Source organism: Brachyistius frenatus, unplaced genomic scaffold (assembly GCF_029030835.1).
Source record: "Brachyistius frenatus isolate BFR_SWC_R1_liver_20210118 unplaced genomic scaffold, ASM2903083v1 Contig_69, whole genome shotgun sequence".
NCBI lineage: Eukaryota > Metazoa > Chordata > Actinopteri > Embiotocidae > Brachyistius > Brachyistius frenatus.
In genome coordinates, this window is record NW_027210668.1 from 700,724 (window position 1) to 771,643 (window position 70,920).

General features: G+C 42.3%; 5 protein-coding genes across 5 annotated transcripts; 2 read left to right on the forward strand and 3 right to left on the reverse strand.

Moving 5' to 3' along the window:
- Positions 1 to 1,356: 1,356 nt before the first annotated feature.
- On the reverse strand, positions 1,357 to 9,792 carry narf (nuclear prelamin A recognition factor). The gene is made up of 12 exons (XM_069707485.1): positions 9,445 to 9,792; positions 8,699 to 8,771; positions 8,520 to 8,585; positions 7,241 to 7,369; positions 7,005 to 7,137; positions 6,602 to 6,736; positions 5,732 to 5,850; positions 4,714 to 4,843; positions 4,048 to 4,120; positions 3,585 to 3,722; positions 2,570 to 2,727; positions 1,357 to 2,473 (listed from the first exon to the last, which is right to left on the reverse strand). Exons 2-12 carry the CDS (start codon positions 8,753 to 8,755, stop codon positions 2,226 to 2,228), a joined length of 1,386 nt encoding a protein of 461 aa, XP_069563586.1. The 5' UTR covers positions 8,756 to 8,771; positions 9,445 to 9,792; the 3' UTR covers positions 1,357 to 2,225.
- A 1,108-nt stretch (positions 9,793 to 10,900) lies between these two features.
- Positions 10,901 to 16,034, forward strand: cybc1 (cytochrome b-245 chaperone 1). Its single transcript, XM_069707488.1, has 6 exons — positions 10,901 to 11,031; positions 12,674 to 12,761; positions 12,928 to 12,969; positions 13,070 to 13,240; positions 13,331 to 13,475; positions 15,071 to 16,034. Exons 2-6 carry the CDS (start codon positions 12,674 to 12,676, stop codon positions 15,231 to 15,233), a joined length of 609 nt encoding a protein of 202 aa, XP_069563589.1. The 5' UTR covers positions 10,901 to 11,031; the 3' UTR covers positions 15,234 to 16,034.
- Positions 15,881 to 21,668, reverse strand: hexd (hexosaminidase d). The gene is made up of 12 exons (XM_069707486.1): positions 21,415 to 21,668; positions 21,243 to 21,334; positions 21,032 to 21,147; positions 20,746 to 20,833; positions 20,453 to 20,617; positions 20,199 to 20,382; positions 19,353 to 19,424; positions 18,332 to 18,530; positions 18,055 to 18,216; positions 17,859 to 17,966; positions 17,041 to 17,130; positions 15,881 to 16,376 (listed from the first exon to the last, which is right to left on the reverse strand). The coding sequence occupies exons 2-12, from the start codon at positions 21,327 to 21,329 to the stop codon at positions 16,205 to 16,207; spliced, it is 1,443 nt and encodes a 480-aa protein (XP_069563587.1). The 5' UTR covers positions 21,330 to 21,334; positions 21,415 to 21,668; the 3' UTR covers positions 15,881 to 16,204.
- A 25-nt stretch (positions 21,669 to 21,693) lies between these two features.
- ogfod3 (2-oxoglutarate and iron dependent oxygenase domain containing 3) lies at positions 21,694 to 48,176 on the forward strand. Its single transcript, XM_069707487.1, has 9 exons — positions 21,694 to 22,002; positions 23,307 to 23,533; positions 25,053 to 25,128; positions 25,257 to 25,299; positions 27,675 to 27,739; positions 28,859 to 28,915; positions 30,088 to 30,241; positions 34,961 to 35,084; positions 47,256 to 48,176. Exons 1-9 carry the CDS (start codon positions 21,935 to 21,937, stop codon positions 47,390 to 47,392), a joined length of 951 nt encoding a protein of 316 aa, XP_069563588.1. The 5' UTR covers positions 21,694 to 21,934; the 3' UTR covers positions 47,393 to 48,176.
- An 8,210-nt stretch (positions 48,177 to 56,386) lies between these two features.
- Positions 56,387 to 58,016, reverse strand: LOC138626036 (urotensin-2 receptor). Its single transcript, XM_069707426.1, has one exon. It carries the CDS (start codon positions 57,874 to 57,876, stop codon positions 56,797 to 56,799), a length of 1,080 nt encoding a protein of 359 aa, XP_069563527.1. The 5' UTR covers positions 57,877 to 58,016; the 3' UTR covers positions 56,387 to 56,796.
- Positions 58,017 to 70,920: the final 12,904 nt, after the last annotated feature.

The following is a 70,920-nucleotide window of genomic DNA, read 5'->3' on the forward strand; positions in this document are numbered from 1 at the left end:
GTCTGAAAATGAAACAAACCACAACCAAATACTTTGAAAACAGCCCAAACCATTTGTGAGTCAAATTCTGTTTTGTTTTCTCGTACTGATAAAGAGTGTTTCTCAGAAATCTTGATGATTGAAGGAAACTGCTTCAGACTGTTTTATGTTACATTTAATTCTTTAAACAAACGTGTTTTACCAGTCAGTGAGCTTTTGAGGTATTTGGTGCACCTCAGATCTTTGTCTATCCACTTCTGATTTCACAATTCTTTTTGAGCTAAGCAAAAGGACATATTACCCTCTACAATAAGGCAAATGAGCATATTTTATTTCCAGTCGATCCTTTACATTGACATTTTTAATTTTATGAGGCCCTAAGTAGCACGAGCAACCACTTCTTTCTAGACAAATCGGTTGATGTATCAGTCTGTAAAATTACAGAAAAAAGCACACAAAATAAAACCAAGAGGACATCTTCATAGCTTCAGTCCTAAATCCATGTTTGGGAATTCTGCATTATAAATTATTTTGGGCCTCAGCTGCCTCACACTGGTTTACTGTTGATTGTATTTGTCAAACCAAACATACTCATTAATCATGGGTGATGTTGCCTCTTCAGTGACCTCTGACCTGTGGTGTTCCCCAAGGTACCATCCTTGTCCCCTTGTTGTTTACATACTTCCCTTTGGACATAGTATCTACAAACATAATACTCGTTATGCAGACGACCTACTGATCTATATCCAATTAATAAAAACAGAATGTGACAAAGGAAACCTGAGTCAGCTGATGTCTTTGCCTTTCAGCGACGTCCCACAATTTCCTCCAGTCTCACCTCTGTGTCAACAAATCTCAAACCAGCAGCCAGAAATGTAAATGTTGTTTTGGGATAGCGAGTTCTCTTTTTTTCACCATTATTTAAGACATTTGATTTGAATTCTCAAACAACATACTGTTTTAGAACTTCAGTTCGTATACTGTACACATGAAGCCCCTTTAAAGTGACAACAAGGCCTCACCGAGTTCGAGTTGGATCCACTCATGTAGGTGGTTTTGGTTAAATTTGCTACTTAGATATCCAAATATAAAAAAAATAGAGTGCATTTAAATAACTGGAGCTTTAAGTAGTCTGGATCTGGATAATCCACTGGCATCTATCAGAGAAACTTTCATTCTTCTATGGTCTTTTTTGTGGATTAGCAGCAGCACACATTTCGAATGTAAAAAAAGACAAAAGAACAACCCAGATCCAATAACTTATTAACAAATGCTCCACAAATATATACTGCTTTTTCACCAAACCTATCACACATGATAGGTTTAATATTTAACGTCTTCATTTGAGCAGGAAGCACAATCAACGTTTCAGCATCGACAGACTAAAAATGAGGCAACACTTGATTTGTTTGTCAGAATATTTTAGTGCTGTACATATATATGACTTGTTTGATCTTGTAAAACAAACAACAAAACAAACATATAACTTAATACAAATACTAGTTTGTGGAATTGGAGCAGTGATAACACAAAGGAGATCCTCCTGTACCATAAAAACAACGACTCTCCCTCCACTGGTACAGACGATCGCATCACTGGACTCGAGTCATGCGGAGGCGTCGCGGTCCGCTCAAACCGTTGCATAGTTGTCATTGTGTTTGAGAAACACATCGTCGGGTCTTTTAGCAAGAAACAGTGGAGATGAGAGAAATCAAAAACGTCATGGTTTATGTTGGACACGCATTAAACTCTTCAGATATACATTCGGTATCTACACGCTCAGTTCATGGTTTCCAGGTGTGATTATAGCTTCTTATACATCATCTCAGTGGCTTATTGCTCTGGAAGGCAACATAGCAGTAAATAGTTTATACTCGCTACAGAGGTCGTTGATTCTCACATCTGACACATCAGGGGGCATTTTTACCCAACTTTTTTTTTTTTTGTTAGGTTAGATATTATGTGCACAGCTTATTGACATTACTGATTCAGGAAGCAAAAATATGAAGTGTGTGTTTTTCTGGACACTCCTGTTTGTCACAGAAGAGTCAGCGTTAATTCAATTCCAGACAGCGCCCCCCTGTGGCCAAATGTAAAATTGACCTATTGAGACTTCACTAGCTGCTCCATAGGGCTGTATGGTCCACAGCTTGTCCTTCATTGGGCTGGCATTAAAGACGAGATGGTCCAATCAGAACCAAGCAGCTGTTCCATCATGTCTGAAAGGAAGATGCCTCCTTCTCCTTTCACCACTGCATGTGTGGCGGCTGTGTGTGGCTCTGACTCTGATCTCTGTACTCGGTGTGGAGCAGCTTGCCGGCCTGCAGCGAGTCCTGGCCCTGCAGCCAGTCCTGATAGAGGGTGTGCAGGACGGGGTTGACCTCTGGGAGTCGGACCGGCAGGCTGCTGTAGGCCTCCTCCATCTGCTGGACCAGGACTTTGTCCACCCGACCTCCCGCCTCGCTCTCTGCCTGACCGCGGCCGCTCAAGCACCCTGAAGTGACGCGTGGGGAGGAACGGAAAGGCTCAAAACTGCATCTACTCAGCTGACACAGCAAATCTAAACTGAAAGGTAGTCTTAGGTTCTTACCTCCTGGGCAGGACAGCACCTCCACCAGCTGGTAAGGCACACGGCCCTTTCTCATCCGGTGCACCAGCGTCTGGATGTTCCTGAAACCGTAGACGGCAGCGAACTGCAGCAGAGTTTCGCCGTCGCGCTCCAGTGTCACTTCCTGGAAATCCCGATTCCTATAAAACCGCCAACATGGTGCACGGAGAGAGAGTTTTCATACACAAGGTCATAGTTGATATCCAAATTACAATTTGTATGACACTGTTGACATTAATGTAAAGAATTCACATGAAGGCACAAGGACTCGAGACCAGAGGTCTCCAGCCGGTAGAACACGCTGACTGACCCACAGAGATCAGAGGACTTCAACATGTCCGCTAAACACAGCAGAGAATCTCACTGGGCTGGAAAGAAACAGGTGCTCATAAATTAGATAAATAACATAAGTACAATATTTCCGTCTGGACCGCTACAGCAGGGTGGAGCTTCACTGACTGAGCGACAGATCAAAGTTACACCGCAGTGCGGCTGAATGCGACTTTTCAAATTAAAATCCCTCCAATTTAACACGGGGTCGAACCGCCTACTAGGTTTTGACCGAGAATTGTGTTTCTTTCAGAAGAGGCGGGGGGTCTCAATCGAAGTGGAAACACTGGATTTTCCTGTTACATCTTATATTAAAAAAAGCTTTATTTCACACTTTTCAAACCAGTTTGTCCACAGACGAGCATTTAAAGCATGCAACGTAGATACAGAAAGAAACATGCAGATGCTGTTCAATTTAAACTGTTGTGATACAAAATGTGTGTTGAGTATCAATTTGCTATTGTTCACATAAAAGAAGCTTATTCGGCTGGTTTGTGTGGAGCTCAGCTATGTGAATATATGTTACTAAATACGAGTCGCTATCGGACACTTTCATTTGAACACAGTCGCTCTCAGGGGATAAAAGTCTGGAGACCTCTGATCCAGACTAACAGAACTGAATGTACAGGATGGATGGACGACTGGTTTCTGTGTCTCAGCGTCTCACCTGAGCGTCTTGTATGTGATCTCATGGACGTCCAGACCGAAGAGCTCCTTAGCAGCGTGTTTGAACACGTGTTCCAGGAAGCCTTCGGATCCTCGGCCGTCATGCCTCACCAGCGACACGTCACCAGCTTCTCCAAACCTGCAGTCACAGTCACAGCTCCCATCATTCAATATGCACTTATTATATTACATGCAGTCACAGCTCCCATCATTCAAAATGCACTTATTATATTACATGCAGTTAGCCAGTCCACTTATTCAACCTTCAAAATTAAAACTTCATTAGTCACTGATGAAATCACATCAGTCTGAGTAGGTTTCTCTCATCTTGGAGGAGACTCGAGATCCTTTTTCTTTTGTCCATGTGTGCGTTGATAAACTAGTAATTGTCAATGTCTCCCAACAGGAGAGAAACACGCACATCCTAACGAGCACTCCAACACACAACTGTCACAACAACTCACACTTGGTCCAGTGGAACCGAGTCCAGCTCCTCCACCGACACCTTCCTCTGCTCCATCAGGTAATAGATCTCCCCTGAAACATGAAACATCTCAACATCAGTATCAACGACTGTCTCAGAGTCTCGCACACTGGCTGAGGCACTGAAGAAAAGAGAGGACAGAAGAGATGTGATCTCTCGTGTTTGTTTTAGTGCTGAACAAGCAGAATCTTCTGTCTGTATGGTTGATCAGGTGCACACATATCCTTCTTCTGCAGCTTCCTCAAATTTCAAATTGAACTACAGAGGAAGTAAAACCGGATCACGATGCTCACATCTACAGTCCTTCTCAGATGCACCGACACTCAAGCTGCTGGATCTCAACCGGACAGAAGAAGTATGTCGTGCATCCTGTTGTGATCATTATAATGTGTACATTGGTACTTAAGTGCAGCATATGTGCACACTTTAGGTCCCATATGACGCCTGAGAAGCACTACGATGTGCAGAAAGAGGATGATGGAAGCTCTCGGAGGCCGTTTAAGACTGCAACTTGATTAAAAAGAGAATCTTCTCATCTCTGTCTCAGTTACCTCCAGCCAGTGAAAGTTGTCATTTTTATCCCCGAGGAGTCACAACAAACTCTAATATGTATTATTAAAGATGAGCCGGTCCGTGGCGGCGGTACCGGAGGTGAGGACACAGTCCACGTCCCGGGTCTCCAGCAGGCTGCTGTAGAACTCCTCTCGGACAGCCTCGAGCTTCTTGTCGAAGCAGGGCGCCACCACCACGTGGAAGACTTTCTCCGGACTCAGCTTCTGTGTGGACAGGAAGCAGAAGTGAGAACAGCAGAACGAGGCGGTTTCTTCCCTCTGCAGAGGATGAATATTCTGCTGAGAGCGTTCAGATTTGAGTCGCGTCACACCACCTGTGACAGTCGGCTGCCAAACAAATGTCTTCCCCTGTCACTCGGCATCTGGACTTAGCTGTGGTTTGAGAGCAGCGCCGGAGAGACTGTCAGTAAATGAGCCTCACAGACAGACACGCTAAACAGTAGAACTACAGGGAGGAGATATAAAACTAGATTGAGAAATATCTTCTTGTGGATATAATAATAAAACACCAGCAATAGATAAACAATGTGACCTTCAGTTGTGACACTTCTATGTGCATACTAAGGCTGACTGTTCTGGAAACGCACTTCAGCTAGTAATCATATGATGGTTTAGTGTGAGTATTTCTATCATCTTTATTGAAGCAGGTCAACTCTTTAAACACGTTATTATTCATCGGGAGGAAATCTCTTTCTTTCCTTTTTGCTTGTGACAGTTAATATTTGACAGCTCTTAATAAATAACGACAATAACCGACAAAACTGCTCTGCTTTGATTATTTTCAGGTTAGAACCATTTTGGATGTTTAATATTTGACTTGTTGCTGCCATGCTTCCTTAGTGTCACAGAAAAACAGGTCATCCCTTAAATCTCTGTTAAACCACTGGTTTAAGTTTATTTCAGTTGACACAAATTTAATGTCATCCTAAACCTGAGGCGGCCGTTGAGCTCATGACCGAGAAACCTCCTTCATATCTTTATCTCTGATGATGGAATTCAGTCCATCTTCTGAAGTTGTAACCAGAAATAAATAAGTGTTTGATGTGCCACCATCCAACGACACACCTTTGACCGGGAAGGATTTCAGCTCACCTGCTGTTTAGAGAAGAAGTCTTTGACCAGACAGCCCATAATCTGCTGAGGAGACTTGGCGGTGCAGATATGAGGAGTAACCAGACTGCCCAGGACGCGCTCCGAGTACCGGATCCACCCTGTACACACACACACACACACACACACACACACACACACACACACACACACACACACACACACACACACACACACACACACACACACACACACACACACACACACACACACACACACACACACACACACACACACTTATAACCTATTATGCCTATTGTGTTGCTGCCTAGAATGTTTTCATTTATTGTAGAAATAAATACCAAAAGATTAGAAACAAAAAATACAGCCAGAGTCCAACACATTTCTTAAATAAAAGTAATTCAAGGCTACGGGGTGTATCTGGTCAAAAAATAAAAACCTTTTCACTCCACACTTGACAAAATGTGTAATAAATCATACATTAATTTGGGCAGATTCTTTTATAATTGCCCATTTGTAAACATCCCTGATAATCCCACTGACTTTTCCATGGTTGAGTGATGCACCCTGCAAACAGAAAGCCTGGATGTCTGTATGCACACTGTGTAAGAGTAAAGGCCACAGAAGGTCATGTGTCCTATCTGTGACAAAGGGAGTGGTGATAGAAACCTTTCTATCTTTCCCCAGCAGCTCTGCGTTGCTATCTGTGCTCCTAAAACAAGATCTGCCTCCGCTGAATCAGCACATGGCAAGAAAATGAAGTTTGTGTACAGGAAGGAGCTTGAGGAGCAGCGGGAGAAAGACGCAAAAACAGAGCAAATACTGCAATAAAAATGTGAAAAAAGAGGAGAATGTTATGGAGGAAAAGAAGTGAGGATGAAGCCGGCTTACCTGGACAGGAGGAGGTGAACATGGGCAAAGCGTGGGAGTCGTGGTGTCTCCTGCGATACCTCTGAATAAACTCCTTCTGACTCTCTAAGATGCTGAAGCCGGCCGCCAGAGTGGTGTCGAACACATACTGAACCCCTGCAGGGAAATCCAGACAGCCGAGAGCGGAGACAGTAAGACAGAGTGAGAAAGAAGCAAAGGGAGCTTCTGTGATACTGATGAGCAGGTGGCAGTTTCTACACATCTTTAAAAGAATCACTAAAAGTCACAGCTTTAAGACTTTAATAACTTTAAGGAAGGCAAAACCAATAGAAACAGGAGACAAAGCTGGTTCTGATTAAATCAAGCCAATAGAAGAGGGTGAGAAACTGATGGCGAAGGGATGTCACATCCTCAGACTGCTCACCCAGGCTCTTGAGGAAGCTGCAGAGTTTGTGGGCGGCTTCAGTGACGTCCAGACCAAACTTGACAGCGAAGAACGGCAGCGACTGCGGACACACCGACGCCACCAGCACCTTGTGCTTCGACGCGTCGCACTTCTGACGGGGGCAGAGATACACGATACAGAGATACACGTTGAGCTGTCGCTCAACGAGACGACACTTTCTCAGGCGTCGGCGGCCGGCTTCGGGAGCAGCGTACCTTATTGAGAGCCAGGACTCGCTCCACCTCCTCCAGGCTCTGCTGAGAGATCTTCAGGCTGTCCTCCTCGGACAGACAGCCGTCGCAGGACAGACATGCACTCAGCAGCAACTGGGATCCGTCATTCACCTGAAGGAGAAGAAGCGGTGTGTCAGACGGACGGCGTTAAGAGACACACATTATATATTTGAAAGGTTTTGGTGGCCGATCAGAGACAGAAATGAAAGTAAACAGAGGTGGAGATAATCAAGACTTTGTTGGCTGGACTGATGAGCGAACCATCTAAATATGTGTAAATATGTGTCACTCACTGAGACAATTATTGGTCAACCAAATACCGCATGACTCACTTTTCACATTAAAATCCCGCTAATGTTTCATACGCAGTCCAGACGCAGACGAGCTGCTGACTTAGGTTGTGTCTTAAGTTGCATATTTACGTAAATACACTTGTTGTTTTTTTTTTAAGTCCAAGCAGGTTCAGACTGATAGTATAGAAACATGCAGTGCACTGTGAGTACCTGGGTGGTGGAATCATAAAAAGAAATATATAGTATGAGACTCTGGAGACTTCTCACGCTCAACGGTTGCCATCTTGGCTAAATATTGGAAGGAAGCTGCTGCATAAAACACCAAACTTACACAAATTCGATTGTACAGGTCTCCTCAAAAGTGTTTGTTTCACGATGAGACACTTTACTGCTGTTGGATGGAAGCCATCAGTATGTTGACTGTACGTGAAACACGGCAGAAAAACATGGATTTTTAGGTAAAATAAACAAATAAAGCCGACAGATACGTTGTCAGGTGACGCATTCAAGTGCTGCGGTTATTTTCGGTAAGTGTGTCATTTGAGACAATATCAACACTGTATAAAACCTGGCACTACACAAGGAAGTACAGAAACATGTAAGTGTACTGAATGCAGCACGTGACTGAGACGCAGCGCAAATCTGCTTTGTCACCGGATACATTACATTTCCCATAATACAACCCACTCGCCTCTTTTCATAAACCTTTTTATGCCCGGTGAATGCCAACAACCCCACACCTCCAGTTTGTAACAACATATTTACGTCAGAAATGTTCGTCTTCAAGCGCAAACTGAGAGAAATGTTTGTTTTTTTATTACTTTAGAAATCTTCATTTTCTTTCACAATCTGAACTGAACTCCTCGTGATCAGCGACCTGATTTTGATGTACAAAATAGGTGGAGTGTCCCTTTAATAAACAACCTGATGGTCAACAGTGAAATTGCTTCGTAAGCACACACTACTACCTGCTCATTGACGTCCTCTCTCTCCTGGTTCGAGTTGGCACCGTCACTGCTCTGCTTCTTGTTGCACTGTGTGGAAGATCAATAGTTCAGTTCAGCACTGACAGCAGGGAAAAAAAAAAGCATTTCAAACTCTCGCGAGGGAATCGACAGATTCGTGACTCAGGAGTCCAGAAACATACCTGTTTGGTGCAGTTCTCACACTTCTCCCTGCGCTTTGACACGTTGACCTCTGACATTTTCTTTGGCGGTTATCTATAAATTGAGAAACAGCACTGTTAGCTTCCCCGTGTGGATCACGTCCTCACAGCAGGAGGACTGAGTCTGCTGCTCAGCTCAGTGTTGTTTTGTCAACTCCACCCTGCTGTGTGTGTGTGTGTGTGTGTGTGTGTGTGTGTGTGTGTGTGTGTGTGTGTGTGTGTGTGTGTGTGTGTTTCCACCATCCTATCACAGGCAACCCTGCTTATCACAAACACAGCAGCTCTATAATGATGGGAAGCCCATGTTAAACACAAACAAGTATCCTGTCATTAAATTTGAATGACTCGCGTTAATTACATAAACAATGCCAACAAAACAACAGCCAGCCGCAAAGCCCGTGACGTCACGTAACGTGCGTCTGAAGGCAGGAAGTGATCACGCTGTAAAACCCACATCTATACTTTGAGTCGTGGTCTGGGTACACCGTGTTACTCTCGAGACATAACAGACAACAACAAAAAAGCTCACCCGCATGATAGATATGTTATTACAGCTGAAGATAATGACATTGGAAAGCAGCACAAATGAGCGAGTTTTATTTATGATAAACGTCACTTTGCAATTTTTCTAACGACGGGTACTGATGAGTGTTTAGGCCTCCACGGTTGAACTGAGTGGGCTCAACGGTGTGCCAGGTCCGGTGGTAGATACACACGAGGTAACTCACCGCACGGTTGCTATTAAAACTGCTTTTTTTTTGGGGGGGGGGGGAGGCAGCGGGGGGGGGGACAAAGGCGCGGACCGACGCGGAGGACGGTCAGAGGAGCCGCCGCTGCTCCACCAGGCGGGACTGCAGCACCGATGCAGCACCGCGGCGCCACTCAGCCGGTGCCGGGTCACTTTCAGGTCACCGCGAATATCGAGGGCGTCACCGTCAGTGCAAGCTTCAACCTCCGTCTTTATTTCATCATACATTAACTTCTGCTTCTTTTTTTCCTTTTTTTTTAAGCTTCAGGGCTCCTAGTATCCGAACCGGTCGTGTCTGTGGACGTCTGACTCCATTGTGTACCCCGGCTTGTCTCGTCCGCATGCGCAAAAGGAGCACCGGAAGCTTTGACTCAAGGTTTTCAGGAGTTTCAAAACAAAAGCGATATTATCGATGACGTTGACGGGATTTAAAAAGTCCAAATCTATTCTGTTTCATTCAAGTAAGCTTGAAATACAAGACAATAAAAATAATGGTAAGGTTAAACCTGATTCAGTAAACAACAAAAACTAAAATAAAACATTTTTGTATTTAATTTGAATAATACCATATATGGTAGAAAGTTCATTCCCAAGAATCTCTTTGACACTTGGTTTTTCTAAAGACTTGGTGAGTGGAAATGATTCTTTCCTCTGCTTTAAAAGATGAAATGGCTTCCTGTCTGTACTTTGAAGTAATTTGGTGTGCTGTGTCCAGTGTAGCTACATCCTAAGTTCCTTCACTGATTCAATTAAGAAGAACTATTAACCTGGGAACCAATTATTTTAGACTCTATTGGTGGTCAGACCAGCCACATGGCCAATCAGCTTGACCAGCAGACACCAGCTTGGTCCAGCAGGATGACCAGCCATACCAAGCTGGCCAATTACATTGACAGATCAGTAAGAGCAGCTTGGTTAACCAACTAGACCAGTCTAGCACCAGCTACCATCTTAAGATGGTTTTAGCTGGGTTTTTTCAGCAGGGTTATACTGCTGCATTTTATCGCACTGTGCTTTTATGTGTCGGTTCCAGTTTTTAGGCCTTTTTGGACCTCACCTGGTCTTGGTATCGTGGACTCTTTTTTGTTTCTCATTCTACCTATGGACATTTCAGTCATCATATGGACAAGAATGTATATATGTATTTAACTTTTCTGTGAAATGGCAGTCTTTTTGTTGTTGTTTTGTTCCACTTTGTTATGGTTGTTTGGTCTATTTGCAGTTCAGAGTCCTGTATTGTTATGAATAAAATGTAACAAAAATAAAATATTTTGAAATAGTTACTGTTGTAGAAAATCAAAAGATGTGTGTTGTTAATAACTCACACAGTCGGATATCTTTATTTTTAAATGAATAGATTTTAAGCTTTTATTTTGAAGGCAGAGTTAAAGTGAGCCTGTCCAATCAGAGCTGACGAATCCAGGAAGGAAGTATCACCCATTCAGGGCAGTTATTGTTGCAATATGAACAGAACTTCCTTATAATTCACTGGATGCGTTTCCTTTTACAAATAGTCCTTTTCTAAGTCTTTAAAGCGAAACGTTACAGAAAAGAATACGAATTTAAGGTAAGCAATACAAAACCTTATATTATTGGTATCTCGCACTATTTTGGTGAGACTGTTGCGTGGTCTCACTTCTCATCCAATCAGCAGCAGCAACAGCAACAGCAGAAGCATCTTTCTTGTCTTGTTAGGTTTTCAGATCCAATAAAGGGTCAGTTCACCCACATTTAGGGAAAATGGATATAGAAGCAGACATGTATATAAATTATATCCTGTCTCACGTCAAGGGATATCCAGCCATGAGAACAGTTTTTATTCTGCCTATATCTAAATACATTGGTAGATCTGTTCTGTTCAAAGGACTGAACAATAAGAAACCAGCAGTGTGTCTCACAGAAACAGATCAACATCATTTAAATATCATTTATTTAATTTGAAAAGAGTCCCATTGTCACAAGCAGCTTACCCCATGGCTGCATTAACCTGCCAGGGAGACTCTTGAAAAAATGAAGTCCTGGGACCCTGAGTCGGACTCTGCATGGTACAGAGGTAGAACACTACAGTGTCCCAGATTCATGGTGTGGTAATTAGATTCAACTTATTAGTTTGAATATATATGAGAGTGTAGCCATGACCATCAACACCAGAAAGGACCACCAGCAGTCAAAGACCATCACGGCTCCTCAGAGCTGGTGTGAGGCAACACGTACAACCTTGGGCTAAATCTGTTCTCCTCACCACCGCCTCCGACCGGCAGCTGGTGTAACATCAACGCAGCTTTCACCTGGCAGGATCATTGTTTCAGAAGGAAGGACATCACATCCACTACTGAAGCTACAGAGAAAGCCACTTTGGAACAATAGGGCCGATTTTTAAGGCAGTTCTAAAGGGTGTAAGCTAAAGGTGTGATCAACCCTGGATGGGTCCCCTGGATGAGAGTGTCTGATGTTGAAAGACCCAAAACACCTGATGACCTCAGGTTACATCAGTGATGATGCCTCCCAGCGCATCAGCAGGATTTATCTTTTAACTGCCATGTACAAGCTCAAATCTGAAATAATGAAGGTCGTACAACTAGATGTCAATACAGTGAGGCAGTTTAGAGGTGTGTTCAAAAGACAAGACATCACTGGTAATAAAGTGCATATTACATTAAGGCACCCTTTAAATCGTTCACATTTATCAATAGAATGTGAACTATCTTTTTATATATGTCAAATAAGGACAACATTTCATAATACAATTAATGACGGCTAAATTGTAGCTTAACATTTCTACAAACATCCATTCTTTTACTCTTAATACCAAAAAAGTTCAGTAAAAAAAAAGGAAAGAATTTTCTTTTCTCCATATCACACTGTTGTAGAAAACCAAAAGATGTTTGACCTTCTAATATGAAGTCGGCCTGAAAAATCCAACTGAATGTCTTGGTGTCTCTAAAGCGAAGCAAAGTTAGGACTCTGAAGTTGCCAAGCTTTGCTTGGTTTGTAGTCCATCTTTGGGAAAGACGTGCTATTGCTGATTATTTTATGATGTACTGAGTTGCAGCTGAAATCTCAGATGCACATATGACCTCAAAATCCCATAATGGATAAATGCCAACATATATTACTCGTGATTTGGGTGAACTAGCCCTTTAATGCTCAGTCAAAATTGACTTCCAGTACATGTCAAGCACTGGATTCATATTCTCGCCTTTGTTCAGATGGGATACATGATGGTAGAAGAGTACAGCTCCAACCTGCTGCACCTCAAGAGATCCCCGGGTATCCGTTCATGGTCTCTTCTTGTTGGTAAGTCTCTGTTTCAGAACAAATGTTGTTTACACTCTCAAATATGAAATGAGCATCCCGACATAAGCCATCCATTATCCTGTATCCGCCGCTAAAGTCTTTAATTAAAACACTTCCTGAAAACTGAATTTCCTCCACAATAACAAACCTATTATTTTAATTGCAGGTGTAGCATCTGTTGGGCTGGCAGCTGCATACTACAGCTCAGGTAAACAAAACTGAATTTACAGGAGTCCCTCAACGTAACTTCCCACATTTGCTGACACCAACTCTGTGTGTTCTTCTCTTGCGTTGTGTGGATCCATCAGACAGCATCCCGTGGAAACTTTTCTACGTGACCGGCTGTCTGTTCGTGGCCATGCAGAACATGGAGGAGTGGGAGGAGGCCGTGTTTGACAAAACCAAGAACCTGATCGAGCTCAAGACCTTCAGCTTGTACGCTTACATCCTGACGTTATGGAGGAAGGGGCAGGAGAAAGGTCAGCCGTGGGTTCGTCAACACAGCAGTTTATTAGTGAGGTGAGAGCGAAGAATATGACATCTTAATGTTTCGTCTTCCTCTCTTTCAGTTGTGTTGGATCTGACGCAGCTGTGTGATGTTTGCGTCCAGGAGGAGAGGGTGCGTTATTTGGGAAAGGGATATCTGCTGATGCTGCGGCTGGCTGCAGGCTTCTCCTACCCGCTCACTCAGAGCGCCATGCTGGGGGGACGCAGGTACGTTATGAGCTTTAAGATTTTAATTGAATCAAATCCTTTTTGAGACTGCTGGCGGTAGGAAAAACTCGTGCAATACATATTGCGATATTTTGTGTGGCAATATTGTTTGTGGAAGCTAAACTCTTTTACCAGTCATTTATTAAAAGCCTTTTAACTTTCTCATTTATTGGCTGGTTAACAGGTTGTCTGTGAAGGACAAGAATAGTGTAATCAGTATTGTGAAAGTCTGGTCCAAGATAACTGGGGTGCAGCAGAGAGACGTGCACTCCCTCTGGGAGTCTTTTATTTCTTTGGCAATCAGGCTACTAAACGCTGACAGTGAATATTTTAAATGACGAAGACAGGCTTTGAATTTAGTTACTTGTATGGACTATAACTTATTGTTATCTGTAACTTATTATAACTTTAGATACTGCTACTTGTAAGTTTTAAAGTTGTGCGTATGGACTGGGTAAGATGCAATTGAATTGCCCTTCTTGGGATCAATAAAGTTGTCTGAATCTGAATCTGAAGATTTGAGTTGAATCGAATCCTTTTTGATACTTCTAGGGGAAATGGTACAGCACAGTGTGGCAATATTGTATCGGTAGATGTATTATTATATATATATATTATATCGGTTCAAAAATGTAACGTGTCTTTCCTTGGCCCATACTACACCCTTTCACCAAGGTCCATGACAATCACGCTGCTAGTTCTTCTGTAATCCTGCTGACAAACAGACAAACAGCAACTTTTTTGGGGGGAGGGAATGATACTATAAAACACATGCATGCACATCATGCAGTATATGCATGTGATAATAAATACCTGCACACACATACTCACACATATACCCAAACTCAGTTAAATGTAGTCAAACACAGACTAAACATGTGCAGTATGTGCACATGGCATATTATGCCACATGCAGCACATACAATACATATTTCCTCCACCAGATATATATAGATTCTTAGTTGTAAATCAGAGGTCTCCCAACTAGTCGCTCGCGAGGTTGAATATCAATTTGTTATAGTTCACATAAGGAAGCTCATTCAGCTGGTTGGGGTGGAGCTCAGCTATGTGAATAAATGTTAGAGTCAGAGAGCGACTCATGTAGCTCAGACGCTTTCATTTGGTTAAAGTAGCTCTTAAAGGAAAAAAGAATAGCTCTCAAAGGAGTCCCCTGATGTAAATTATTACACACATTCTGACAAGGCAAGGATACACAGTATGTTTACAGCCCTGGTAAGAACATTATCACTATAACAACATATTAGTTATCATTTTAAAAAGTTCCATCGTATATCGTTTTTGTCTTTGGTCATAAGTAATATCTGTTCCTTATACTACATATGTTTGTATCTATCAGTTGTCTTGAATATTTATTAGACAATTATTTATATTCTTTTAAACTAAATGTTGTCTCGTGTTACTCGACTGTAGGTCATCCCATCATTGTTAGTGTAACTGTCAATCATAACTTGGATTCACTGTCTCCTTACAATGTGATTATTAAAACCAAACAAGCAAAACAAATATTCTTGGTCGAAACTCCCACAAGTTAACACAGTATGTCCCTGTTCCCTCTCTGCACCTCCACCCATCAGCGATGTGGAGGCCGTGGCTGCACTGCTGAAGCGCTTCCTGGGTCTGGAGGAGCTGCAGCAACAAAGGCAGCAGGAGTACGAGGCTGAGTACGGAGAGGGAGAAGAGGAGAAGGAGGAAGATTCCCTGGACAACAGCACGGACTCAGATGACGAAGCAGACTAAATTCTGATCTCTGTGTGGATTAAGTGGGGGGCATTATGGGACCTCAAAGATATAAGACAGGGTGAGGTTTTAGTGTCGCCCTCAACACATGTTAAACTGTGAACATGTGCATGCCACAACAGGGATATTGGCTCTTTTAGTGACTCCTTATCATCATGTTTTTAAACATAACTTCCAGGTGAAAATGTAAGAAAAATCTGTTATGTTTTGTCAAAATACCCCCCACCCAAAAAATCTTGAGGAAATCTGATGAATTTTTTCTGTCATTATACTTTGGCCTTCTGTATATTTCTTTACATTTTTGAACTAATTACTATTCGAGAGTAAACTCGATTTACTGTGCCTTCCTACTGAACTCAAATGAGTGTTTATGTGTGCGAGTTGAAGGAAAGTGTTTCTCCCACTATTCTCTGGACCACCCACTTCATAATCACCTTTTGCATGTTTATTCATACCCAGTCTGCAGTCCGGATGAATGCATGTGCAAACTGTAATCGAGCACGGAGGACTTCCTGAACTCAGCCCAGAGTGAATCATGTGTGAAATGCTGGTGTCTGTTGCTGTACATGAACATTTATACACTTTCATTGTGAACCAAAGACTCAATCTCAGGCAAACACTTATTGGTCAAACTGTTTTTTAAATTTTTTTATTTCTGAAAAATGTATTGAATCAGGGCTGTGTCATGACTGATCGTGAATGCTGATGTGAGTCACCTGAAAAGGGAAATTCAGCGGATTTTTGTTGACTGTTGGTTTATTTTTAATACATTTGCAGAACGTACATAAAGCTGTTTTGTATTTAATGACATTGCTTCCTCTCTTTGCTACACTTACCTCCATCCACGTGCACCACATATAAAATCACTCCAGTTAATGTTAGTGCTGATGTGCGGCAGAAATTCAGAGGACAGAGTCCGAATTAATTAAAAAAAACAAAAAAACAGTTCAATGCTGAAGTGGAGAATCTTTCTATGGCACCATCTCCTTCACACAGGCTCCGATCTCCTCCGTTATCCTCTGTAAAGGAGCCATTACAGGGCTGACGTGTTCCTCTATCCACTCCTGGGCTGTTGAATCTGGGTAAACATGCACCATCTGTTCTCTCACCGCCTCCGCCTTCTGTTGCAACATAGCCAGGTACCTGCGAGGGTATAGCATGGGGTTTTAGTTGGAAGACAAACAGGATGAGAGTCTATAGGAATGCTCGCAGCAGCGTGAGGCTGTATTTTAGCAGAGAGGTGCTTTGAGCTAAATGTTGCGTGTTGCAAGCTAACACGCTCACTATGGCACTGCTAACCTGTTGCTGTTTAGCAGTATTATGTCTTAAACTGAACAAAAAAAATCAGAGATTTTGAGAATAAAAGTTTGAATATTTTAAGAAAAAATCTAAAGAAAAAAAGTAATATTTCAAGAGTTAAAGTCACATTTTGAGAAAATTGTAATCTCATAAAAATAAGTCTTAGCATTTTAAGAAAAATATATTTAAAATATAATATTATTTATGTGAAAAAGTCATGAGAATAAACTGAAGATTGATTTAAGAACAAAAGTCCTTTTATGATGATATTATGTACACAGATTGGATTACATGTGTTTGTTTTAGCTTATCCTTATGTACAGTACATATACAGTACATATAGTGTACAGTTAACAAAGACGTGTTTGTGTCTATTTGGAGACAGTCCTGACTGTTTCTCAGTGGGTGGCCTGAGGAAGCATTTGTATCACCATAACAGGTCATTTGTATCTAAAGCTGACAGACTGCTTTCACCTGTTTTGTTGAAACATAAGAATTGTATACTCACGTTGATGCTTGGCTGTGAATCTGCATGGTGATTAGCGGGGTTACCGTCTTCCTCTGACGTTGGTAGGGGCTGAACCATCCTCGGACAAACCTACAGTAGCAAAATTATACAGTCCATCAGCTGCATATCTGTCAAAAATATTAAAGGAATATTCTGCCAGTTTCTGGGAACAACAATTAGCTGATTGATATTTGTAGGATAAATATGAAGCTACTGCTCCGCTTTGCATAAAGACTGTCCCCGTCCGAAGTTAATTTTTTTTTTAGCACAACCTCTAAAACTCAATAATTCTTATATTATACCTGTTTATTGAAAGTGTATAAAAACCAAAGTGTAAAAATAAGAGCCCGACTGTTACTAAAGTTTTGGGCCAGATACCGACATAAGGGAGTAAACAAATTCTGATATCAATATATTTATCAATATATCACTGTGGTAGTGGGGCGTGGTTTGGCTCAGCTGCAGGTGGGACTGATTGGGGCAGTGGCTCAGGGAACGGTGCCTGGAATCACTAATCATCTCTCTCCACATAGCACCTGGTAGGACACTAGAGGAGGAGGACTCCTGGAGGACACTGGGCCCGCAGGTTGGCCGCAGAAAGGACGTTGGACGTGTGCTCGGAGGCTGAGCAGGAGAGCACACGGTCATCAGAGTTATTTTGTGTGTCAATAAACTCGTCAAAACTGGACTTTGACTGGTCGTTGTTCGTTTGTGCTGGGAGAACCCACGCTGATGGCAAGATGCATGTCACAATCACTATTTCTTTAAATCAATGAAACGGTGAAAAGGAAATCTTATGATCAAAGACCATAACTCACATGTTGTTTTCAAAAAATCGTATGTCCTCTGAGTCCAGGAGTGAATTGATCTCCACGATTAACTCAGCCAGCCTCCGTCCCGGAAACAGCAAGTCGCCCGAAGATGTCCTGAGAGCCACGCAGAACAAAATCCTGTTAACCTGCAGAAACTCATATATACTGACGATACTATTCATTAGACGGTGTCGAACCTCACCTCCCCATGGCCTCCACCTCCACTGAGGAAATCCCCAGCCTGTCAGTCACCTTGCTTTGAGCCTCAGTGCTGAACTGACCGTGGAGTAGAGTCTGGAGACAGGCTGCTAGTGAAGGGAGAGCCACGGGCAACAGCTCACACAGCACGGACAGATGGTCGTACCTGACAGTGGGGGGGAATAATGGACCAAGTAAACACCTGTGCTTAGCTGATTAAATATGTAGCAGCAGCAGCTTGGGTAATAACTCTAACCTGGAGAACTTGCTCTGATTCCTACCTTTGCCAGCCTGTGATGGCGATACCCTTCAGGTTCACACCAGCAGACAGCGAAGCAGCCACATTCAGCCACTGCAGATGATTCTCCACGTGTCTCTGCGTGCCGGTCACACAAGTATAAACGCTGGTGGAGCCTTTAAAAGAGCTGGCGGCCCACAGATCTGACATACCGGCACTGCAGTACTTCTCTAGCAGAGACACTGGAAAACATGGGATACACACTGTAACTCATTTCAAGTTCATTCAACTTCGAAATATACGTTCCCCTGTGGTTTTAAAAATGTGAGTTAACGGCACTCGGGTTGACTAATTAGCTCAAAGTCAATCGTAAATTTTAAACGAGTCAAACTTGTTGTGGTAGCTGAACTTGTAACAACTGTTTTGTCACATGAAGGAGTTACAGGAAGACTCGCTTTCCTTTTACATTGTCCCAGTTTAAAAATATTCCTCTTCAATTACTACTAAAAACATAAAGATGCAGCTTTAGAGCTCATTGTGTATCAGGATGAGAACAAAGACACATATTAAGGCGGCTTACAGTCACAGATTTATGTCTGCGGTGGTAGTGACTAAATTCAAAACAAACCTTCATAATGTTTTGAATTATTTTTATGAAAAGAAACAATCATAACTTAATTTCACATTAAAGACACACAGCAGGTTTCCATCAAGTCTGTTTTTCTTCAAACAACTAAAATGACGAGTCTTTGGAGAGTTTTAACTCTCAAACAATGCATGCTGGGAAGTATGCTAATATGCTACCTCTGTTTTGTAAACTTAATTTAATGAGTTGAGTGAACTCTCAGCGGTCAAAACAAGTTAGACAATATTGTGTTAAAAGTAAAACATTAAGCCATTTTCAGTGGAATTAACTAGTAATAAACAAAACTCAAATATTTACACTAAGTAAACCAGAAAAATGTGTTGAATTAAACATATTTTCATGTGAGGTTTTATAGTACACTATTGGATCATGCATACATAAGAAATGAGTGCGTTGATACCAATTATTCAGTTCCTACCAGTTTTGTCCACATCCAGGTCAGGAGTATAGTCCCACAACATGGGCTGGACGAGTCCTACAAGACCGCTAGCTTTCACATGATCAACAACAACAACAGACACAACAACAGAAACAACAAAAAAGATGATCAAATCAGGTGGCATTTTAGTGCAATGACACCAAAACCAGTAGCAGATCTAAAAAGGTGAAGACAACCGGGAATCCTTCGGCTGGTCTTCGAAAAATACTGTAATTTGAAGTTGAATTTTGATTATATTTCTGTTTATGCAAAGCAATTCAATAATGGGGGTACTTTTATTTATTATTACCATACTAGCTTTATTACCTTTATCATCCATCCATCTACGCTCACAGATGGATGGATCTTTAACTTATTTAAAATAATAACACAGTAAAAACCTCCGTTGCATGTAAAGTTCTGTTTCTGAAACTAAAAGTACAAAAGTGTTAACAGCAAAATGTACTTTAGATATTAAAAGTAGGGCTGATCGATGCAGAAAAATGGCCTTTTTGTGTACTAATGATACATTTCACAATTGTAGTTGGTCAAGGTAAAACTAGTTGTAATTTTATTTAAATTAGTGGCTGCTTCATATCTTATATTATTATGTTATGTATGAGAATTCTAATGTCTATATTGCATACACATGTAATTCTGAATCAAACCATAAACAATATCAAAACGCTGCTTCTTGGTAGCGTATGTCCTTAAATGAGGTCACAGAGTCAAAAAGCTTTACAGAACTGAAATTCTTTGTTTTCAAAAGGTGTAACTCTCGTCTCATAGGATTCAAATATCACCGATCTCAAGGTTTAGTGGAAAGCAGCTGTATTTCCTCCTCACCTTTCAGTGTGTCCTGGCTCATGCTTCTCATCATATCATCCCACATTATGATGGTCATGTGAGGCCACGCCTCCTTGATAGCCTTGGCCACTTTGGTCACGTGACTCAGGAAAAGCTGCTCCACCGTGCATCCTGGCGAATCGAGCCACAGCTTGGACTCCTCGCCCTCGCCGAGCATGTACACCTGGTGGCAGTGGAGACAAACGCAATGAGATCCAGTGACGAAAATGAGTTAACCAAAGAGCCGTCCTTACCTCATCTGCTCCGATGTGCAGCGTGTTTAGATCGGGGTGCAGCTCCACCACCTGCCTCAGCATCTCCATCACCAGCTTCACCCCGTCCTCTTTGTGGGGGTTCAGAGTGCCGACGCAGTGCGACAGCTCTCTCAGGGGCCACATGGGCCGATGCTTCAACACAAACTGTGACAGACGGGACAAAAGCAGAGCCTCAGACAGGAGGGACGAAACGTGATACAGAACTCAATTCAAAACTTGAGCAGTTCTTGCCATTATATTTGGTTATAAACAGCAGGAGAGTCTGCTCCCACCTCCATGTGACCAAATGTCTGTACGAGGGGGATCACCTCCATGCCCTTAGACCTGGCGAGCTCCTGCACAGACAGTACTTCCTCTCGGCTATAAACGCAGCATATAGCAAACATTCAACATAATGAACTTACTGAAACGAAGCATTGTTATGGCACACCAGCGTATTATCTCTTACTAACACGGGAAGGATTATAATTTCATTACAGTATCTCACAAAATAATAAGACAGATAAGAAAGAGCATGCACAACTGCACACGGTAAACAGAGGCGGGAATGTGTTGCACCTGTAAGCAGGCTGTGCTGTGGCCTGCAGCAGCTTCAGCTCCCCTTCGTAGGGGAACATGTCCTCGTACTCCACCAGCAGGCCGTCGACTCCCAGCTGAGAGAAGAGCTCCATCAGCTGAGGAGGTGAAACACGTCAGTGAACAGCACACGTGCTGTTTAAACAGTGACGGGGGCGTGGACATGATCGTGTTGATCACAGAGGAGGCTTACCCTGTTTAGGTATTCAACTCGTGGGGGGGCACCTTTCAAATCCAGGTGAACCAGCTTCTTCCCTTTAGGCCAAGGTGGACACTTCATCCTGCCTGTTACACAGAGCTGCGCTTCAACATCAGTAGCCACAGCTGGGTGTTTATACATGTGAATGATCATTAGTGTGACTCACCTGGACAGCAGGTACCAAACCGTATGCAGGTATGTGACCACGAGGAGTCCTGACGGTGGGCAGACTACCTGTCCTGCACGACAAACGTCTGACTGTCGCTTCCGGTCGTTTAAACGCACATACGCAGTCCAGTGAATCGATTATTTTTTTTTTTAGTCTACGCAGCCGCAGTAAGAGATGGCTGACTGTACCGCGCGTGCGAAGAGTTTCAGGTTTGCGCAGTTGATCAAATTGATCGATTTTTGACTTCCTGTTTTGTCGCCCAGCTCGTGTTTTGGCAATCGTGGGGGCTGTAGTGGAATTCAATTGGACGCCGACGTAGTCCAATGAAAACGACGCTTTCCCCCTCCCGGAGAACCAATCAGGTTTGACGATACGGGGCCACCCGGAAGTGCAAGGTATTTAGGTGGTGGTACAAGCTGTTGGCGGGTTGTGCGGTATGGCTAGTACCAGGCGGGGAGCGAGGAGCCGCGTGTGACCGCAGTTGTTGAACGCTACGTGGCGGACAAACGGAGGCGAGATGGCTCTACTGCGAATGAGAAACACGAAGGGGTCAAACGCCTCCGAGATAGAGAGGAAAATTAAAAGGTAAGCTAATAAACGGATGCTAATGTCGGACCTGTGCGGACGAGAGGAGGTGAAAGGTTCTTCTTCAGAGATCAGGTCCTCAGGAGCTCCACGGAAACATCCCGCAACTTCACGTTTACTCTGCTCCTGCCTTCTCTTACCGTTTTGTGAATGTTCCCTCGTGAACCAGTTTTCTCACAAATAAAGGAATAAAAACTCAAGATGTCCCACGTGACAGTTAATGACGTGAATAATTAATGAGAGTTTAATGGGCGCAAAGAAAAGTGGAGCTTCAGTCTGCTTCTTCTCCACGTTTACGTGTTCCTTCATTCATTATTTCTGTGTTTGTAGGGTTGTTATTATTGGACATGATTGGTTGTTAGGATACTTTTTGAAATGCAATAAGTTTCAGATTCCTAGTTGAGTGTTAAAAATGTAATAAGAAACGTCACTATTTTAATTATTTCATTAAACTGATGATAAACGGATTATTACACTTTTCTAACTCGTGTTTTAAACTGGGGAATACAGCAACAAAAAAAACACATAATAATAATAATAAACAGGGCATCTTAACTTTTAACAGAACTCAATACTGATTCTTGTCAACATGAACAGTTCTTCTGAAAGGTTTTGGTTTTGACTCCCAGCTGACTGCAGGGAAAGAAAAGTGAGAGGACCTCAAACCAAGTCTACAATCAGGTCGCCTCTGATCAACAGGCCTGGAGACTGCTCACTATTGTTTTTTGTCCTGAAGGACTGTTTCTTTTAAATATCTCTTCATCTCGTGTGACAACATGAACAACTGTCCTGGCATGGTTGTTGAGATGAATGATTTGATTGGCAGGTGAGAGAGATCAGTAAGGAGGCTCCAGATTTGTGTGCATGCTGCCAAATGAATGGAGCCTGTCTGAATGCACTCAGCAGGCTGTGGCAAACATTGAACTATAATTAGATGTGAATAGCTGCTCTCCAACACTGACATAAACAAGATGGTGAAATAGTACAAATGAGATGTTACTCTCCAGCAGGCATTATTAGCGCTAAAAAAACAACTTTCTTCTCCCCCCAAAAAAACCCTCTAAATCTTCAAATACTACGACAACAGAAGAGTTTGGGAAGAAAGGAATAATAACAGTGTACTTTTTGTTTCATACATATTTGAAGGGGAGTCACTCTAATCATCTGAATATCTTTACAGAGGGATCACAACAGTCCTGAATCCTCCCTGCGCCAATTCTTCATTTTAACGGACGTCCAATTAACAACGAGTCAGACTGAGTTGATTTGGAGACCTGAGCTTTCTTTGTTTGTGTGTGGCTCAGAGGGAACGCGCTGAGGCAGGGCTCCCCGTGGCGGGGCTCCCGCGGGCTCGCCGCCCTGCTGCTGGTTGCTTTGACTGCGTGCGTCGCGGCCGCCTGGCTGTACGTGACGTCTCTGGACAGCGACATCACGGAAACTCTGGCCAGGCAGCGGGAGCTGGTCTCTCCTCAGCCCAGAGTCTTCGGCGTCGAGTGCTCCGAGGACTACGAGAACTACAAACGCTACCCAGGTGAGGCTCTGGTCCTTGAAGTGCGCTGGGTCAGGTGGTCTCTCTGCTGTGTGAAGTTGAACATGGCTGGGAGGAAGCCCCCCCCCCAAAAAATACTGGTTTTTTTTTTTTTTTTTTTTACTAAAAAAAAAAAAACAAATTAAGTGAATGTGAAAGGTTAAAAAGAAAATACTATTAGTTTTAAAATCAAAACTCAAACCAGTTTCGTGTGCTCTGCAGTGGTTTGAATGTGAAACGGCACAGATTGAATCCACTAGATGGCAGTATAGTACAAGTCTACTTGATCATAAACACGTGTTGTTTAAGAGTTCATGTTAAACGTTAAAACAATGGTCCCACTTAATGCAACTAACAGCAGTGTGTGTGTGTGTGTGTGTGTGTGTGTGTGTGTGTGTGTGTGTGTGTGTGTGGGGGGGATACTTGAACAACACGTCAAAAACGAGGAGGAGATATGAAACACGCCTAAAACTGTATTTTTTAAAACCGTCCCTGACAAGCTCTCTGTTCAGTTTGGGTCTGAACCTCCGTGTCTCTGATCCACCTGGTTGTAAAAATATACAACTAGCAATCAACTCTCCATTGATTGAGGCGCTATTTGAAACCAGTTGCCACCTAATCAGATGTAATGAGAGCGAGTTGTGTGGCAGCCAGTCATTATTTTCAGCATTGCTCGTCCTTTCACGTGTTCGGCTGTACAATGAAATGAAGACTGAAGCTCGAGCTGAAATTCAGTGAACCAGATGAAGACGCAGAAAATCCTCAAAATTGAGAAGCCGCAACCACTGCATGTTATTTAGGGTGTTTCTTGCATGGAGAAATACCCTGAATAATCCAATGATTATTAACCTTTTTAATTACTAACCATGTCAATTTAAGAGGGAGTAAAGGTGAGCAGGACGGGCACACTCAGATGGATGATGGATGACTGATGCAGATTTGAAGTCAGCCAGTAATTATTAAGATTCATCATCTTTAGAATCATTTCCATCCATCAGCTGGATGAAACTAACAGAAATGTTCTAATTCAAGTCTCTTTTACTGGCGATCTGACTGCTGCTCTTTTCACGATGCCATCTCATTGCGCTCTCTTCTTCTGCTATGATTTATGGGAACATAAGTGGAGAGTTGGCAGCACCACAGTACATTGTTTATTTTGATTATTGGTACCTGTCGGTGTCAGTCATTTCTTCATATATTTCAGTGACAGGCTTCGTATGTTTAACTTATCTACATCATATCTTCTCTGTGTTGAGTATTGCTCAGTACTGCTGAGAGTTCAAACTGTGCTTCTCCAGCGTGTAAAGATGACACAGCGGGAGGTTCTGGCGTCCGGCAATGAATTATAATCATCCAAAAGTTGGAAGGAAACGCCTGAATTTTGTGGCATGAACACAACAAACTGCTCGGACTTTATTTTCCTGCGAGTCACTTCTTGTCTCTGCTGTAGGACCCAGAGGATACTGAAACCGAGATGCTCTGGCATTGTTTTTGAAATGCTCTGCTCTCTTCTCTCTCCCAGGATGCACCCCTCAGAAGTGCGGCCGCGCAGTCACAGACAGCGTGGTGACGAGGGAGGAGGCTCGGGTCCTCCGGAGGTAAACATGCGGCTCATCTCCTTCCACCCCTTCTCGCTTTGTTCCATGTATTTATTATTTTCCCCCTTCATGATGTTGTGCGTGTGCGCAGCTGAATTCTTTCCATTGTTTGTGTCTCCTGCACACAGGTTGGCTGAGAGGGGGCTGGCGCTGGCTGGGTCGGAGGGAGGAGTGAGTATTTCATCAGGAATAACATGACAGGGAGGCAGGGATGAACTGACTGTCTTTCAGCCGGTGAATTCCCCATACAGGAATTTAAGAGGCCTATCAGGTGGTTTTGCACGTGAAAATCATCAGTAGTTGTAAATAAACGTATAAAAAGTTCAAACGTAAAGCCCAGCTTGCCTCTCAGTATTTCTGAATATTGCTGAATAAGTTGTGTGTTCAGGACAGTTCGGACCAAAGATTCCCTACAAGATGATTTGAAACTACTTGCAATCCGCGAGGCTACCTGCCAGTTTACACCAAAGCAGCCAGACTGAACAGTGCAACATCTCCATAGCGACGCATTTGGATATAATATGTAGTGTCTTAAAACATGCATGAAGATAGGGTTAGGGCCGTTCTAGTTTCTAGATGAAACGGTGACAACAAGAGGGTCGACACTTTTGGAGCCACCCACGGGTGCTCGGGTGGAATACCGACGGGGTTTCTGGAAATTCATACCACGAACTTAAGGTCGCAGATCTCTTGTTCTTTTTCCGGAACAGTTCCACAGTTTAGAGGACTTTCCGTCTCCTCCACTTCCCACTCGCAACTTGTCGAGGTCAGTCTGAGGTGAACCATCAGCTGGCTGAAACAGGACGGTTCACACTGCTGCAACTTTCCCTTCAACGCTCTGAAACTCTTTTGTCTCGGCGTGAATCTTTGATCAGAACTTTGCTTTAGGATTAAATTAATGTGCGAGTAGTCGACCAATTATCGGCCCGGCCGATAATCAGGCCCCCAGAAGATATAAAGATTACAGAACAACCTTTCATAGTTTACCTGCTGCAGAAAAGCACATTTCAGAATCAAGTATCAAACCTTCTGCTGGTGCTTCAATTAAGGATTTCTTTGTTGTTATTCCAAATTTTGACACGAAGATGTTCATTTTCACTGAAAATGTATATCTGTCATCAGTCTTCTTGATTACCTCTAATCCGTATTTGGTATCGGCCCTGAAAAAAAATACATATCAGTCGACCCCTAGAACGTGTTCCTCGCATGTGATTCCCAGACATTGTCTTCCATCGTTTCTCCCTCAGCACACCAGTGTCCCAACATTTACTCATGTAATCCACACAGTAACTCAAATTTAAACAGATGTTGTCCTAAATATGAGAAATCACTTCAGGCTGGTCTGTAAGTTGTAGGTCTTTTAAAAACAAATTGGCAATATAAAGTTTGGCTTTCGGAAAAAGCTAAATCATTTTGTAAAGCAGCTGTGCTCTGTAGTTTTTGGAAAACATGATTAAGTTTAAATTGATGTTTATTTGTAGTCGGGACCATGTACAGAAAGCATTAATATCAAAAAGAGAGGAGATGCTCTGTTCCAGACTTGCCAACTAGCTAATTTCCATTGCTGTCCCGAGTGAGATAAAGAGAAAACAATATTAGATTCTTCAACAATAAAACCCCAAAACAGCCCACTAACACTCACCTGTGCAGGCGTACCCACAAGATATACTCAACAGGAAGAACAACAGAATATTACATGCATACAGAAGTTGTAAAGACAGGTTGTCAACTTTGAAATCGATGCTGACAAGTCTGGTTAATTTAAAACTGGAGTAAATATTGGATTTGTAGGGGACTATTTTCCTGTGCGGATTAATACACATTTGGTTTCCTTGCAGCCCTGGTGAGCCTGTGCAGCAGCAGGATGTTGAATGTGGGATTGTGTGAAAATAAACAAGTGTCAACGTTGGTGGTAATGAAGGAAGTTATTGCTCAGTGCAAACGTGTAGCTGGTTGTTGTGTTTTTAACATTTTGGGACAACAATGGAGCTGTTATACTTTAATAGCAGGAGAAATGATTAGATAATTCACTATTGTTCACAAGCTTTTGCACAACACTTTCCATTTGCAGAGCTTCACTCTCTAAATAGATCAGTAAGGTCCACATTCTTCAGATCCCCTTCTGTAATCGATCCTCTGACCACTAGAGGGCAGGCTGGTACAATAACCAGACAGCTGCAGCTCTGGAAGAGAAAACAGGAAGTCATATTCCTGTCTGCAGGTGTCTGGTTGTCCCTTACATGCCCTACTAGTGCTCTCCCTCTCCACTGGTCCTCATAAGGGAACTGTTTATGGAGTGTTAAGACACTTAAGTGACCTTAAGTGACGGGAGCGGAAGCAACAGGGAGACTTCTGAGAAAAGGACCTATTTTCAGAGCAGCGTCCCAAAGGATTGACGAGCAATAACAAGTAAAGGGCAGAGGGAGAAAAAAAAAAAAGGCTAAAGAGGAAAACTTTTTTGAGCATGCATCAATGTGCTGGCGTTATGTTTGTTCAGTTAATTTGTCGTTTGCACTGATTACCTGTATTTCCTTTGACCCCTGCAGGCCTCCATACTGGACCTGCACTCTGGAGCGCTGTCGATGGGGAAACAGTTTGTGAATATCTACAGGTGGGCAAGTAAACCTGCTGCATTCAAGAGGACGAACTTCCCTTAGTACATTAACAAATAGTGCTCTTACATGTTGGGACTCTTCCTTGTGTAGTGCAGGAATTTAAACATGGTAGTGTTGTTTTCAAATCTCCCACTGCTGTTCTGCACCGACCGGAAATAACCTCATCATGTGAACACATCACCCGCCACAATATCTGCAGCTTTAATTATTTTACACAGAAATTAACGTGTTCTCGTGTTTAACACACAATAAACACACCGATTCTTCTGTTCAGCAGCAGTAATGAAGAATAACACTTTTGTGTGGCGTTCAAGAACAGCTGCAGCTTCCTCAGACAACTTAATTAGAAAATTCTTTACGTCGGTGGCTCCGCCCCCTTCCTCTACGGAGACAAGATGGCGACCGTTTAGGGTGGAAAGAGTTTCACACTTCTTTATTTGGAGCATTTTGAGTGCATCATCCTGGTACTTGTAGTTCACTGCATGTTTCTGTACTTGACAATGTGAAACGCACTTCTATACTCACAACAGTGAGTGTTGGTACACAAGTACAACATCTGGAACGCAACATTTGTCTGTATTTGTGTCTCCTTGTCCGGTGTGCTACGTGCAGGACTGACACCGATATGTAACATTTGCCGAAATATATTCACCAGAACACGGAGTTGGTCATTAATATTCCTGAAGCGGGTCTTTGTGAGCCGTCTTCTGCAGGTCCAGTGACCCGTACGGCCCTCATTCATCACTGCCGTTTTATTTGGATCATCTGCTCCCCGCTGTCCTCACTTCATTCATCGCTCCCTCAGCCCCCTCCCATCCCTTCTTTCTCTGTCCTCTGGGCAGGTGGCTGACACGGGGGAGGGGGGGTCCTCAGGGACGTCTCCATCAGTGCCTGATTTTAATCACTGGTGGAGATGTCCTTGCGTGAAGCAGTCAGATTCAGATGTTTAGAGTCTTCTGTGTTTGGATGGTTATTACAGTGTGCTGTGACATGTTGATTTATGCTAACGGATGACGTCTTCTGTGTTTGTTTCTGGGTGCTCGTGTGTCTCTGATTGGCTTTGTCTGCGTCTGGAACTGTCTGCCTGTGATTGTGCGACGGGGACGTGGCTGCAGGTATTTCGGGGATCAGATCGCAGACGTGTTCACGCCGGAGGATTTCCAGCTTTACAGGTGACTGAGGAACTTTGATTAAAAATCCGCCGCGCATTTATTGAACTTTGTTCCCAAATAAGACACCTGATATATATATATTTTTAAACAATGTAACATGCACTCAAATTATCAAGCGTGACTCTTTATTGAAATGCATTTATGCCATTCTTTATACACCTCGACCAATTATCCGGGCTGATCATCGGGAGCCTATCGGCGTTTTTATTTATGAAATCGTCGTTAAAATAAGTGGATTTAAATGTACGGTGCTTTAACTCTGATGCAGCCGTCTGCACTCTGTGGTGTTGAGCAATGTCCTGCTAACAGCTTCATCTGATTGGTTCCACCCCATGAGTAATGGCCTATGATCGCCAAATCACAACACGTGTTATTTCACGGCACTCAACACAGTAACGTTGTTCCAACAGAACTCGACAACATTATACAGGGAAACCCAACAATTCAACAATTCCCACGCAAGCTAGGAGGGAAAAACTGGCCTTTTGACAGGAAGAAACCTCCGACAGCCAGTCTGAGGGTGCAAAGACAGAGATTACAGAACAACATTTTGTTCGGGTTTCTTATTACAAATTTTGACTTTTGATTTTTATTTTTACTGCGAAAGTATATTAGTTTCAAACCTCGGTAATCTTTCTCCTTGATTATCAATCACCAGTATTGGTATCCATAACCATATTAGTCGACCCATAATTCTTTATTATTTGAAAAGGTATTAAAACATTAATAACATGTAATTATATTGATTTGTCTACAAAGCAGATTATGGCTACATGTAAAGCTATTCAAGTGTTCTTATGCCCATCAGGTAAATGCACATCTCTTGCTTTAGTAAACGTGGCATTAGAACATCACGAGCACTAAATCAAAACATTGATTGTTGTCAACGGCCATTTGCTGATGTAGTTTTAGTACTAAAGTGTTTGTATAGACGAGAGTTCTCAAAGCTGCATTTGGGACTTGAATGTTTGAATGTTGCCTGACTGTCGTGCTGCTTAAAAGAAAAGGGAACGTAAGGCCAGTGGATAATGGGAACAGACACTTAGTCAAATGTAGTGTTTTTATTGCTGACCTTGTCTTGTCTGTCTGCTGAAGTAAAGCTGTTCACCAACTTGTCAATGTGGTAATCACGGCCTTCAGCCTGATATACTGTGCCTGTTCTTCATTGTTAGTGATGTACGTGGGCGGATCCAGGCAGTTATAGCTGAGACGTTTGGTTTGGACCAAACTCTGATGTACCTCACCAAGCCCACCTTCTTCTCCAGAATCAACAGCACGACGGCCAAGACCCAACATGACGAGTATTGGCACCCGCACATCGATAAGGTGAGGAACGAACACGGAGACACGACTCGTTCCTCGGATGACGGAGCTCAGATTTGTGTTCGTGTTGTTTGTGACAGTCACCTCATCAGGCAGATAATGTATAAATCTGACAAGGCTCTGGTTGATTGAAGCACTCAGGGAGGATATTAACCAATCAGTTAGCTGACCTCCGAGGCTACGAGCTCTGTGCAAAGAGCTACAGGTGGACGGTAGCCTCTTGAAAGCTACTGAAAGTCGATGAGCTTCCTTCTCTGCCCACAACTTTCCATCATCGCAAATTCAGCTCTTCGTCCAGCAATTTCTCCTAAACAGGCGATCCAGATTAGAAATGACTCATTCGATTATTTCTGTCACTGTTTGTACACAAATGAATGCAAGGGTACAAATGTGTTCAAGAGAAAGTAGTGAACGATTATCACATGTTGATTCTCTCTTCACCTTCTTGTTCATCACAGAAGTATCGGCATCTATGTTAGCCGATATTAAAACTTCTATCTATAGCTCTCTATCTCTATCTCTATATATATATATATATATATATATATACTCTCACTGAGACTCTCACTGAAAGCAAAAATGTAAAAACGGAGGCCAGAATATCCTCCTTGTTTCTCACATTTACCATCAGGTCAGCTGAGACTTGTACGTTTTTCTTTGATAATTTGCCCCTGAAGGCAGCATCTTAATTCCATTTTAGCCCCTACTTCTGGTCTGTTATGGAAACTGTTCACGTCATACATTGTTTACTCTTTCATGAATATTCATGGAGTGCAGCTCTAATAAAGCTCACTGCTTTAATTTTAGTCTTATATTTTAGTCTTTGGTTGTTGTCATGAGACATTAGTGTCTCTGGGACTGAGAGAAGACCTTGAAGAAAGTTCAAACAAGTGTCTTTGGGGAGAAAAAGTTTCAAGGATTTACTTTAACTTAAAAAAGCACGAGGAGGGTGTGTAACTCCTGAAATTATTCCTCGGATTGGATGTATGTTTTTTCTTCTTCTTGTTTCCTCATAAAGATAATTAAAAATGCATCACTGCAATTTAGTGGACTGTCGCCGACATTCCTGAATGTTAATTTCGGAGAGGTTTCCAAACCATCGGCCTGGACATGTTGTTACTCCTAAAGCATCTGTCTCCTATTGATCTATAGTCTTGTCTTGATAACCGAGGGAAAAGGCGAGTGGACAGGAGACGGTACATATCGTCTTTGCTTGTAGTGTTTCTTGGAATGTATTTCTTGTTTGCTGTTGCTTCATCCTTCAGTGTTCGCTAACAACTCATATTGGTTTTGCAGCCATATTAATATTTGTCACCTCATCCTCTCCCACTGGCCCTCGACAGCTGGAAACATTTAATCAGAAAAGAGCCACTTCTCCTCCTCATCTGTCTCTGCCGCCATTTTGGGGCTAATTGGCAAACTCAGCCCTAGTTTATATGTAAATGGGGTTTGACGATGTTGGTGGTGCGTTTTCATCCCATCGATCATGTTGCTGATGCGGTGTCATAGCGGGCGGTTGTAGTGTGACGACACGGAAAGTGTGCTTTATCTCCTTCGTGGCAGCGGTAGACCTGGCTGTGTAAAGAAAGTGAATTTTGAGAGCAGACACTTAGTCAAATGTAGTGTTTTTATTGCTGACCTTGTCTTGTCTGTCTGTCGAAGTAAAGCTGTTCACCGACTTGTCAGTGTGGTAATCACGGCCTTAACGCAGCCGCCCTCCTCTTGAAACACCTGAACTTTCTGATCGCCTGAGCTGAACTTCTACTAAACTTGAATCAATTTGAAGACACATTTGAGAGGGGATTCGTTCAAATTACACTATCATGTACCAAAACAACCTAAAATATGCGTAAAGGTACATATTCCTATGAGTTAGACTATCCCTGCATTCCAATATCCTTACTACCGTAGTATTTAATACGCCAGAAAAAAGATTTGGTATGTCCCCAATACATAGTATGTTAAAAGGTAGGATGCCAAAAGTACGCTGATGTCCTACTACATCGGTCGTATTTTGCAGTCTGCAGGTCAGCATGCTACTCCGGCAACACCTTGAATCTACACAAATCAATATTTTATGATGAGAAAAGGACGGGAGTGCTCAGAAGTTTAAACTAGTTTGATGAGGAGGCTCTTTGGTGGGAAACAAAAGCTTCTCAAAGAAGAAAGGTCCAAAGCACTTTTCTGGCAAAGAAATAATAATTCAGATGTTCATTTCATGGTGAAATTCTAAAAACGAGGACAATGCTCGTAAATGTTAAAACTGAATATATTATACTAACAAACAAATAAAATGGATTTGTGTAACTTGTAGTGGCGAACCCACAGAGAATTATCAGCCGATTCAGTTCTGATCAGGAAAAACTGTTGACATGAAGAGCATTAGATGAATGAACATCTATCAGTAAAGACCTGAAGTTAATGATGTGCTCTGGACAGATGAATCCAAACACGTTTGCTGCAACCCAAACACGGCTTTCCAGGAGAAGAACCTCACACCGATTGTGAAGCACGGCGGTGGAAGTGTTTTGGTTTGGGCGTTGCGTTGCTGCCTCAGGGTCTCTATTTCACTGGCAGTCATTCATTTAACGATAAACTCTGCATCATATCTAAAACACTGAAGACAGTGGGCCTCATTCCCGAACTGTGCGTATGAACATTTGATGCACAAATGTGGGATTCATCAATACTTTCTTTCCTGAATTTGTTGCTACTCTGTGAACCTGTGGCCAGTCCCCATGGTGCCACTCTATTTTCCTTTCATACTCTTCTCCTAGTGTTAGTAGGCAGCATGACCTGAGCCTGCTGTCACAACTGATATATCACAACCCGAATCACCGCAGTTATCAACAGAAAGGGGGTTTCAGTGAAATGCGGCACTTAGCCGGGCAGAGACAATTTCAGACACATTCACACCCTTTATTTTTATAAATGTTCAAATAACATGAAAGGTTCCATACTGAACTTGAAGAAGCGAATTGGAAACTGTTTTGAGTTCTCTCGGTGGTTTGATGTTTCAGTGATTCATGATCCTCTCGGCAGCACACGTTGTTTCTCTTTCTTTGAAGTTTGATCAAGTAAGAGTCACATTCGGTCAGAAATGGTTTTGTCTTTCAAATCATCAACCACTTCCGTTTCCATGTCAATGCACGGTTTGATGTTTTAATTGAGGCCACGTGTTGCATGTTTGAGCTCGGTGGGCTTTCACAGAGCTGAGTATCTCTTTTTAGGGCTTCAAAAACAGGCCTCGGTTTGCTTTGCATGAGAGAATTATGCTGCATCTTAAAGCAGCGCTGCACATAGTGGCCATTTTATGGAGCACTTTAGCCTCAAGAAATCCCAACAATTTGATAAGGAGGGCACTTGTTTATACTGTTGCTGCCAGACTTTACAAAGCATGCGTTTCAGCTGTGTTTTTTATTCAACACTCTCCTTCACATCTGATAGAAAACTTATACTCATTTAAACCAATCCAGGTGTCTGCAAAGTCATATTTCCACTTGAAGCCTGTTTTCTTGCATTTTTGGATGTGTATAACCGCAGTGGATGTGTATTGGGTTCAGAGCTCCTTCAAACTGTGGGTGACCTACAGCTCAGTACGGTGCCTGATCAGGTCACAGAGCAACAGACCTGCTGCTGCTTCTACTCAGGCGAGGCGTCTCTGTAGACACGGCTTTACAGTATGAGGAATAAAAGTGTCGGGTACGTGCTGTGTGAAGCGCTCGTGCGTCAGATTTACTTTTAATCGTGTTTTTTTTTTTTTTTTTTTTTTTTTGGAGCCCCAACTTTAAAGTGTGAAATCTTCCCAAAGATTTCTCACAATGTTTGGAAACCCGAAAAAAAATAATAAGATTCCAAGTCAATATGATTCACAGCAGTGACACCGTGTGAGCACAGTTTACGGGAACCGTAGTAAAATGGGTTTAACGAGAGTTTAAAACTTATTGTATAGTTGGGGCACTTGTGAGAGACAAAACTTGAAGTTGTCTGACACAGACTGACAGATCCTGAGTTTTAGTCCCTTGTATGGGTCAAGTTCCCACAAGCACTCGATTGTACACTTAACGGTGTCTGAGCCAAGCGGCAACCCAACGTAACATCACCTGTTGGATTGTGAACTGCCATTTTGAAGCCTTAAATGTGGAATTTCGATCGTCGCCATTTAGTTTTAGTTTTTTTTTTTTTTTAGCCAGAAATGACTATATTTGGTTGAACTGGGGTGAAGGGGGGAGCGGATCTGACCTGCCTGTACAGCAACCCTAACTGCACCCCAAGCCTGTCAATCAAACCAGACATGCCCCCAAACATACCGCTTTTTGAGGCCAAATATCTCATGGAATGAGAAGTAGTGAATCACAACATAAAAACTGGATTGACTTCATATTTCATGAGAAGTTGAATGGGGGTCTGTGGAGCCAGTGTCTTTTTTGGAGCCAGCCCTGGTGGCCCTCAGTGGTATTGCACTTTAAGGCACTTAAGCATTGGCTTCACTTTTTGGACCCACAAGCTTCATCTGAACGCGTACTTCTTACCAACTCCACACTAAGACTGGTCATTTAATCACCAAGACACCGAATCCAACCAAAACCGACATTATGACTCTGACCGAATTTTCTTCACAATGATTTGTATATTCTTTCACAGCCACCCACCCCTCCTCTGAGCTCGCTGTACGGGTTCATTTTGTGACTCGCACTGTCTTCCCCTCTCGCTGTCTTCCAGGTGACCTACGGCTCTTTTGACTACACCTCTCTACTCTACCTGTCCGACTACAGCTCCGACTTCACTGGAGGACGATTTGTCTTCATGGACCAAAATGGCAACCGGACAGTGGAACCACGAGCAGGTACCGATCAGTTATTAAAAATTAAATCTACCTATCAGTGCCACATAGTGCTTTTTTTCCCCACATCGGCTTCAAACGCCTGTTTTAAGGTCGGATATTATAAAACCAGATTATCAGGCATAGCATCTAGTAACAGCTGGCTTTGTATACGTAAGCCGATTAAGCCAGACTTCAAGTAAATGTTGCAGGAAAGATAAAACATTTCATAATCACAGCTGTGCTCAAAATTATGATTGCTATACTTAGCTGCATTATGGAGTCTGGAGATTTAGTAGGCTAAAATATATAACAAAGTGGGCATAATCCTCTAAAAGCGGCTAATCGCCAGCAGAGACAGGGGATTAGATTTGACCACGCTTAGAGCACCCGGAGGGTTAAACAGAACAACATGTTGATCTTTTAGGAAATGATGTGATCTGTGTTTGTCATTACAGTCGGTCTCTACGTACACAACATAAAGAATTTATGGGAACGAGTGTAAGTAAATGGATGTTTTGAAGTTGCTTGGGCCAAAAGCACACTGGGTGTTAGAAAAGTCATCTCCTATTTTGCAGAGACGTGAGGATAATGTGACACATCTTTAAACAAGGGGATTGGATCAGTACTCTGTATTTTCAAAGCTGGTCCCTTTGTGCCAGACTGAGTTTGTCAACTTGTTTCAGACATCCACCGAACTGGATGGACTCCTTTTCAACTTTTTTTAAACTTTATTATTCCCAAGGCTTAATTTGAATTCTCTATCCATCTATCTCTAAGACAGCGGAGAGCTTCAATTCACTTAGATTTTTTTTAGGTTCAAGTAAATAGAACTTTGATCAGTTTTAAACAATCTTTTAGCTCTCCGCTGTCTTAGAGATAGATGGATAGAGAGTATGAAGTATGAATTGTGCTACACATTTTTAATTCACCCTCAGTATTTAAATATTCCTTTAAGTTCATATTTGCTGCCTTCAATGTATCCAAGACTCTTGTGTCAAAACATGAATGATGAGTTGAAGTGGTTTTGAATCGTGGCTGAGTGTGCGGCTACATTTCCTTCCTTCACATATCGGCATTTATCATAATCTACAGCATTGTCTTGTGTTTGATAGATAGCACTCCGACCACCCTGATATTTATATTCAACTGTTCTGAGAACAAGTTTCGCTTTTCAATCTGTGTTGATTTCATTTTCCATTTCACGCGGTCTGTTTTTCTAATCGAATGGTCTGAAGTTGCGGCTTTTAGAGGGATGAAGTCGAGTCGTCACGTCTTCCTGTCCCATCACGTCCGTCGTCCTCGTCAGACAATCACCTCTGAACTCTGTCATTCAATCTGGACAAAGAAAAGAAAGCACTCCGATAAATGAAACATCCAGGGACTCCGTTCGGTCCGTTGTGCTGGCCGATGTTTACCCATAAAGCAACAGTGTTACTGCTACATGCTTTTAACAGCAGCAGTAAGCTTCTGCTGACGAGAGATGGTACTTTTTTTTTTTTTGAGCTACGGACGCTTCATATTCAGATCAGTTCACACACCTGTGAGTAAATCATATGAGCTGATAATGAGAGCACAACTGTTGTAACTACAAGCAGCGGGTAGATGGCAGCAATGCAGCGAGCGAAGAATCACGTGTTCACGATTAATAGTCGCTGAATCGTTGCGCAGTAACGTTTCAGCAATCGCACTCATGTGAAGGGAATATACAAGGAAACTTATGCACCACACACACACACACACACACACACACACACACACACACACACACACACACACACACACACACACACACACACACACACACACACACACACACACACACACACACACACACACACACACACACACACACACTCTTTCATGTCAAAAAGGAACTCCATTGAACAGTCACTCGGTTTGAAATGCCGGTGTCGCGTAGCTTAAAGAGTTTCAGGCAAAGTTGAGCGAAGAACTCGGGCAGCAGCCTGCTTGGATCACGTTTCTCTGCTTTGCTTGATGCCTGTCCTGTTAAACAGTGCTGCTCCTCAATGTTCGAGGTGCTAACGAAATCTGCTCAGAGTGGAAAACATCTCCAGAGGCCGTTCTGTCTCCCTGACCAGCATCACTTCCTCTCGATCACATCTTGACAGTAACCCCCCCAAACCCCCTCCACCATGCTGTCTCTGTTCACCTTGTCTTTTTTTCTCACTTTTTCTTCGCAGCTCTTTTCCCCCTTCTCCTGATCTCACCCCAATGTCCCTCTAGCACAACTCATTCGCCACTTTTACTCAACAGCCATTCCTAAAAAGGCGTCTTTCTACTTTTTCCTTGCCTACTTTTTTTTATTTTAACCTTTCGTCCCACTTCCTTTTTTCCCATCTCGCCTCTTCTCCATCAGCCGCTCGTGTATCAGTCAGCCACAAGTCTCTTACCCAGTCAAAGAGCCACTGAAGCGTCCCGGCCCGGTGACGGAGCGGTGAGGGACACCGACTGAAGGACACACAGCATGATGAAGAGTGACTGTAGCTCGCCTGACGCCTCGTCGCCCGTGACAGATGTTTATGAATAGTGCAGCCATCTTGCATCAGTGAAGAGAGAGTAACCTGCAGACTACAGAGAGAGGAGGGTGTCAGCGGGATCTTAAGCCTAATGAAAGCTGCTGGATGAAGGAGGAGACGATGGGACAGAGAAGGAGGAAGAGTCCCGTCTCTCTAAGGTCCTCCTTGATAGATTTCTAATTGTCAGTGGCGGCTGCTTGAGAATCTAAAAAAAGCCACCGGAGAATCTCCTGCTGCCGTGTTTGCGCCTGTCACGGTGACTTTTATCCAGAGACGTGCATCAAGCAGGAGGCACAGCACACAGCCATGCATAATGCATCGACAGCACACCTCATTTATGTTCTCTCTCACCTTATTGAGAGACTCTTTAGGCGCCACGCTGGGCCATTGACACGTTTTGACTCGGTGAGAGTCGGCTCCAGGTATCTGGACGGATGATTAGTTTGCGGAGATAATCACGGCGGTTTGAGGTGACGGCAACGAACAAGGTGCTTTTATAACTGCAGGAGGACAATCAGGACTTTGGAGTCGGAGAGCAAAAGTTTGGGATGTAACAACAGCGAGCACCTGAGGGGATGGAGGGGGAACCATTGCTCAAGTTGTGGAGGATTAAACAAAAAGGAGAGGTGACTGATGGATATATTGAATGTGAACGCATCCCCTATTGGTAGGTCAGAGACAGCAAATGGCTGGGAGATAGATAACGGGTAGATATGTGAGGGAAAGATAAGGGGTTCGGCTGGGAACGTCGGATACAAACAGAGCGATAGAAGGACGGACAGTGAAAGCGGCACGTCTTGGCACGTCCGTGGGTGGAGTCAGTCGGGGATAACCTTCCAGCTCAGACGACCGCGGGGGAATTAGATAACCTCTGCTGCATTTACGCCTTAAACCAGCAGGCTGACCTTGATGTCTGTGCTTCTGCAAACATACACTGAATACTGTCTGGATTAATTCTTGGCTCTTAACAGGGCTGATTCCTGTTTGAAAGGTGTTGTTCAGATTAATGTTAAACCGGAGATATACCTGCTGTTGACGCGTTCTCATTGACAACTCTGCGTCGTGAACGTATTTGTTCATATACTTGACCCTGTACTACGTGTTACTGGAGGACTCCACCAGAGGGCGCACCAGTGAAGTCTGTCTGAAAAGTGAAGCCAGTGTGGAGGTGCCTTAGTGTAATACCACTGAGGGCCACTAGGGTCTGTCTCCAAAACACCTCTGGGTCTAATACACTCCGATTCAAAAAGCGTCAACTTCTCTCGAAATATTACATGAGAATTTGTTTTCCACTAAATTCACTTGTGATCAGTGTTCTGGTGGTCCTTCTGAAAATACTTCCATAATTATAGAGGTATTAAACCTCAGACAGGTATGTTTGGGGGTGTCTCTTTTGATTGACATACCTGAGGTGCACTCAAATATCCTATCGTGGTATCACCTATTGGTTTGTGACCTACTGCTTCAAAGCTTCAAGTTCAGCATTTTTCCATCGTTATGTTTTTTTGAAACCAGAAGTGACCATATTTGGATAAGCTGGGGAGGAGCGAGCTGTGACTGACTGACTTTCCAAGGACACTACACCACCCACTTTCTGTGGAAACCTGACTGCAGCCCAGGCATGTCAGAAACCAGACACGCCCCCAAACAATTGCTTTTTTTGAAGCCTAATATCAAATTAACAATGGGATTATTTTCAAATGGACCACCAGAAAACTCATAAGAAGGAACGAATTTAGTGAATGACACCATTTTGACTAGTGGAAAAATATATTTATAAACTTTCTATTTGATGAGAGCAGTTGATTTTAAGTCTATGGAGCCAGAAGCTTTTTGAAGCTAGCCCCTAGTGGCCCCAACTGGTATCACACTTTATGCTCTTCCCCGTGAGCTTCTCTTTTCAGACCCGGAAACTACGTTCAGTTGAAAATACAATCCGAGTGCTGTCAGGTTTCTGAAAAAGGCTTCGAAACAGCAGTTTAGCAACCAATAAGTAACATCATGGTGTGTTGCCGCTTAGTTTTTTTTTTTAGATTCTTGCCTAATTTACATTACTTTCCAATCGTAAAGCCGGCTTCCTGTTAAACTAAATGTTTAGTATCCGTGTAAGCTTAGATACAATTTGATGAGATATTAACAAAGCTCCTCCACAGACACAGTTTTCACAGGTTGATGGCCTTCATAATTTCACCAGTGAATAAAACCGAACACGGGTTTATAGCCATGCTATTATCTCTGTGACGCTGCACAGCGGGAGGTTGAACTAAATGCTATTGTTAGCAGGCTAACATACTGACTGAGCTCATGCCAATAAGCAGATGTTTAGTGGGTATAATGTATGCCATGCTCACCATCTTGGCTTGTTGACTAATTTTGTGCCGAGAGGCTAACTATAAAAATCATTTCAGCACAAATTAAAATCCAGAGCTTCCCTCAGGAAAATAGCTGAGTGGAGATGCTGAAGCAGATTTTGTCACATTTTCCCCAGTGGTCAATTTTATTAGCAATTTGATGAGAACTGGCTTTTGCTGTGTGATACATTACCCCTGCTGCTGTGTCCATGAATGTTAATGCTACATGCCATAAAACTGGATATATATTTTTCAATAGCAGAGGGAAGGGAATGCAGCGACGGTGCAGTCAACTGGGAGTGAAACTGGACGCTGTGTGTGGTACACACACCGACATTGAAATCCACAGTTTCGTTGTTTCTGGTAAAATGGACCACCTCCTGTGAAACTCTGAAAGAACCCGAAATGGTAAACAACTGTTGTAAAGAAGAGATGTCATCATGTCGCTGAAGCAGCGCTGCAGACTTGATGCACGCTGCGGGGCACAAACGGAAAGTGCGCTCGTTTCTTTCAGCCGTCTCGGGGGGTTTCAAATTGTACCCGATCATAGTGGAATCCAGGTAATTGTGTCCCTGAAGGTGTTTTCCGCCCGAGATCTGCTCGATGATTAATGCCTACGTCATCTCGCTTTGTCCGACTTTTATGCCTTCCGTCCTCAAAGACACTACGGCCTGTGTGATTCATCCTCAGCTAATTATTTATGAGGCGGTGGGAGTAATCAATACATCGACTGGACAGTTTGTTAACATGCTGCGTGCCTCGTGACCGTGCTGGCGTGTGTTTGTGGGCATTTCAGGTTTGGCACCGGACTAGTCACGCACCGTTTAGCATCTTGTTAGCCGCGCACGTTCATGCCAGTTGGGTCTCTGAAGTTAAAGGCCTCATTAAGGGCTAATCAGTGAGGTGTGGATGTTTATTGCAAGCACACACAAACAAACACTGGAGGAACGACTTGAAGAGCAGGAGTTGTGTGTGGAGCTGATGACAAAGTTAAGTAATTGCTCAGTAAGGGCAACATGCTAAACAGAATATTAATTCAGAACCTAGCTATGATACTGAAGCTTTTTTATTTTTTTTTATTTACGGAGTCAATTTAAGTGTTTTCAAGACAAGTGCTCAATCTGACACTGGTGTTTCTGCTGTGCTTCTCTCAGGAATCACATTATTAATTCATTGTTTCAAGTGGACAGATGCTTTTCATCACGTTACTGTTGGTAAAAATTTAAATTGCTGTGGTTTATATTTCTGTATATTAAATGGCAGGTTTTTCTCTGTAGTCGGTTTCCAGGTTGTCTTGTGCTCACAAACGGAACAATGTACAATAGCACAAATTAGTCACATTACAAATGGTCAAAGTATATCACCACACTGAAAAGGTTTACGGCCACAAATGAACTTTTATTACCTGAAGAACTTTTGGAAAGACAACTGCCTAATCGGGAAATCCGTGTTAAGATAGCCAGCAAAATGCAACACCCAAGTGCATATCTTGCAGTCGTGAAAAAAAAAATCAATACATTTCAATGGAAACTGGATGAACGAATTCATTTGTGACATATTTGGATACTTTTGATCTTCTGTGACACAGTACCTACAGGTAAAGGTGATGACCACAAGGAAAACCAGCATTTTAGTTTGAATAGGTTGAATATAGTTTCGGTGGGAAAGGTATGTACCTCCTTGGCATCAGAAGCCGGCACCGGCCACTTTAGCAGCAACATCCTCTTGTAGGTGTTTTTCATAATTGTTCATCAGTCTTTGATGGCATTGTTCTGAAAGCTTTTACCATTCTTCCATGCAAAATTCCTTAAGCTGCAAGATGTTTTTGGGGTTTTCTTGCATTTACTGCCCTTTTCAAATCTTGCTGAGCTTTGACATATCGGCCCTTCCATAATTTTCTTTTTGGATAGTAAAGTCTTTTTTTTTTTTTTTTTTTTCTCGCGAGCATCAGTTACCTGCAGCTTTATCATCGATATGTATTCTAGCCAGACAGCCGTTCTGTGCACCGTGACGCCCCTAGGATTTGCATACAGCCGTAATATCAGCTGTCATATGCAGATAAGACGATGACACACTGCTGCTGCAGCTGTCTTCTTCTTTTCGGACGTACAAACATTAACACTCCTCCTGTATCGCTTGAACGAGCAACCAGACATTCACCAGCTTACAGGCTACAGTAGGAGGCTAATTAGCTGCTCATTTGCATTGCATTATGTCAGATAAATGTCAGATGCTTGTGTGGTCTTTAAACCTCACCGGTCTTTCTTTCATTTTATTGACATTAACGAGAAAAAAACAAGTTTCCGCAGAAATGAGCGATGAAATGTGATTTTAGTTGGACTGCAACGTATAAATTTATGTAGATTATTACAATTAATTGTATAAAAGTAGTGAAATTTAAAAGCAGTTTTCTCCTCTATGCAGGATCTGCCTGTCTTTGGTATGTCATAGAGTAAAGCATACAAATGAAAAAAGATCAATTATTGCTTCTTCTATAAAGATGATTGTACCTTGTACCTTGGCAGATTTGTTGGTAGAAATAATAAGGTGACAGTGATTTTTCAAACCAACATGCCATGCATGTCTTCAGTCATTCAGCCTGTTTAAATGGAGACGAGTGATCACTCTGCTGTTTGGTGTTTGTGTGCACCGCACTGAACATAGAGCAGAGAAATCAAAGCAGAGTTGTCTGAAGAGATCAGAAAGAAAATGTAGACAAGCGCATTAAAGATAAAGGCTGTAAGACCGTTTCCAACCAGCTTGATGTTCCTGTCACTGTAGTTGAAAAGATTATTTAAAAAAAGCTCAGGTCCATGGGACTGAGGTCAAACTGCCTGCATGAAGGTGCAAGAGGAAAATTGACCAAAGATTGAACAGATGGATGGTGGTGATGGCAGATCAAAGAACCTTTGAAAAAGTAGATTTAAGATAAATTCAAAGGGCTGTCGGACATCAGTGTCTGACTGCAGCATGATTGGCTTGTAGAGCAAAATCTGGCGTCGAGGAAGACTCGCCCGTTGAAACAAAAACTTGACTGAAAAGCACAAAATAATAATAATAATCCACAGTGCTTCTGGGAGAACTTCTTTTGGACAGATGAGATAAAACTGGAGCTTTTTTTTGGCAAGTCACGTCAGCTCTGTGTTCACAGAGGAAGTTTTCCAAGAAAAGTACACCACACCTGCTGTGAAACATGGATGAGGCTCTGTTCTGTTTTAGGGCTGCTTTGCTTCTGGCACAGGAGGCCTTGAATCTGTGCGGGACTCCACGTAATCACAAGACTATCGAGGCATTTTGGAGCGAAACATGCTGCCCCGTGTTAGAAAGCTCCGTCTCGGCCACAGGTTCCTCCGACAGCATAATCCCCCGAAACTCGGCTAAAATCACCCCAGAATGGCCCAGCACTAAAACATAGGACTATTCTGAAGTGGCCTTCCAAGAGTCCTGGTCTGAATCCTATCTAACATCGATTGAAAGAGCTGAAACATGCGATCTGGAGAGACTGGACTTTAGACAAATGGAGCAGTTTGCTGACAAACTGCCTGCTGACAGGAGCAGAAGTCTCACCGAGAGCTTCACAAGTCCTTCGTTTGATGCTCCTGCCTCTCAAGGCTGTACAACTAAATATTAAGTCGAGGGTTCTATCATTTTGGTTATTGCCATTTACATTTGTTTCTTATTTAAACTATTATGTTGAATACAAAAATCCCAAAACAATTTGGATTTTCATCAAATACAGATTACTTTTGTTAGTTTCTTTTTTTATTTTCATAGAAAGGTACCAAGAAATTCAGCCACGCCTCTTTGATGTGTTTTCTTTATTACACAGTGATGGAAATAGCCTATTTATTTATAATTGTCCGTATAGGCCAGCGTTTACCGTCCTGCGTTTCGCGGGGGGCTTGTCGAGGTTTTTCCAGTCGTGTCCGACCAATGCGTCGGAAAGTTATTACTTTTTACTAGACGGCCAGTTCTGTCGAATTCCCCCGTGAATCTCCTTTTGCGTTGCCGCTGATCCGCTCGGCTGACTGCACCGAATCTGCCGCGTCCTTCACAGTAATCGGTGTGAACGTTTATACTGACAAGTGCAAGTGATTTATTCTCCGATTATTTCATTGTGAAGTTATCGGAAGCGGTGCTGCTAATTTGAGCACTTTGAAAATGCCCTCGTTTCCCGCTGGTGGAAAACAAACGGACCTCCACTTATTGTCTCGCTGCTCGCACTCTTTTGTTTGTGCGCCAATTCCTTTTCTTCTTATTTACCATTGTTGGAGTTTTCAGTATAAATTCTATTGTTTAACAGCGAGTACTGATTTCCCCCGACGTCCTCAGGAAATGCCCTGTTTGGGGGGGGGGGATTTAAACACACACACACACACACACACACACACACACACACACACACACACACACACACACACACACACACACACACACACACACACACACACACACACACACAACTGCGCGTGTTGGTATTCCCTGAAGGAAAGGAGAGGACACAAATTGGGGCACAATGATTCAAACTGTTTATTCATATTCACATAATGAGATAACCCTTTCAGAAGGTGAAGAGGCTGGAAGTTTGATCACAAAACAACAGTCTGAAAACTGAAATATTAATCTCTTAATTGTGGCGCTACAACCTCAGACTAGCGATGCAAATGTCCGTGTGACACGGAGCGCGCTGTAGTTGGAAAAGAATCGGACTGCTCGGTTGGTAATCGGCATTCGCTCATTATCTGTTCCAGCGACGCAAAGACTGATGAGCGAAGAGAATTTAGCCGAGGCATCCTCACCAGACTCTCGCCCGAGCGTTGGTTCAAGAAAAAGAGCGTTTTTAACACGTTTCAATCTCCGTTTAAAAATACATTTCAGCGTTCACTAAAATACCATCCTGGAATAAGTCGAGCGTGTCCTTTTCTTTTCTCATCAAACTTCCTTTCGGTTCCATCAGCAGCGTGAATTTTCTTTTTGAATAGCTAAATCGCCGTTATTTTCTTTTCACAGTTGAGATGATAATGTTATTACCACTTCAATGTCTGTGCTTCAAGTGGCCAGCCGGAGTGAGGACGTGGGTCGCCTCAGCACAACTACTACAAAACGGCCAGTTTGGCTCCGTTCAACTAAAAAATATTGAATTATACTTCGAAAGCTCGCCGACTATCACGATGTCGCTTGTTTGTTTATCAAATACGTAAGAATAAATTTTCACGCATGTTTAATGATATTTTAGGAATCATCCCTGTATAAATTGGAGCAACTCCAAGACCTCTAATGGTCTTCACACACTGGTGGTGGTTTTTTTTTAAACTGTTGTTTTTGTCATTAGTTCACACAGAAAACAAACATTACCGGGTGAAAAAAAAGTAACTTTTTTGTTGTTGTTTTTTTTTTCCTGGAAGTAGGTCGATTGTCTTGGAGCTTTCACACCATGTGTAAAGGCATTAACTCTTGTGTGAAAAACGATTTCCAGGACAATGTAAGGGGAAGCACTGCCAAACAACCGGGCATTTAGAATAGTGAGTAGTCCATGTCGTTGGTTTACTTTTTGGATGTGGCAGTACAAACCAGTATTTAACAAATTTTGCTTTTGAAAAAGAAGGCGAAATGTAGAGGGGGAAAAAAGTCAAGTGATTGTAGAAAATGCCTGGTGTAGTGTTGTGTGTGTTTAGTAACACGGAACTGATCTCTCGTTTGGCGCGTAAAGAGTTTAGTAATTAGTGTTGAGACGGATGAGAGCGTGCTGCAAAGTTCAACTTGGGAGGACGTAGTCGCATTTGTGCAGACCGAAATAGCCGGAAACGGACAAACGTGAAGGTATCGGTGTTAAACCTGCGCTCACTCCAAAGAGAATACGTTGAATCACAAGACATTCGAACACGTTGTTTGATCCTGAAGTTGTGGAGCTCAGACGAGCTCTGAGGCGCAGACGTCCCCGCAACGGAGATCACAAACAGCTTCTCAACATTTTGATTTTGTTCAGTCTAATTTCAACTTTATTCTTTATCGTCGTCACTGGACGATACGATCGTCGTCACTGGACGATGAGCTCGTCGTCACTGAACGATGAGCTCGTCGTCACTGGACGATACGATCGTCGTCACTGGACGATGAGCTCGTCGTCACTGGACAATGAGCTCGTCGTCACTGGACGATCGTCGTCACTGAACGATGAGCTCGTCGTCACTGGACGATTGTCGTCACTGGACGATGAGCTCGTCGTCACTGGACGATTGTCGTCACTGGACGATGAGCTCGTCGTCACTGGACGATGAGCTCGTCGTCACTGAACGATGAGCTCGTCGTCACTGGACGATTGTCGTCACTGGACGATGAGCTCGTCGTCACTGGACAATGAGCTCGTCGTCACTGGACGATCGTCGTCACTGAACGATGAGCTCGTCGTCACTGGACGATTGTCGTCACTGGACGATGAGCTCGTCGTCACTGGACGATAGTCGTCACTGGACGATGAGCTCGTCGTCACTGGACGATCGTCGTCACTGGACGACGAGCTCGTCGTCACTGGACGATCGTCGTCACTGGACGACGAGCTCGTCGTCACTGCTTGGTCCACGCTTGGTGGAGTTACATGTTGGGGAGTTATATTGTTTTATTTAAACCATTATGAGCAGAAATTCAAATGGAATGATTTGTGAGTTTAGGTTTCCTGTTGGAGCTCCTTGATGAGCAGCGTCGCCGTAACGATGTTTAACTTCGGTTAGTGTGGAAAGAACGGCTCGTTTAGCTTTTGTCCAAAATTTAGAAGTAATCTCAATATATGTAATACAATCTCCAATATCTTATAATAAACAGTTAAAATGATGCTTAAGGGGTCTTGGTTAGATTTGAGTTGGGACAGCAAACGGTTGCTCTTATTAGTCATCACACCTAAACACCCAGACCGTGTCGAGAAATATCCACCATCCTCCCGTCAACGTTACTAATATCAGTTTTTACATATCTCTTCATACGTTGGTTAAACTAAAGTGTTTACCCGTCTTAACCTGCGTCCTGTGTGCTGAGCTACTGTCACCGTCAGGACCGAACTCTGTATTTAACACAGACGTGGGATTACGACCGACGTCGTCTTTAGTTTCACAGCTGCGTCCACCGCGTCCCGACGCCAGCCGTGGATCGCAACGCGAACGCTGTGCACGTATGTAATCGACTCGTCTCGGTCGTACACGGAAAGCAAAACGAGAACCAAAATGTTGAACTGCTCCTTTTTTTTTTTTTAAAAAACCGTTTGTAAACGCGTCCTCTACTAAAGAGTCCCTTCTCATTCCCTCCTCTCCCAGGACGAGTGTGTTTCTTCTCCTCTGGCTCGGAGAACCTCCACCACGTGGAGAAGGTGACGTGGGGGACGCGCTTCGCCATCACCGTGTCCTTCACCTGCGACCCCGCGCACGGCATCTCTGATCCCGCCATGCCCTGAGGCATCCATGGGTGATGGATGACGCCGCAGCCCGACGGCTTGTACAAGCCCTGCAACGAAGAGGGGAGAGGGGGGGGGGGGCAAGAAGGAAGGACAATGGGGGAAAGGAGGGGAAGGAAAAAGTGAGGTTCTACTCATAACATCGATATACTGTAGCTGCACATTCAATATCTGTAATTTTCTTTTTAATTTCAGGTATTGACTTGCTTCTTGTTATTGGGGACTCCCTCTCTTATGTAGAGGTGTTTTCTTATTTGTTACTGACCTTTTGTGTTTTTTCCAATTTTCTACTGCGGTTTCTTTTCTTTTTGCACCATCTTAATTGCTCGTATTAGCTATGTTTGGGTTCCCGGCAGGTTTCCACCGTCTGCTTTCCTCGGTCATTCAGGGGACGGCTCGAGAAGATACTGCTTCTCTGCCGAAATAGATTCGGAGCCTAAAGTAGGATAGGATGTTTTCATTTTAAGGAGAGCCATCAATTCCTTGAAGAAGAGAAATAAATCTGGTACTGAATCCACTTCTCATCGCTAAATCCTCGCCCCGAGAGCCATTTTCCTCTGCAAAGAACCTTCTCCTTATCCAAGACCGATGGCTTTTTCTGGTGTGCTACTATTTGATTCCATATGATCAGTGAAGATGGTTTGAAATAAAATACAGACCTGAGAAATAATGTTTCTTTGCCTCATTATAGGCCTCAAACTTATTGGTTTTCCTCCGTTTTCCTTCCATTATTGAGAAACCAGCGAACCTGAGTATTGGTGTCAAGTTTTTATTAAATCAACCAGTCTTATTCACGTGTAGGCCTCCTATTGATTGCTACCAGCGCCTTATCCACACTTCTTTTGTGAGCTCGACACTCGAGGAAACGCTCGATTGATCAAACGCCATCCTCCGTTCCAGAAGCCGTCATCCTCGCCGTTCTTATTTTCCACACAGCTGCTCTGAACCGTCCACTATCTCCATTCTCATCTCCTCTTTATTGATTCTGGAGTTTGAATTTGGAATCCATCTTTTGATTTATATTTTATTTGCCGATCAGCCATTTGAATCCTTAACTTCCAAGGGAATAAAATGTGAATGGTAGTTTCTGCGTTAGTTGTTGTAGAGGGTGGGCTCGTAAATGAAATGACGTGATGCGTCAAAAGTCTGTCTTGGTTTAGGTTCCAGCAATCAAAATGTTCCGTTTTATTCTTGTCACTTTCCATGACATGAAGCCATTTTAATAATCATAACAAAAAAACCCTCTCTGTCACATTGGGCTCCAGGTGTGATTAAAGGCAGGTAATCCTCTGCTGAATCCAGCTCTTTAATGCTGGATATAGTTGGATACATTAATGTTTACGTTGGCAGCTCTATCACAAAAATCGATTTAAAATGCCAGCAGCTATTTTCACATGTTCAATGCAAACCATGCTTCTTTTTTGGGGAAATTATAATGGCTTTTTTTTCCTTTTTTTTTTTTCAATACAAGCAGCTATTGGTTTCTGTTCATTTCAGTGCAATATGACTTTCATTCAGCAGACTTTTGAAATTCATCCAACCATTTTCCGGTTATTAGAGGTCGGGTGGTGGTGGCGGCAGCATGTCTCTTTCCCCAGCAGTATTTTCCGGCTCCTTTTAGGCGATTCCAATGTGTTCCCAGGCCAGATTAGATGTTTAATCTCTCCAGTGTGTTCTGGATCTACCCAGGGGTCTCCTACCAGTTGGATGCTCCTAGAAAGCAGCAGCTCTACTCCGAGGTCTTCTTGGGTGTCAGAACTCCTTCCCCAATCTCTAAGGCTGAGCCTGGCCACTCTCTCCCGCTCTATACTACCTACACTAATGAACAAGACCCCGAGATACTTTAACTCCTTCACTTGGGAAAAGAACCCCGTCCCAACCTGAAGGGAGGAATCTGCCGTTTTCCAGCAGAGAACCATTGCTGCAGATCTGGAGATGCCCACTTTTGAAATGAGGTGTGTAATCTTTTGCTTTGAAAAACAAAGTCTGCATTCATATTTTTGTCAAACTCACACTTATGTTGAGAAGTACTACTTACACGGTTTTTCAAATCACTTTCCACTGGATATTGCAGCCAACTCCTGATGGAAATCTCTGGCACTTGGGATAATAAATGCTCAAAAACGTATCCCTAATTTGTTTAGTGTTCGGCCAAAGGTTTGCAGTGGGTTTATCGGATTTTCTTTTCTTACATAAATAAAAATAGGCCTTTTGATTGATGAGAGCGGTGAGACTGAACCAAATTACCACAGCTGTGGGCCATCAAATCTAAATCATGCTAAAAGAGGCTAAAACACCCTGGAAAGCTGAGGGGGAATTGCAGCGTCGGGTGGTGCTTGGGTTTGTCACTACGAGTTATCCCTTAAAAACAGTCATTTGACCAGTTGTTAATATAAAAATATCAAAGGTAGCTTTAAATCTACATTATCAATTGTGCACAACTGCTGGCTTGATGGTCTCTGATGGATTAGACAATATAAGCAACATCGAGGAAAAAAAAAAAAGCGTCGGTTAGCAAAAATGTACACGTACATGATTTGCTATGTCACTGGTGGAAAAAGTCCTGCTGTGCTTTACATAAAATTCCTATTCTTACTTTGACTCTGAATGAAGCTTTAAGTGAGTGACTTCACGTCTACGCGTTCACTAACAACTCCTGCGCCTATAGCACAGTTTTGCTTTTCCTCAGGGACTTATTACCGCATTCGTTAGTGATGAGAGGAGCACAGCAGGAGGCCTGCCTGTGGATCAGGGCCGTGTGGGAGGAATGCCAGCGTCTGAAACGAGGATGGCGCTCGGTATGTCAAAGTAAAACTGCAACACACTGAATGTAGGCTTCAAGGTAACAAGATCCTGCGAGACGGCACCGTAAACAAGTCTTCCGGCTCATATAATTATGTCAGTAAGTCGTTTTTTCATTAATTTTCTTTAACGTTCAGAGTAAATGCGCCGGTCACTGTAAAGAAGAACACAATTATCTGCTACGGTTCGCATTCATTTTTTAATTTTTTTTATCTATCAGGTTCTTCAAAAGTATAAACTTCAAAGGACATCTTTTTACCCTGATAATGAACAGTAGATAATGATATGCTTAATTTCCGATTTCTTGAGTTTGACACAAAATTTAATGTGACATTTTTTGCTAATGTCAATAGTGAAAATCCCAAATGCACCACTGCTTACAAAATCGTGCGTAACTCAGGTGCTGATTTTGATAAAGCAACATGTCTTGGAATATTAACACGGATTTGAACTTTCCCCGGCTCAGCGCACATCATCAGTTCACATGCAAAAAGAGCAGTCTTGAAAGTTCTTAGATTTCCCCTCGTAGTTAGCCAGACACGCTTGAGATTCAGGCAGTTAAACACTGTTTAATCCACTCATTACATCCTTTCTCTTGTATTTTGGACTTTGAAAAGGCAAAAAAAACAAACATGCAACCCTTTAATCTCTTTAAATATCAAATCTCTTCCTCACGACAGCCCTAAACACACTGCTCTAAACTGTTAAGCTACTAACTGTTTGGGAAAGGAGTTTGTCCAACAGTTCATTGTAAATTCCTTTGGCCTCGCCTTAATGCAATACACTAATTGGCTTTTACTGTCCAGTTACTCCATTATCTTGTATTAAGGACAAAACTTTGGTAAACACGGCTGTAATTGGAGCACTCGTCGCTAAACTGAATGTACAAAGAAAGCATTGCCTCCAGTCTTATTACTAAAGCTTTGACAGCATTGGGCAGTGATTCAATATTAATTGGGGCATTTGTAAAGCAATCTGAACAAATGATAGAAACATAATACAAAGTCTTACTCTCAACAGGCTTCTATCACAATATGTGCTTAATTAATTAATTGTAGTGGTTTGGCTCATAACCACTATCACTGTCAACAGGCCCCATTAGATCGACGTGTCCACACAGCCTTGTGAGGACTCCGTCTCTGGGGACTTGACTAATCCCCATTTAATGAAACTCTTGGAAGTGTCTGCCAATATAGTCAGTTAACACGCAGCCGCAGACCACTTCAACTTGATGTGATATCCAAAAGCCAAAATGTCATTTTTAAAACGACAGCATGAAGATTGAACTGCACATTACAGCAGTTTTATCTATACTGCTTTACGGCACAGAAAAACAGTCACGTGAGCTCAGAATCACGGATTTACTCGTGTTAAAACTAGGATCTCAAAGCACAAGAGTGCTGTTAGCTTTAAAGATGAAAAGAAATCTCCACTTTGTTTAACAAAGATGATTTGACAGACTCCTCAGGTTTTGATTTTAAGAACACCTGAAGAGATGACACACACTGGTTTGCCTGTTCTGTCAAATTAAAAGTCACGATTTTTGTATTGATTTAAAACACAAGCTGTATTCAGTAGCATGTTCTCGTGTTCATTTAAGTTGTAAGGTAGTCATGAGGCCTTATAAACAATTGTATAACTTCTTGTGTGGTTCCAGAGGAGCTTTAAGTTAAAGGACCTGCTACGTATCTTAGCATGGGCTAAAAAACAAGTTTATAGCAGAAAGCTTGACTTGGAGGGTTTAGGGGGAATATAGATATGGATAGATATTCTAACGAAGTTAGAATAAAAAAAAAAGGAGGTGTAAGCGCCGGCACGTGTCCCATTATCTGATCTGCTGCTTCAATTTGCTTTATATAGCCTACAGTATGTTTTATTATCTATATAAATCTATCAAACGATCTAATCTACAGAGATTAAGTTTTTAACACCCACCTGCTCTCATCAGTTGTTTTGCAAGCAGCTGTTATCAGGATGAAAATCTAAAATCCCACCCTACTGGCCCAGTTCAGTTCCAAATTACAGACCAAAAAAAGGTAAAGTTAGCGTCGCATTTAGCAGTTAAGGAACCAAATATTTTCCTTCGGAGATGGTGGAGACCAAAAACAGAGCTAAAAGGACTTTTAGATAAATGAATGCTGAAGTTGCTGCGTGTCTACCGGATGTGTAAGTTGACATCTATTTGCCAAGTTCACTTTACTAACTTAAAAAGTGACGAGGTTAGCGTTTACAGGTCCAACAGTTTGCCTGATTGAAATAACGTACACTCACTCCCTGGTGCAAAATCTGTTCATCATCAATAGTATTCATCTGGTTTCTCTTTTGGGATTAAAGTATGAGATTGCAGAAAACCAAGAGGCGACTCTCTTGAGCTCAGGGATGAACAGATTTTACAGCCTCAGGACAGAAATCAACAAATCCCTCCTAGATTGCTCTTGCATTTTGAATTCATGCAGCCGTACGTGTATAAGTCCCAGACGGGCCCGATCGTATCCAGAAATTTGCATCGTGGAAGTGCAGCAAAGCGTTTGTCAGACAATATGTGGAGAGTGGAAGGAGGAGATAGGAGGAGAGGCCGTTTTTCACATGCTGGGACGGTGTGGCACCGAGGGATCGGCTGCAATGAATTTTATGCACGAGTTTGGGACATTTGACATGTAAACACGCGCAGAAGTCAACGCGTACCAGAATGTCCGATCCCACCGAGGACATTAGTCTGAAAATGTCACGCCTCTCCATATCATTCTGATCGTTTTCATAATTGCAGGAAATCTGACACTGAGGACGTGTTTCTGTCAGAGTGTGTGTTTGCACAACAAAGCAGGCGTGTCCAGGCATACATAATATTACCATCCGTCCTCCCCGACTGCATACAGTTTGTTTATATGTCTGTGCCTGCTGAATCTAAGGAGGGCACCTTGGTTTTACAGCAGATGGTTGTTCGATCTGAGGACTTCAGATTCAATGGAAAGTGCTTCCTTTCAGTAGCTATCATAATTAAAACACTATAAACTCTCCATAAAACATGAGGCACGTACAGCAGTTGTTAAAATAACTGCCACCATCACTTTCTTAAAAGTTAATTGTCATTGAGTGCAGATCAGGTGATCGGCTTTTTCATTGTGTCAACAATGAAAAAGTTGCAGCTTTCATCATTCAGGTAAGTGGGCCACAGCTCAGTTCTTCTAGTAAACAAACACACAAAGCCTGTTTGGAAGCGCTTAGTCTGAGCAGAAGGTGTTGTTGGCACGGAGTTTACCACAGCAGGAGAAGTGTGTTCGCTTCTGTGGGTGGAAGCGTGAACATTCAGTGGAAGCGATTGGCCACGCAGGTGGATTTTCCTTTTCTTTTTTTCCACCTCCCACCAGAATCTAGGCGCCGCATTCACAAACATTCTTCGAATCCTCTCAGAGAGCTCCTAATTTAGACAAACATTTTTTTCACCAGGGAGTCTTAGACTAGGAGTGATTAAGGAAACTTCTCAAAACAACTCCGAACAAGGAAAGGACAGTAACTTTTATCTTAGTGAAAGGTTGTGGTTGACCGTGTTGCTAAGTGACGCGGCCTTTTAAAAGATGTGATTGGATGATCACAAAAAATGCGCTCTTGGTGATAATGGACACAGAATGGACGATGACACCCAGTGGAAATGAAATGAACTATGTGCCAATACGAAGCTGTGAAAGTGTGATTTTGTTCGTGTGGTCGCTGTTGATGAAGGTTGTGACGGACCCGAGTCATTTTTCCAGCTAAAAAATATCGTCGCTCTGCAATCATTTGCATTTTCTACCTTAATTGTGTTGAATGGGAGAAGTGAGCGTCTCTAATGAGATCGAACACAAACATCATCCCTGCATGGTATAATTTGTAGCGTTTCATTAACATGCCGTCATTCAGCGTTTGAAGATTATTTCTCCGACCTCGCTGTACTTCTGCAATTTTCTCCTGTTTAAGAAATTCTTGAGCTTCTTAAAAGTCCTCCTCCCTGCTCCTCACAGGTTTTTTTTTTTTTTTTTTTTTTTTTTACCTTGGGAGCTCTCAAGGGTTAAGATGTTTTGACTAACTTTTATCTTTAAGAGGATCTGCTCTTAAGTTTAAGGGGACATTCTTAGAAAACGTCACAATTCTACGAATTTCTTAGGATTTTGTCACTAGGGGGAACTTAAAGTCCGAGGAATCCTTGTGAATTCGGCCCCTAGATGTGGACTCAGATCATCTAAAGTCAGTCCCAGAGCTCAACACTCGTCTGGTTTTACTCACCATGGGACCGACTGTTTTGGTTTAATCAGTGATGTGATTGTACGCATGAAGTGAACTTCGAGCACTGGAATACTTGTGTCAAAGGATCAATAACTAACTGTGCAGATCCAATTGAACCCCAAAAGGTTGACTGTATATTATAGTAATTTGAACAACTCAATTTAGTTGTTTAGGGAGTCACTCATTTTCAGCGAAGACAGGCCCAGCATTATTAACAAAATACATTTTTTGTAGACATGTCCTGCTTTAAAATCTTGTTTTAACATCTTTATTATTTCAGTTTGCGTTCATTAGAGACTTGAGGAATAACTTGCAACAAAGGCCCCGGTCATGTTTGAACCAGGAGCGATGCAGTTCATGGTTGACACTTTAACCCCATGTCCCCACGATGCATATTCCTGAATGTGTTTCCCCAAGTTCAGTAGAAGTCCAGCAGGGTTGGGCACGTTTTACTGGAGAACTTGGAGGCGGCAGGATGTACTATATACTTTATCATTTCATGGCCGGATTAAACTCCTACAGGACCCCGGGGCAAAACTGTGCTGCTTTGTCCCCACTGACCACCGCAACACATTTCAGTTTCCTTATTTCTCCACTCATAGAAACCAAAGAGCCTCAGAGAGCTGAAATTATTGGTCCGTCAAACGCAAATCAATTGTCAGCAATTTTATTGTATTGTTGTAAAGTCATTGTTTTAACAAGAATGAGAAAAATCTCTGGCAATTGTTTGTCAAATGGGTATATTTAATATTTGCCTAGATTTTTAGGGCAATTTGAAAAAAAAAAACAATCACAAAAATAACATAACATGTATCCAACATAATCTAAAATAAAGGCCCTAAAACTTGTTGTCAACACCGAGCCCCTCTACAAGTTAATATTATATTAAATTGGTGAAACTTTCCAACAAATTGGCACATGAATTATGTTGCCCCAAATAACATGGAGTAAACCCGGGCTTTGGGCGACCCATGATAGTTGTCTGTTCAACCTGGTGGAATACATATTGTTGTACAGAAGGTGGGCAGGGATATACTTTTTTTTTTTTTATCCTGATCAAACTTTTTAGCTCTGTTTCGTATGTATTGAGTGATAATTTGATTACACACAAATTTAAGGACAATGCAAGCATAACATTAAGATTAACATAGATTATCAAAACTTTATTCACTTAACCTTTTTGTAAAATGGGGCCACGAGGATACGAAGGGGACAAATGTATTTTAAATTGTGCACTATAGTGGTGCATATTAACAAATCAAATTACCACAGAATAATATCCACAGATGACGTTGGGGCCTTCTGGGGCTCCTGGTCTGTTGCTTGATTGATAATCCAGCCTTGTCAGTAGGTGGAGGGTCAGTGGGGTCACCGGTCCCCCAGCAGGTTAATCAAGCCGTGGTAACATTAACAGAAAATACAGACAGTGTAACATAATATGTTTTCATTTGAGAATACAGCTGTCCTTTATTTATGAGTTCCCTGCTGTAATAACTTGCACTTCCACAAAATATTTTTTTTCATATTTAACAGCATCTTTACACCACACCTGCATTTAATCAGAGCCCTGAATTTTTTATTCTCTTTTTACTTTGTTTTGTCTAATAGAAATAGGATTTTAGGAATGTCTGATAGACAATTGTTTATGATTTTTTTTAGCATCATGATGAAATAATTAACTTTTGAGTTTTGCCCACCGTATTGACACAACTGACCATAAAGTCGGTGTCACCTGTCAAAACTTTGATCTTTTCCTGAACCGCAGCACTTTTCACGCCTAAATGAGGCAAATGTGACACTGACATGTTTCCTTTAAAATCATACCAGGTTGCAACACCTGCACCCTTTTTGTGTTCCTGTTGTTACATATGCATACATTTCTTACATGGGAAAAAGAAAAGGATTCCCCCCCCTCCTATATGGTGATGATTTTTAGTGTTTAGTGTTTTGGCTGTGCCACTTGGGATCTCAGGGTTAACAGGATTCAGCTTCTGTGGCATTGTGTTGTGTAGTGATGATCAGTTCCTCCACTGATGCTGAGGGGTTGAAGGAGCAGCAGAGAGTGCTAACAGGGCTCAGTGGGACTCTGTAAGAAAACGGCCAGGCATGGATGGAATAACATTCAGATTATCTCTGACTACAAACAAGTATCTTGTGATCAAAGGTTTTTGTGATGCTGCAAATAACCCTCAGTGACAAATCACGTCCCGAACTTTTGGCCACCACAGCGCGTGTTTTACGCACGGTGTAACTCCGGCCTGTGCGTAATGGTGACATTGGGGTACCTACCTATTGTGGTTCCCGTTTCAGAAGCTTTTTTCCTCTCACACGCAGCTCAAAAGTCACTTCAGTGTCCCCATGACCAACGTCTCGGAGTTGAACTCGAACTGATTGCTGGAGGACGCGGACTTCCCCCAGGAGTAGAGGCTGGGCGGCCGCTGCTTAAACGACGACGTGTACCTGTAGAAGCTCCGGTGCCGGTTCTTCAGGTACTCCCTGTAGTTCTTGGTGAGGAGCGTGTAGAGGAAAGGGTTAATGCAGCTGTTGCTGTACGTGAGGCTCGCCACCAGGTAGTTGATGCAGGTGTGCGTCTGCGAGGCCAGGCTCAGCGGCTTGTGGTACAGAGGCAGCAGCTGCCAGATCCAGAAGGGCAGGAAGCACGCCCAGAACACGAGCACGATGGTGAAAATCATGATCAACACTTTCTGTTTCGGTGATCGTTTGCCGCCTTTGCTGATCACAGAGTTGCGCTGGGACTCTAAATAAGTGCGGGCTAACTTGACGTACAAGTAGCCGATGATAAGCCCCGGGGCCATGATGCTGGTGCCAAACAGGACGGTCACGTATACCTTATAAGCCAGCGGCGCCAAGGTGGGTGCACACATCCTCTTCACTCCCCCATCCGGAGTGTTTTTAGTGGTCTGAGCGACCATGATCATCATGGGCACAGTGAGCACCAGAGAGAGCAGCCACACACCCCACGCCAGAGCTTTGCGGTAACTCTTGGAGCGCCTCACGGTGTCCAGCGGCTTGGTGACGGCGAGGTAGCGCTCCGTGCACATGACGGTGAGGGTAAAGATGCTGGCGTGCATGGTGAGGAGATCCAGGCTGAGCAGGATGCGGCAGCCCACATCCCCAAAGTACCAGTCCTTCAGGAAGTAAGTGGACACCACGAAGGGGATGGTGGAGAGGTAGAGCAGGTCCGCCAGAGCCAGGTTGATGATGGAGATGTACATGGAAGTGGCGAAGCGGATCGAGTGACACATAACCACCAGCGTGTACACGTTCCCCGACACTCCGATTATGTAGACGACGGAGAGAAGCGTCCCGAAAGTGGAGGTGATGACTAGTTCATGATCCACAGTCCCGGAGCCGCCGACCCGCGCCGGACTCGTGTTCACATTTAAAGACTTGTTATTCATTGCGCGCGCTGATGATCCCCCCGGTCCGGATTGTTGTTGTTTGGTTCCGTGCTCGCGGACAGCGCTGGACAAGTTTGGAAAGATGCGCACCGGCACAGGTTGCGTCTCACATATCCAGCTCTCTGCTCGCCGCCTGCTGCTCTTTGCTCCTGACGTCACCACACTCACAGTGAAGATAATAAATCAAAAATATACAAGCCATCCAGCCGTCTCATGGACGCAGCTGTAAACATTGTGCAAATGGAAGAAATAAGATGAATAAGACACAGTGGAGGAGAAAGGAGGAAAGGGTGCCTTTTTTTTTTTTTTACTTTGACAAGTATGAGATTAAAATATTCGGGAAAAAAAAAGTTCGGATGGCAGCTGCAGCAAACCTTTTGAGATTAAAAGTCTTTGCTGAAACCAGGAAGAGCCAATTTTACGCACATACTTTCTGAATTAATTATTGCAATAATCTTTTTAAAAAAAAAAAATCTTTCCCAGTTAATTTCCATGGGCCATTTTCTTCCAGCAAATGAGACTGATAAGAGTCGAACCAGCACAGATAATTGACTTTTCTTGCACTGACTATGTGTGCTTTAAAACACACTGACTTTCTCCCAGAGATTCGATTTATGGCTTTTCTTTTCTGCTCCTCCAGGTTATCCTGACAGTTATAAACACTACAACATTTTTTCGTGAAGTTTTGCCAGAAGTTCACATCAAATTAAAGACATTTTTGAAAATGTCAGAATAGTTTTATAGTTTAACAAAATCACCAATTAGCCTGTAGCTGCTGTATTAAGGCTGCAGCTTCACTTCAGAGAGTCAGCTTGTTTAAGGCTTTCCTCTCTGGCAGCAAAATCAGTTGTCTTTTATTTTTAAGGGCAACACTCTACCAGCTACTTTGCCATCAGATTAATTATTGGTTGATGAGATGAATGTGTTTAGAATTTTAAGTATGAACTTATCCAGGAAGCAGAAGCATGTAAGCAGACCTTCTTTTAGTTACAGTATATATAGTTATATTTAGTCATTTACAAACTTAATATATGCTTATTATTTGTATTAATCTTTGAGATTTTCCTTTTCCTCCCAGTATTATTGATGAAGTTGCCCTTTTCTCATCTTTTTCTCCAATCACAGCAAAATGTGAAATAGACACGCCGGTCAACGACATCAAAACATGAGATAGCCACACTTTGACCTCTCTAGGCACAACAGTTTCACGTTTTTCTGTAGTGGATGTAAATAAAACCTACTTCATGCATACGGCCATGTGATTTACAGGAAAATTTAACTCTTAGGAAAAACCCTTGGTTGGGGTTAACATAAAAAACAACATGGTTGCGGTTAGGAAACAGAAAATAACTCAAGAAAAGCATTGTCACCTCCTGGATTCGACTTGGTCACATAATCCTTCCTTGCGTTACTTTTACATGCGTACAGGTCTCACGTTTGCAAAATGTGTAACTGTCACGCCTTAAGAGGTCAAAGTGTGGCTATCTCACATTTTGCTGTAGTGGACTGGCGTGTCTATTTCACGCTCTGCCGTGATACTGGGTTGTTTTCTCAACTTCAGTGTTGGACTTTGTTCTCTCGCGGCCCTTCTTGTCTTCCCAAATTGATGAGTGTGTTCTGAGTCAGCAATCACGAGCCAATAATCTTCCCCAGACAGCACAGAGGTGCCCTCAGACTCATTCATCCACAGGTGATTGAGCTCTGGGAGCACCTACGATACTGTACCATCCATCCTCAGAGCTAAAAAAGGCTCAGAGAGGCGCTGGAGCCAAAAATATAATAGTTGGTTCACGTTGGACTCTGCGTGCGGTGGAAAAGGTGAAGGGGGGGGTGAAGTGTGGTGGCAGTTAACACAGTGATACACAATGTAGTGTCTGTTTTCTATTCTTCATCCTCCCTCCAACATCCACTCACACACGCAGTTCCTCCCCCCAGACAAATGAGCGAATCAGCTGCCAGAGGACGTGATCTCAAGTCTTAAATTGGCATCCTCTTGTTAATTCCTTTCACGGCATGCCGCTCTGTTCTCATCAGGCAGATTCTCACAGACGACCAGAGATCTGAATCTTGAAAAAGAACATTTTGGAAAATAAAAAAAAATATCAGAGCAGTCCTGTCTGATGTGTCATCTCCACTGCCATTCAGCTGCTGTAAATAATGTGAGCAGGAGCAACAAACTGTGACAAACTGAGTCTTAAAAGTCCACTGCTGAAAGTTTTCAGAGGTTCGGTATTTCTCGATGATTATTTTCAAAAAAGTTTTCTTTTAAAGAAAATAAATCATCTGTTTTAATGATCAAAATTTGTTGTTTTTATCCCCGAGGCCAAAGAAAAATGTTGCTACCAAAACATAGCAAAAATAATGAATTTTAAAGCTGCGTTGATGAAAGATTTTGAATAACAGTCGATCTGAAGTGTGTTATGTGAAAGTGGTCGACTCGTTAGTGATGAACCCAGATATTTATCAGCCATCTATCGTTGTTCAGTCCCTCCAAGAAATCACAGACTGACAGTCAACAATTAACCTAAATTCAAGAAATCGTCGCAGTATTTGCAAGAACTTGCGATGTTGCCAAATTCCTGTGAATTTTACTCAAAAAAGGTTTTCAACAGAAGCTCTGCTGAAAGAGTCACTGCATAAAGTAGCTGCACTTTTTGCCAATTTATGCAATTTTACTGAAACAAACCACTAGAAACTTCACAAATTTCAATTCTTAAGAAAAGCTGCTGCAAAATCAAATAAATTTGATCATAACTATCCAAAAAGAATTACTCAAATTCCTGGAGGGACGGATGCTTCTGATGAATGAAACACAACTTTACAGTTCTCATCAGTCCTGTTAGATGCATCAGGCAGCTGGTTTTAGTGGAAAAGTTTTGATAAACCCACCGATACACACCGTCAAAACAGCAGATGGACAAAGGTAACAACTACCTAATGAACAGAAGAGTGAACACTGAACTCGTATTAAGTGAAGTGGCCAGAAACAGGACTTCAAGTTGATGCTAATGTTGATGTGAGTCTCCAAAATGTGTAAAATCACAACTGTTTGATGATGCAACTCTAAATAATTTTACAAGGACATAACACATTCAAATAATTACTTTTCATTACTTACTGACTTACTTTTGAAAGAAGTAACTAACCACATACGTGCTACAACACACTCAAAAAAGTATTAACATGTCACTTCTGCCCGTAAGGGAACCTTTATTTAATTAGTAATCTACTGTACATCTAACTCATTTATTGGAGGGGGGAGACGTATTCCAATTATCATGCCACATAAACTGTAAAGAGCTGTGCTGTAAAACAAGCCTCAAACCCTGCAGCACAGGAAGTAAGCACCATAAAAACAGCAGATCCCACGGCCTCTGAAATACGGACCAAGTTGTGCATTTTACACAGAATAACTTAAGCAGAGAGATGATGTGTATTTATTTTTTCCCATGAATAGACTTGATATAGGGAGGACTGACTTCACATTAAGTAGGATTACAAAACTAATCATGGGAATCTGACCAAAGGGAACAGGAAAAGAGGAGTGGAAAGAAAGAGTGATGTAAGAATAGTGAAAAAGAGAAAAACAGTAGAATAGATACGGTATTTCTTTGGTGAAGTAAAAGGAAAAGACGGCGTCTCATTCTGCATGAATGAGAAGTGTGACAGGACAAGCTTTTCCGTGTCAGGAATGTACAAAGATGGTTTTATGCAGCAAAGGTCAGACTCTGCACTACATGCTCAAAAAGTCTTAAGCAAAAATATAAACATTCTTCAAGTTAAACAGGATGGCGGGGAACAATTCAGAGTTGTGTAATCGTACATTTTTGCAGTACAAAGAGAAAACTTCCTGTCCTTAAGACAACATCACCAGGTGTAGAAATGGTGGGTGAACACTGTGTTCTTAGCAGCATCTGTCACAGACAGAAACACAGTGAGCTGTTTGATACAGATATTTTACAGATGCTGTCTATCCAGATTTCATGATAACACTCGAGTAGATGTGGAAAGGAGAGACTCATTATTTGAATTGTGCTTTTTTTTTTATCAGCTGGATGTACTTTAGTTTGGGAAACGTGTGCCGTACCTTGCACGCATCACGAAATGAGGATTTACTGTGTATTTTTGTGGATCGTACAAACTTAGAGATTCTCGTGTTACAAAACCTCAGAGTTATAGTATCCCAAATAAACTGCATGTGTGCATTTTTCATGTCTATTCTTAGATCATGTTGCTCAGTTTCCATAGTGATCTTCGAGTATGCGTGTAGATAGCTCCTCATGACAGAAATGGGGGACGGCAGTGGAAGCGTGCGAGTGACATGCTGACAGGGAGCAGGTGTTGGGTGGCGGACGGCACAAGAGGGCGTACGTCACGGCGCTGGCAGCTCTTTTGTTGTGCTGATTGCGGTTGAAAACATATCGATTCTTATCTCTTTCACGCAGGAAACTTCTGATTTCCTTCTTGGTCTGAGTTTCTCTGCTCCCTTCTGTGTTGCTACATAAACTGTTACCTTGTTTTAAAACGGAAAACTTTTGATCAGATTCCTGTCGTTGTTTATCCTTCTTTTTACTTTGGTCACAACAAGAGCGACTGTCATCAAATCATACATTAATGCATTGATTTTCTGCAACTGAGGATCCTGTTAACTGTCACTGGAGGTTCTCCCCAGCATGCATTGCGTTAAAGGCGGGGAACAACCTGGACAGGTGTCACGAGCCATAACACACAAATTCAAAAACACAACTGCATCCGCTTTACAATTCACGGTAAGATCACATGATCAGTAGTCAGATATGCAGTGTTTTGAACTTGCGGTAGGGTGGATCAATAAGTTCAGAGAATGCTCCTGTTGCACGCAGACAAAGCTCAGCACCGTGATGTGCCGCAGCAGGTGGAAGCAATGTTGGCATTTGCAATCTGAACATGTGACAAATCTTTGGGGAAATAAAAGTCACACGGAGACGAATCGGGTGAATAGAGGCGATGATTGTGTTGGTAAAGGTGTGAAACTGGTGGGTTTTTAATGCGCTGTGAGGGTTGTCGTGTTTGAGAACCGAAGCGGCATCACGCCTCAGCTTCTTTGCGCCAAATGTTTTCCCGCAGACACTTTAGAACGAAACGGTTGAACTAGTTGTTGACAGCCTGACTCTTGTGGACAAACTCAATTTGCACAACGCTATGAACATCAGAGAAACCTTCTGCTTGACAACAAATTCGATGAGACGCTCTCTGCTTCAGTCCACGGTGTTGCTGTAAATGCGAACGTGCCACTGTACCACTCCAGTGCTCATGTTGATCAAACGGCTCAGCCTGGAATACTTATTCTTGAAGGTTATTGCTTGTCTGCGCTCCGTGCATGTCACTGTGCTGCACTTCGTTGGAGGTGTTTGATTGCCCCGGAGAATAACATGGATTCTACCAGCTTTAATCCACTGATGCTGTTGTAATGCCTCCTATACACACCTCTCTCACTCTCTCCTCACTGACTTAACTTTTTTAAACAATTACTTACTTGGGAGGAGCGTAAGCTATAGTTCATCCTAGGTTTCTGCGGCTATATTTGGCCCCATGGTCACCATGGTGACTGTGCTAGGTTACATACAAATAAAAACCCATGAAAGACATTAAGATTGTTCAATTTTAGTTTTATTGACATGGTTTGTGGATTTTTTTTCCACTGTGAATGATCTGATACCGAGAAGACGTCAGTGGTGCAGCTTATTTTAGGAGGTTGTATAGTAAAACATAAAGAAGACTCCCTGTGCTGCGAAGCCGAATGACGATCACCTCCTAAAGGTCTGATTTAAGGTTAAAGACTTTTTTCAACAAATTCACAGAAAAGCAACATTTCCTCTGAGCTCTGTAGGTAAATGGACATAGAGACAGTTTTATGTGTCAAGGTTGGGATATATCTGACTCTTTGACCGCTGCTCTCATCTAAGTACAATTGAGATGAATAACATTTTAAATACATACATAGCGATCCAGGTTACTTCCAGGCCAGACAGCAGTAATTCCTTGTAGTCAGGGTGTCCCGGTGGCTCTCTGAAAAGCCTCCAGCTGATTCACAATCGCGTGGCAAGAGTGCTGACTGCTGTTTGCGAGAGAGAGCGCACATTCACGCCATTGTAGCTTCCCTACATTGGCCTCCTGCCAAATCAAAAGTTGAATTTAAAATTCTTCTTCTAATACTTACAGACGTTAATATTCAATTTCCATCTTGTATTGACGATCTCTTGGCCGGAGTGCCGAAGACGGTTTTACAGACAATGTTGAGCAAAGATTAATCGTGGGAAAAGTCATCATGATGCAACAGTATCGGGAAGGCTTGTGAAGGTCGAAGAGAACTCACAGTAAAGGTCCTTCTGCAATTTGCGACTTCTGAGACAATTTGTGTTTTCGCGACAACTTCCAAAATAAAGCCGGAGCTGCTCATGAGTGGCATTAAGAAAATCACTGGTATTGTGCTGGAATGACCGAGTTAGTTTTCAGCGTTGATCTCTGAGTTGAAGGTGTGGACAGTACAGATGATATGTACTCCCTACAGGCCGGATGAGTCCATGGTATCAGCAAGAATGTTTTTGTCTCGGTTGTAGATGAAACATACTACTTCCTTTCGTTCATCATACAGCTTCATCACGTACAACTCGCCAAGTTTGTCCTGTACAGAAAATTCTGACTCCTTACTAGAAAAGGCCCGTTATGGTCGTGAAGGCCAAGTTGACCGACAATTCCGTCCCTCATGTTGAACTCTTCAGATCTAATCGAGCTTAACTGGTTCTCAGTGGATTCCTTCCTGACTTGAGTTTCATAGAGTGAACTTCAGTAACTTTACCAGATTAAACTGTCCCCGATTTAAATAGTGAATCCACTGTAAAGTTCTGACGGACAGATTAACTCTGTCCTTAAACCTCGTACTTTCCTGTCTGTGTTCCAGTCACATTGAGGCTCTGAGCAGCCAGCTGGTACACTGGTGGACCTCTGAACCTGAACGATTCCTCTGTATGCTTTATTTGTCAGCTACTAATGTCACTGGCCACACATCTCTATGGAATTACCACAGTTTACTGGCATGGAAGAAGTAACTGCTGTGCCTGATGCAAATGGGAAATGACAACATGTCTGGCCTTTAGAAATACCAATACCCCGTCATCTTTCCAGGAAAACGGTTCTCTAAATGTCTGTCTGAGCTGTTAATTGATCATAATTCATTATCATAAATGTCAGAAATTAAAAAGTAATGGTGATGACGTGTTTATGTAAGATCTTGTTATTTCTTGAACCTTATGAGAAATCCATACAAGCTTTCTAATGCAGTCTTCTGAGGTTTTATTATGATGTATGGAGCATAATTACCTATTCTGTGAAGGTCTTCCTGCTCCTGGCCATAAATCGAAGAAAAAAATCCAATGCAATGGAAGTGAAAATGCATCGGTCGGGGCTTTTATACTTCAATGAAGTTGAGGGACGTGCTCGAGCTTACCCAGTTGGTAAACACGCCCGCCTTGGTTCAGAATCAATGCACAGAGAGCGATAGAGCCTTCAGCTGAAGTCAGCACACTGTGAGCTCAACGACTCAAACCCTGCAAAGCTGAATGATATTTGGATGGAGAGCTTTTCAAATTGAAGCAAAGAGCATTATCAGTCTTCTTCAGGCCTTCTACTATGAACGGTGAAGAAATATGTGGAGTTAGATAAGTGACAAAGTGGACTGCATTATATAATGTCTCCGATTTCTTTTGAGAAGTGGCATTGAAAAGTTTGATTTGCTCGAGAGTCTCACTGACGCTGTTTCAATGACACACCCGTCATGTGAATCAGTGCCAGGAAGCCTTATCCCTCCATACACGGTGGTTTTTGGAAGTGTTTGAGAATTTCTGCATTTATATACATGTGTATATATATGCCCTAAAACCTCCTCAGATTATTCACACAAATAAAAAAAATTAAAAAGAAGAGAAAGAAAAAGAAAATAAGACGTATAAGACAAATATACTAAGTCATTGGTCTTTGCTGGTATCTTTGCTAGTGTAAAATTAGATTTATATTTGTCGGGATTTATTTTGTATTTGTTCTGTGTCATTAATTTGGGAACTATATAATGGGCTGCACTTTGGCTGCAATGGTGAGATTGGGTGGAATGATTTGTGGTGAGGTGATGAGGCCATGTTTGGGTAGTTTGGTAGTTCGGTTGTTCGAGGTGGTTAAGGAGGAAGATTAAAGAAACAGTGTTAAATGGAAGTAGCTGTCTATGTACTTTTCTTAACCCATAGCCAGAGAGTAAGTTATCTCAAGCAACAGTTTCATCTATAGTTAACGCTACGGAGTTACCAGTGCTCCACTAGTTTCAGAGGGACACCGTCATTATTTTCCCATCCAGAGCCCTTGTTGTTTAAACGCCAAGTGTAATATCACCTATGGATGTGTTGATCTTAATATGAGGTGTGGTCAGGCGCACTGATGCCACACTGCTATCATGACATCTTTTCCAGCTAGCAGAGCTGCCGGCGGTACCTTCAAGTCACCCACCAGGATCCCAAATTAGTTTGGGATGTTTTTGTTCACTCCTCTGCAACAGTTCTCTCACCTGAATATCTCTACCTGCTTTTCTTTGATTTCATTATGTTACCAGAAAAATGATCCTGCATGATTCTGACAAGAACAGCAGAACCGTACAGAAACTAAGAGATTTACCTGCAAACTTGTGGCTATAAAGGAGCTTTTTAGTTATAATCTCCATGAACTATGTTCAGACATTTACAAACGGGACATACGTCGTACATTTCTAATAGATGGATCATTTATATGAGGCTCCGGTGAGGAGAGACGTCTCATTGTGTTAAATGCCTATTGCTTCAACTCCTCTCATTGCTGTACATGTTTATGTGCTTATTTACTTGTTTATTTGCGTGATGTACGTGTTCATTTGCATACAAAGAGGGGAAGTGCGATCCAATCACATGTGGCTACTAGAGACCAATGTTAGGTGCGAACGGTGTCATCAAAGTTGTCGACGAGTCATTGATTACCGCCAATATGGAGGGATGTTCTGTTGTAGCTGCTAATGTCCGGCATAAACTTACAAACTGCAGCGGGGTCGTTGGCTGCCAGCCTGACGTTTAGTTCCCCTTATACAGGTTTTTGTTGTTGTTATTGTCTGTGAGTGCCCTTGTCTCCTTTCCCATTGGCTCCATCTTGTCTTTATGGATCTGCTTACACTCAGGGGTGAACTTTGGCTTGTTGTTGATACGTCCCATTCCAGTAGGAATGCCCTCAAAAAAGCTGTTATACATATGATGTCACAATGTCCGTCGGGTCGATGGGAGAAGTTTCAAAGACACTCCAGTCTGTGCAGCTTGGAGCTCTTGTTTTCCCTCAGTGGTCCATCTTCTCACTTTTGTAATCACAGGTCTTAGTTGCTGCTTGTAGACTAGACGGGAATGAAGCAGACTGTGGTTTGAATGTCAAAAGCCGCACACGGTATTATTACTGTATAGCAATGGTCCACAATGTGTCCACTCTGGTAGGGCATTTAATGTGCTGTCTGTTTGGGTATTTCATGGCTAAGTTTGCTCTTTTAACAATATTCAACAATAAGAAGACAGTCTGGATGTCTCCTTTTCACCTCAACTGTTTTGAAACTCTCCACCAGTTATTTTTGCACCTCTTGCATTGTGACAGCAGCAATTATCTGAAGGCATAATCTGTGATGTCAGTATGACACCAACCCACTACTGGTTTAAACAGTCCCTCAACAAGTCACCGTTCCAACATGACTGCCAACATGGAACGTGTGCACATTTTCAATTACTCTGTTTGATACAACTTTAAAACCATTTACCTACTTTTTAATAGGAAGATCGTGATCTATCAAATCATTTTTATCTCTACGTGTTTTTATTTAATCACGAACATGCTGCACTGATACATTTTTGTAGCAGTACATTTAACAATTTTAAGCCCCCTGACCCCTTTTTTCTTACATCTGTTCACAGCAGACGATGACTGATATTTGAAGAAACACTCATCTAATGTACAGGTTTGATGTCTGCTGTATAAATGTGGCTTATAATCACATTTTATTAAAGGAATTTGAAGAAAATGTTGTAAAATATATACTATACTTAATTTAACAAGGAAGATCAGCTCAATTAGTGGATCAATATCAGGTACATGTCTGAATAACAGGTCAATGGTAGCAGAAATACATTTCCCTCCTTTTCTCTACCACGTAGCTTGATTTTGGTATGTTTGTTTGTTTATTTCACACCAGGGTCAAAGAAAATCTCTTTGCCCTATTTACATGAAATTTGGTGGAAGGGTGTAGTGTTTAGTCTAAGGAAGAAGGTGTTCAACTTTAGAGCAGATCCAAATCTCAAGGCGTTATTTTTTACCTTTGTGATTGGACATTTGGCCCATTAAACGCAATATTGTACATTTGGAAATCTAGTATATAGTTATAAAGTTTAATAGTGACAAAACAGAAATGCGATGACTCTGCATCACAATGTACATTCACAAGAGCCAGTAATCCTCTAGGATACACATGTACTTGTTCAAACTTAAGCAGGCAGACATTTTGGATCACCAAAGGTGTTCTGGGAAACAAATTCAGCCTTGGACTTATCTGCTGGAACAGGATCGCCTGCAGCTCGCTCTCATGAGCAGCCAAAATAACATTGAGAGAGCTGGTAAAGAGACAGACAGGGTCAGTAAACTGATTTTTTTAATGAACAGTGGCTTCATAGAGGAGAACTAAAACAAGTACAACTGTAACATCGGCACAATTGTAAATATATCGAGGTATATATAGTATATAGTATATAGTGGTTGTGGTTGCAGATTTGCATATCATAGAAGAGGACCATTTGCCGTAGTAGAGATTTGTGCTCTCATTTTTACCACATTTGTGAAGGACCCGGACTCTTACCTTGTTTCCACCGAAATTCTTCTGGACTAATGTCCAAGAACTTTCAGCGTTTTCATCATGTCTCAAAGCCCCACGAAGATAAGGCTAAATGATTAATCTGCTAACGTAAAACAACACCTATTTTACTAAATTTTTGTGCTCAGAAATACAGTGATGACAACACTGATGAAAGGGAGACCTTCTCAACGTAGACTCATCGGTATATCTTTCATATGATTTCTTCTGTAGCACAAAGTTGTGTTGCAGCACAATGAACAAAAATTAAAGTAACTTCTTTGCATTTGAAGTTGTTTAAAAATAACTCGATAAATGCTAAGAAAAACTCAAGAGGATTCAACCAATCAACAACGTTCAGCCCCAACCTCAAGTTCTTGTATTTTAGGGAAATACTACCTCAGAGCATTTAAAGGGGATAAAACAATCTGTCTGGATCTTTATTTAGCACTTACAGAAACCAAATTCCTCAAAAGGATCTTTGCCCAAGTGGGTCAGTTGGACAACATTTGCATTAGAGTTTTTCCAGGAGACTATTTCCACCTCGTATGAAAGTTTAGACACAGTAAACCTCCCCTCACCGACCTCCAGAGTCTCTGTCATTCTTCATGCAGCTGACACGGCAGTGTACCGAATGTTCATCGGTGTGAATCGCAGAATCTGTCAAATGTCATTTCTCTACATAAAGTATGTCAGCAATCCATCAACTGGGCAGCAGGATTATTCTCAGTGACTCACTGAAGATGGTGAGTTCAGAAGTTCAACTGAAAGTGTAGAGTGGGAAAATATTCTTTGCAGGTTTGTAAAATGACATTTTTATGGCCAGCAGCTCCATTTTTTTCCCCAATCTGCTTGTAAATGCTTTATCAAAACCTTTAAAATACCTTCGAACACTAAATGTAAAAAAGCCTTTTTGCATACATGATTAAAATGGCCCCTCAAATATGTTACCAAACACAGATTTCAACATTAGACTCATAGTTGTACTCTTATCATCAATTTGTCAATCTGTAAAGCAGTTTAAGTTTTATTAGCAGTCAGCAGCTTAAAAAAAACCCCACAACATAAAGAAAAATAGTAAAAAAGTTTTGTAGTTAAAAATCACGATCAAAAGTACAACTTTACCATAAACAACTCTTAACAATCAAGTTGTTTGCCATTAGACGCATAAATGACCAGAATTGAAAGGTGCAATATGTCAAAAAAGACCATAAAAAAGGGAAAGTCAATGTGGATTTCTTTTAATTAACCCAAACCGCAATCTTTTCTTATCCCTAACTATGTGGCTTTGTTGCCTAATTGTCACTAAACAGCAACAGCAACTACCAAAACCATGATCTTTTCCAAACCATCACCACATGTTTTTGTATCAGCAGTATTTGATGCCCAGTCAACGATGCTGCAAAGTAACGATGCTACATCACTTCAAAACGTTACATTGGTTGGCGATTAATACCTTTTTGTCAGCATGCTGCATGTATTTGTAGTTCCCCCCGGTGTTTTTAGGGCCTTCTTGTCTAATTCTCAGTGGATTGTTGATGTATTTAGTCTCTGAATCTGTTTCCTCTGTAACGTTAAACATGCATGTTCAGTTTCATTTCGTTATGACTTCAACAACAATGTTGAGCTCTTAACATTTTGTCATAGTTACAAAGGTTACTTACTATTTAGCTTTAGTTTCATTTTGATTGTGAAAAATACGTCATTGAAATATCGTTTTTAGCGTTTCTTGACAACAGTCAGCTTTACGTGCATCAGGGCAGCAGTAGTGACACGGACTGCACTGAAGCATATTGTAAATTAAATTGTGACAAAATGGTGTAAAATCTAAAATCCAACAAACTCTCGTCACGGTGACGTATAATGAGACAAACTCCAGCTAAATCATTTCATGGTGTTAATTATGAGTTTAAGATTTTTGTATTTGTATCTGCAGATGAAGCACTTCTTCATATGACAAATCTTTTTCCAGTTTTCCAGACATGAGGAAAAAACCGTATATAATTACACACAAATTCAGATAATTAACATTCTAGTGGACTCCTCACCTTTTCAGAGTCAAAAGTCAGTTTACTTCACATGATTCTTCTATATAAAATGATGAAGTGTCAGCGTGA

Coding starts and splice junctions, on each gene's coding strand:
- narf (XM_069707485.1), bottom strand. CDS start 8,755: ATGTCAGAGGTCAACGTGTCAAAGCGCAGGGAGAAGTGTGAGAACTGC. Junction 8,586..8,698: donor GTGAGAACTGCACCAAACAG/GTATGTTTCTGG, acceptor TCTTCCACACAG/TGCAACAAGAAGCAGAGCAG. Junction 4,844..5,731: donor ACTTCTTCTCTAAACAGCAG/GTGAGCTGAAAT, acceptor CTGTCCACACAG/AAGCTGAGTCCGGAGAAAGT.
- cybc1 (XM_069707488.1), top strand. CDS start 12,674: ATGGGATACATGATGGTAGAAGAGTACAGCTCCAACCTGCTGCACCTC. Junction 12,970..13,069: donor AGCTGCATACTACAGCTCAG/GTAAACAAAACT, acceptor TGGATCCATCAG/ACAGCATCCCGTGGAAACTT. Junction 13,241..13,330: donor GAGGAAGGGGCAGGAGAAAG/GTCAGCCGTGGG, acceptor CCTCTCTTTCAG/TTGTGTTGGATCTGACGCAG.
- hexd (XM_069707486.1), bottom strand. CDS start 21,329: ATGAAGTGTCCACCTTGGCCTAAAGGGAAGAAGCTGGTTCACCTGGAT. Junction 20,834..21,031: donor ACAGCACAGCCTGCTTACAG/GTGCAACACATT, acceptor CTGCGTTTATAG/CCGAGAGGAAGTACTGTCTG. Junction 17,967..18,054: donor GAGGTGGAGGCCATGGGGAG/GTGAGGTTCGAC, acceptor CGTGGCTCTCAG/GACATCTTCGGGCGACTTGC.
- ogfod3 (XM_069707487.1), top strand. CDS start 21,935: ATGGCTCTACTGCGAATGAGAAACACGAAGGGGTCAAACGCCTCCGAG. Junction 25,129..25,256: donor GAGGCTCGGGTCCTCCGGAG/GTAAACATGCGG, acceptor TCCTGCACACAG/GTTGGCTGAGAGGGGGCTGG. Junction 35,085..47,255: donor GACAGTGGAACCACGAGCAG/GTACCGATCAGT, acceptor CTCCTCTCCCAG/GACGAGTGTGTTTCTTCTCC.
- LOC138626036 (XM_069707426.1), bottom strand. CDS start 57,876: ATGAATAACAAGTCTTTAAATGTGAACACGAGTCCGGCGCGGGTCGGC.